The sequence below is a fragment of the Zea mays genome, chromosome 4 (assembly GCF_902167145.1).
Source record: "Zea mays cultivar B73 chromosome 4, Zm-B73-REFERENCE-NAM-5.0, whole genome shotgun sequence".
Lineage (NCBI taxonomy): Eukaryota > Viridiplantae > Streptophyta > Magnoliopsida > Poales > Poaceae > Zea > Zea mays.
Window position 1 is genome coordinate 176,917,188 of NC_050099.1, and position 69,932 is coordinate 176,987,119.

Below are 69,932 nucleotides of genomic sequence, written 5' to 3' on the forward strand. Positions count from 1 at the left end.
GCTAATCATATCATATATATGACTCCTGTTGTTGGGTGACATCTCTATGTCTCGGCTCCCAACCTTATGCCTCAAAGTCCTTAACCATTAAGCTGACTTTGTTTAAGTTAACCAACCCTTTCTGCAGTTCGTATCCGATACAAACCTATCTAGTCAAGGAAAACTGGTGGCACCCTAATTTCATCGACCCACCACCAATTGTACAAGACTTATGATAGTGCAAGGTTTGGAGAGGCATTAAAGCTTAAACATTTATGAGGGATCGTCCTACTTATAACATCGCACGCAAAGACATATATGCAATATAAACAAGTAGAACAATAAGAATGGCATTCACACAACAGTTGTGATTCGGTATGGCTTGCTGTCACATGGTGATCCCCATCTCTAATAATCTGTCCATCACGATGATCTCCATCTCCATGATATAGATATGCCATCCTCCAGGTGATGAGTCCTTCAAGACCTATCTAACGTATGCTGGTAAACAAATTACATATACGCTTTGGATCATCACATGTTGACACGCAGGTCATAACATTAAATTTGGACAATACATGTGGCTCCAGCCGTATTGCCCTGGTCACGACACGCAGGTCATGAATAATTTATTAACATGCATCATATACACAATAGCCATACCGATCACATGTCCTGCAAAAAACAGGTTAGACAAACACGTTTCTATACGTTCGCCACTACAACAGATAGCCACGGCGGTGTAGTCATCGAGGTCGATCGGCTCGGTGCTCGGATCATAGTCTGGGCCATGGACCTCCTGTGCCATAGCGGTGTAGTCATGGAGGCGGCTGTAGACGGCGGGGTTGGTGTAGGCCTCGGGCCTGTCATCCGGGTTGTAGGTGACGTCGGACGTCGCCTTACCCTTATGGGCCATAGCATAAGCCGAGAAGGTGGAGCAAGGCCTGCCACCATGTGACGCCGACTGCAACGAAAACCAACGAGATAGTTAGAAATAATATCTAACTTAGTGCTATATATCTAAATAAAAAAGGTGGTGTACCCATGCTTCGACATATTGGCCCAGGCTCCGGCTGCCTTGGTGGTGGGAGGGGCCTTGCTGTAGGATTACGGGGAGGCTACGCTAGCGCAAAACAAAAAATTTTCATCCCCATAATACCAAGAACTACTGCGGTTATAGGTCATGGAATTACCACTAGACGCGCAGAGCAGCGGAAGACGTCTCGATGTAGACGAACGCGTCGAGCAGTGCCGTGCAGTCGCCGGCGTCCTTCACGTCCTCGCACGGTTCGCCCAAGTGCTCCAGATGTAGCACCTCCGAGGTATCCACACGTACAGGGAGGAAGCGCCGCGTACCGAACTGCTAGGTTCGCGACGGCGGCTTGGCGAGGGCGAGAGGTGGGCGGCGGCTGTTAGTTCGCTGGTGGCAAATTAGGTTATCCTTAACCGCGCCCCCGCCCCTCATTATATAGGCGTTATGGTGGGCTTCTGACGCCGAGGCCCATCATTAACCCTAAAGCCCAGTCTAATTTCGGATCTAATCCGAATTAGGCTTCCTTCCCCTTAAGTGTGTGACCCTATAGGTTCACGTACAAATAGACATAGCCCGAGTACTCTTACTTGGCCCAATAATTGACAGCGGCCTCTAGCAAGACATGTCAACTCCTATGTGTACGTAAAGATCATATCAGACGAACCATTGCGACATTAAGTACATGTTGTTCCCTTTGTCTCACGATATTTGGTCTGGCTCTAAGCTGACCTCTCTTTCTCGATACTGTGAATTGGAATCCTTTTAATGGTTAACTCTTAACCCTAGCACGGCCATGCATTTCTTGATCCAATCACTCGAGGGGCCCAGAGATATCTCTCTCACAAAGAGAGGGACAAATTCCATCTTGACTGACCATGCCTCATAGCATGCTTCCTGACAAACCCAAAACTACCTTTATAACTACCCAGTTACGGGATAGCGTTTGATAGTCCCTAAGTAAGTCAATTCACATCTTGAGAACATGCGACAATCTCAGGTCTAAGGATACAGTATTCATGTTGCAAGAAGAGAACTATATTACAATATCTCACGTTGGGTCGGTCCAGCCTCATGTCATACATGCGCCCACATTATTAATTTAACATCTCCATGTTCATGACTTGTGAAATGTAGTCATCAACTAATACATGTGCTAGTCATCGACTCTGACTAGGGACATCATTTAGAATAACCATATAAGTAAAGAATCTCACAAACAATTCACATAATTGCTAATCAATACAAGGTGCCTTCCATGGATATTCAATTAAGCAATATATATATCATGGATACAAAGAAATATGCTCATCTCTATGATTATCTCTAGGGCATATTTCTAACACTTGCATCATCAAACGCCGTTCCTGGCTAGCTATGTGTGCCTCGTCCCACTCAGCCGAACACCACCTATCCACCATCTGCTCCCAGCACAGAGGATGTGCGGCGCACCAATGTGGAATCATCTACAAAGTAAACACGTAAAGTGCATATCAGAAGATAAAATAAAATTCATGCATGGAGTACTGGTACCAAACATGCATGACTTTACCTGCAGGTACTGCTCCCTGGTCAACGACATGGTTCGGGCTTGAGGTTTGGTCACCTTCTCCCCAAGGACGGAGCCGTGGTAGGTGATGATGGCCTGGATGCGGGCCTCATAGTGCATGTCCACGACGAGCTTCTTACAGCTCGTGGTGGCCACCACATCCGCCCTAGCCTCGTATCCAGCATCGCATCTGAAGAAATCCTGCATACAAAAACGATGTATCCATACATTATTTCAAGAATTTGCAACGAATGCGACATATTTTACATTATACTAAGACTTACCCACAGCTCTTGCTTCACCCGCTCCGCCTTGTTACTGAATTCCCTGTCGTCCCGGTCTACTGCATCGGGGGCGACGGCGTAGTGGTCGAAGGTGAAGGCTGGGCCCGTCACTCCGGCGTACTCCACAAGTCCAGGGAAGTGTTCCCTGCACAGCAGGCCGAGGATGTTATTGGGGGGCGACGATGACCCCCAGCATAATCCAAAACCGTCCAAGACCTGTCCAAGTGATAAATAAAAAGTATTAGTTTATATTATGATTTTGAACACATAATATGAACAAGAATGAAGAACATAAAGTTACATACCTCTCCCCTTCCGGCCGAATCAGCGGCTGTCTGTCCCGAAGTATGGGACGCGGCGGGAGACTCGCGGGGCCTCGCAGGTAGATGCTCCTCGAACTAGAGCCGCCTGAACTTGAGGCGTCCTGCTGCTGGTCGTCGTCGTCCTGCTGCTGGTCGTCGTCGTCCTGCTGCTGGTCGTCGTCGTCCTGAGGCGCCGCCTGCTGCTGCGCTGCCTGCTCTGCATCGTCCGCCGTTCTACTCCTCCTCCCCCTCCTCCTCCTCAGGAAACCGCCCACCATATTTGTCCAACAACTTGCAATTAAGAGTAAACAAATAAGCACATATAAAAAGATGTATTTAAAAACAGGTGCGAAATAAAAAGTCATATAACATTACATCGATTAAAAATAATCTTCATATGTGTCGGGGTTACCCGGATCATAACTCTCATCATCACTATCAAGCATTTCAATCTCAACACCATCGGAAGACGCAACCTCGTCATTAATGTCATTGCCTTCAAGGATTACTAAGTCATTATCATTTTGCACCTCATCATCCTCCTCATCAACAACCATTTCAATATCTACGTCCATTCCGATAGCTTCAGTTAAGTCTATCTCAAATCGCCCTTCTAGCCCATCTTCTTGGAAGAACTCTCCATCATATGTGTTCGGGTCTAAGTTGTAATCTTCATCGTTAGGAACAGGTAACCTCCCGTGCGGCGATACCTTATACACAACATCCCAACCCTTAAGATGTTCTTTCGTTTGACACGCATATGGGAGATAATACACTTGTGTGGCCTGTTGGGCCACGATATAGACATCGTCTCCTGCTAAGGTGGAATCTTGTCGAATTTCGACTATCCCAAGATTAGAATGTGTCCGTCTCGTCACTTGAGGGTCAAACCAATGACATTTGAATATCACTGGAGTAAGAGGTTTGGAACCATAAAAATTGAGCTCATATATTTCTTTGATTCGTCCAAAATAATCGACATTGTCAAGGCCCGGCGTAAAGACTCCAGAACACGTTGTTTTCCGATTGGGCCAACTTTTGTCGTAGTGTGTTGTGCGAAAACGGTATCCATTGACGTCATACCCAGAATATTTCTTGACCCTATAAGCAAAGCTGTTGGCTACTTGTCTCAACTCGGCACTCATAGACGGATCTCTTTGGCCCTGCAAGTATTCGCAAGTTAAAAGACGCTAAATTGAGTTCAAAGACGTATCTCTTTTACAAACTAAGCACGTACCTTACGTTTAAACCAGGAAATGAAATCGGGCAACCCATTTCTCGCACCCTTTCTAAGAAGAGCGTCATATTCCTGTGGAGTGGGGTCCCTTGATCGACGCCAGAATTCATGAAGAAATTGTTCCATGTATGGCGTCACCTCTTCAAGGTTGGTCAATACGTATAGCATGATATGCCGCCACTCTTCATGTGTCAGGGTCTTGGTGGTCGAGCCACTTGCGCTTCCGAGTTGGCCTCGAAATATGCTAAGGTTCGATTCATTGTCGCCATCATTGTAACGAGTGGGTGGATTATGCACACTCGACAATTTGTCACCATAATAAGTTGTTGTGAAGTTTGAGACCTCCTCTAGAATGTATGCATCTCCAATGGAAGCCTCGATTTTGCATTTATTTCTACATTTCTTTCGAATAGTCTTTAGACATCTCTCGATTGGATAGCACCAACGTCCCTGCACGGGGCCCCCCATTCGTGCCTCATAGGGGAGATGAAGAATCAAATGCTGCATTGGATTGAAGAAGCCGGGTGGAAATATCTTCTGAAGCTTACACAGTAACACAGGGGGCAATCTTTCCAAGTCTGCAACCACGGTCCGAGATAACTCTTTTGCACAAAGCTGACGAAAGAAATAGCTCAACTCTGAAAGCGCTAGCTAGACATGCTCAGGGACATAGCCTCGAACCATCGCAGGAAGAATCCGTTCAATCCATATGTGGAAGTCATGACTCTTCATCCCTAAGACTCGCATAGTAGATAAGTTCACCCCCCTACTCAGGTTAGCTGCATACCCATCAGGGAACATCAACATCTTGATCCACTGAAGTACTTCCTTCCTCTGGGCCCTGCTTAGGACGAAATCGGCCTTAGGCCTTCTCCACGCCTTTCCGCCACTTGGCGGCTTCATCTCTAGTTTTGGTCTATCACATAACGCTGCCAGATCCACTCTTGCCTTCACATTATCCTTTGACTTATCAGGAATGTCCATAATTGTTGCCCACAGTGCCTCGGCAACATTCTTTTCTGTGTGCATCACGTCAATGTTGTGTGGAAGGAGCAGGTCGTCATAATAGGGGAGCCGAGTCAAGCCAGACTTATGTGTCCACAAATGCTGCTCACCATATCCCACAAAACCACCTTCTGTATTGGCCACGAGCCCATCTATCTGTTGACGAATTTCGGCACCAGTCATCGTTGCAGGTGGGCGGTCTGTCACTACGACACCTTTCGTAAAGTTCTTGATGTCTAGGCGGAATGGATGGTCAGCAGGAAGAAATTTTCGATGTTTATCGAAGGACGAATATTTGCCACCCTTTTCAACCAAATGAACCTAAGAGCTTCCTTGCAAACTGGGCATGGGAACTTACCGTGAACACACCAGGCACAGAATAGCCCATACGTCGGTAAGTCATGCATGGAGTACTGGTACCAAACATGCATTCTGAAGTTTGTCTTCGTAGCTCGGTCATACGTCCATACCCCTTCCTCCCAGGCACGTACCAATTCATCGATCAAAGGCTCCATGTACATGCCCATTTTGTTCCCCGGGTGTCCGAGAATTATCAACGAGACGAATATATTCTGCCTTTGAAAGCACACACCAGGGGGATATTGATTGGGATAACAAACACGGGCCAACATGTGTACGGGGCAGCGCTCATTCCATAGGGATTGAACCCATCTGTGGCCAACGCAACACGTACATTCCGAGCCTCTTCGGCTTTCTCATGGTGAATGTCATCAAAGTGTTTCCATGCTTCACCATCTGATGCGTGCACCATCTTGTCAGGATTGTATCGTTTTCCATTTTTGTGCCATGTCATCTGTTTCGCGGATTCCTCTGTCATGTAAAGACGCTGGATCCTCGGTATGAACGGAAGGTGTCGTAGGATTGTCAAGGGGATGTCGAGCTGCCTCTTCTGTCCATCACCAGAGTCTACCTCCATAAACCTAGACGAATTACACTTGGGACAGTACTTTGCCTCCGCGTATTCTTTCCTAAATAGCACGCAGCCCTTCGGACAAGCATGAATCTGCTCATATGTCATCTTGAGTGCACGAAGTAGTTTCTGTGCCTCGTACATGCTCTTTGGCATAACGTGATCATCCGGAAGCAGACTCCCAATAACCGTCAACAAGCCATCGAATGCGTCTCTACTCATGCTGTACTGCGACTTGAACGCCATTACACACCCAATGGCATCCAGTTGAGAAACCTTTGTCTGGCCGTGAAGGGGCTTCTGCCGCGTCGAACATGTCGTAGAATGCCTTTGCAGTCGGCTCTGGCTCGTCATCCATACATCCTCCCGTGTACTGTGCCTTCTGATAGTCGTTCAACATATCCGCTACCCCCGCATCCGCGTCATAGTCCTCGACACGTTGTCTCAACACCTCCTCTCTTGTACGATGCGCTTCACCATGAAATATCCACCGAGTATAGCCCGACGTAAATCCATTCTTCCAAATATGTTCTACCATGGCCTTCTTTGGTTTTCTTTTCCGGTTGTCACATTTGCTGCACGGGCATGGGACTAGACTCGCTCCTTTAGCAGCTTTGCCATATGCCCGTTCCACGAAATCATCGGTCTTTCTAATCCATTCAGTGGTGACATCGTTCCTTCCTCTACGACCCGTGTACATCCACTCACGGTCCTCCATCCTCTAACAGAAGCCTAGCAACAGAAAATTTCGGCAGCACCTCCCCTGCACGGGGAGGTTTCAAAATCCTGCAAATAAAACTATCAGCACGATGGCTGACATCCACGCATAATTCAACGGCACGATGGCCGGCAATCAACAATACTACATATTAACCTAATCATACACGTATATAATTAACTCAATATTAAAACTAATCATTTCATATAAATCATACACGTATAACATAAATCAAGCAATCACCTTGGAGGTTTCGTCGCGGGCGAGGCGACGGGGCGCGGGCGAGGCGCCGGGCGGGCGAGGGCACGACAAGGAGCGCGGCGGGGGCGGTGGGCGGGGGCACGGCGGGGGAACGGCGGGGGCGGTGGGCGGGGGCACGGCGAGGAGCGCGGCGGGGGCACGGGCGAGGGCGAGGGGCTAGGCGAGGGGCACGACGGGCGAGGGCGAGAGCACGGCAAGCGAGGGGCACGGCACGGCGAGCGCGGGCACTACACGGCGAGCGCGGGCACAGCACGACGAGCGCGAGGGCACGGCGGCGCGGGCGCGGGCGCACGGCGGCGGCGCAGCGCGGGCGCGAGGGAGGGCACGGCGGCGGCGGCGAGGGCGCGGCGGCGGCGGTTGAGTGAGTGAGTGAGAGAGAGAGTGAGGAAGAAGCGCTCGGCCGTTGGTATGTAGGGCGCTTTGCCGAGTGCCCGTGATCTAGCACTCGGCAAAGGTTTTTTTTAATTTTAAAATACACTTTGCCGAGTGCCAGATCGCTGGCACTCGGCAAAGCTGTCTTTGCCGAGTGTCGCCAAGGGGACACTCGGCAAAGACTCTTTCCCTATTCTTTGCCGAGTGCCACGCAGTTGGCACTCGGCAAAGCTGTCTTTGCCGAGTGTCTTAATTAGACACTCGACAAAGTATATTTTTATTTTTTTTATTTTGTCTCCTAAACTTTTTGTGGTATGTTCCTACACTATGTAGACCTACATGTATCATTTGTGGACAATTATAACAAAGTTTTCAATCGTTAGTAGATTTAGTTCTTTTATTTGAAATTCTTCGGAAAATTCAGATTTGAACTGCAGGTCACTCGAAACTTGGAAACCCGTACATGAAAAAATGATATTCATGTTACTTAGCATAAGTTACGACCGATTCCAGAAGCGTACCGGAAACTTCGAGCAACATGCTCACTAAACATGGCCGTAAACTTGGCATCCACATGTTTAAAAATTGTATAAAACACAAACAAAGTCAGAAAACCATGAAACTTGTCCACGTGTCATGATAGCATATGTACAGGCTGTGATAAAAATTTTAGAATGTTTGGAAAAAGTTGTGAGACACTATGTGTAGAAACCTAGAGGACTACACATGAAATCATAGAGTTTCAATGTGGATCTTCTAGGTTTCTACACATAGTGTCTCACAACTTTCTCCAAACATTCTAAAATTTTTATCACAGCCTGTACATAAGATATCATGACACGTGGACAAGTTTCATGATTTTCTGACTTTGTTTGTGTTTTATACAATTTTTAAACATGTGGATGCCAAGTTCACGGCCATGTTTAGTGAGCATGTTTCTCGAAGTTTCTGGTACGCTTCTGGAATCGGTCGTAACTTATGCTAAGTAACATGAATATCATTTTTTCATGCACGGTTTTCCAAGTTTCGAGTGACCTGCAGTTCAAATTTGAATTTTCCGAAGAATTTGAAATAAACGAACTAAATCTACTAACGATTGAAAACTCTGTTATAATTGTCCACAAATGATACATGTAGGTCTACATAGTGTAGGAACATACCACAAAAAGTTTGGGAGACAAAATAAAAAAAATAAAAATATACTTTGCCGAGTGTTTAGGGATGACACTCGGCAAAGCCTCCTTTGCCGAGTGTCAACCGTTGGCTCTCGGCAAAGACTGACGGACGTCAACTTTTGGACGGCCGCTGACGGCCCTTTACCGAGAGCCTCCTTTGCCGAGTGTTTGACACTCGGCAAATGTGTCTTTGCCGAGTGGGGTCCGGTGCCGAGTGTCCAGCACTCGGTAAAGAGTCTCTTTACCGAGAGCCTAACTTTACCGAGGGCGGCGCTCGGCAAAGCCGTCTTTGCCGAGTGCCCGACAAAAGACACTCGGTAAAGAGGCCAACACTCGGCAAAGACTCGGATTCTGGTAGTGATTCTCTAATGGAGAAATTCTCCGCGAGGAATCAGGATCAGGCTCATTGCCATCTCTAGCTGCGATTGGCATCTGGCGGTTGGTTGCGAAGTCGCGTCTTGTTCCTGCACAGTCGCAGTGTGTTTGATCTGCTTGAAGATGTGATCCGACCGCTGCAATGCGTACCTCCCAATCGCAAATTTTGATTCGCGATGATTGTGGAAGGATGTGTCTATTTAGAAGAAAAAAAGAGGATAATTGTGCTGACATGTGATACAGTTGTTCAGACCCAATTGCGAGGTGGTGTGAACAGTGTCGTGGAGTCCAGCCATCCTAGTTACAGTGTTTTACTCTCACAAGTCACAACGGATGCAGACGCAGCCGAATACGGATGTTTGCATTGCACAATGAACATGATTTTCTTTTAAAAAATCTCGTAGTGCAGACATATGTTTTGTTTCAATATGGATAAATAACTGTTTGTTTTCTTGCACGATGAACAAGAGCGGCGTCGAGCGTTTTTCTTTCCTCCTCGTCGGCGCCGCCTTGCACTTCCACGCCTAATCAATGCAGCCGTAGCCGCCACTGCGCCCAAAGTCAGAGCCAGCCGCTCATCGTCTCTTAAGAGCTAGGGGTACTCTCCTAGCCAAACACATTTCTTGAGTAGCTCTAACTTTATGTGAAGCTTACTTGAGCTGAATTGTAGAAGTGAAACATAAATTTATGGAGTTGGAGTTGGACCTATGTCAACCAGGGCCTGATGATAGTACTATATATATGTAAACACCCACAAGCTAAACACCTCAGCAAAGAAGAAGAATGGCGTTGCTCGGCGAGTACAGCAGTCAGGAGCTCCTCCAGGGTCAGCTCCAGCTCTGGCACCAGTCCCTGGGCTTCTTCAAGTCCCTCGCGCTCGCGGTCGCCATGGACCTCCGCATCGCCGACGCCATCCACCGCCTCGGTGGCGCCGCCACCCTTCCCCAGATACTCGCGGAGGCCGGGATCAAGATCGACCCGTGCAACAACAAGCTCCGCGACCTGCGCCGCGTCATGCGCGCGCTCACCGTGTCGGGCATCTTCACCGTCGTCCAGCGACCAGCGTCGTCGTCAGATGGAGGCGGCAGGCGTGGCGCAGAAGCGGAAGGTCCGGTCTACAAGCTGACGGCGGCCTCCCGCCTCCTCGTCGTCGGAGAGAAGGAGAGCTCGACGACGGCGACGACGAGGCAGCTGCCTCCTCCTCCTTCTCTGACCGTTTATGTGCAGCTCTTACTCGAAACCTGCCGAGGATCCGCGTTCAGCAGGGCCGTGCGCGAGTGGTTCCAGTTCCAGCAGCCGCCGCAGGATGATGGGCAGCACCAGCAGCCGGCTGGCCGCCTGTCGTCCCCGTTCGCCCTGGCGTGCGGCGGGCAGACGATCTGGGAGCGAGCCGAGCGCGACGCCCACGCGTTCCCGTTCGACGACGCCATGGCCTCGGACACCGCCTTCCTCATGCCGATCGTGCTGAGGGAGTGCGGCGACGAGGTGTTCGGCCGTGGCCTGACCTCCCTCGTCGACGTCGCCGGCGGCCTCGGCGGGGCTGCCGCCACCATCGCGGCGGCCTTCCCGGACCTCAGCTGCACCGTCCTGGACCTCCCGCATGTCGTCGCAAAGGCAGCTGCCGGCACCACCGACAGCAACGTCCAGTACGTTGCCGGTGACATGTTTCAATGCATCCCACCGGCGGACGCGGTGTTGCTCAAGGTACGTGTACGTCCGGTCCGATTCGATCCATCGCCGGATCCAGCTCGCGACGACATTATTCTATCACTATATAATATTGCTGTCCTGTCACCGTCCAGTGGATTCTTCACGACTGGAGCGACGACGAGTGTGTGAGGATACTGAAGAACTGCAAGCAAGCCATACCCCCACGAGCGGCGGGAGGGAAGGTGATAATCATAGACATGGTGGTGGCCGGACCAGGATCAGGATCCGCGGACGATGAGCCGTCGGAGTCGGACTTGAGGCACGTAGAGACGCAGATCTTGTTTGACCTCTTGATGATGTGCGTCAACGGAGTGGAGCGAGACGAGCAGGAGTGGAAGAAGATCTTCTCCGAGGCTGGGTTTCAGGACTACAGGATTATGCCGCTTCTGGGCGTTCGATCCATCATCGAGCTCTATCCTAATTAAAATTAGTATACTGAATTGAAAGCTAAGCTCGCCACTCGCGACAAGCTTGTTGTGGTTGTGGCTGGGCGTGTGGTGGTGATCGAACGTGTGTTTGCCATGCTCAGGGATCCATGCATGCTATATGTACTCCCTCCGTTTCTTTTTATTTGTCGCTGGATAGTTCAATTTTGTACTATTTAGCGACAAATAAAACGAAACGGAGGGAGTAATAAAATAACATCCACTACATGATTGATTATATCGGTTTCGATCCATCATAGAGCTGTATCCTAATTAGTTTTTACTGAATTGAAAACTAAGCTCGCTAGTCGGGACTCGGGACTGGCTCGTTGTGGCACGGGCACTATATATGGCAGGGCGTGTCGAGCAGACAAGCATGCATGTGCGTGCAGTCGATCCCCACGCTCTCATGTTATCACTTTGGGAACCATGGATGCTCGCTGTAAATGCCAATAAAATAACGGGACCGCAGGCGATTGTTAATTCAGACCGTACATGATCTTGATTATAGCCATATATATGAAACAAATCTTTTTACGTCTCTATTCCGTTACCCATGAGCTAAGGCTATTTCTAAAGTTATGTTCGGTATATTTAGCGTAAGTTAGTCTCCTTTTTTTTTCTCTCTAGCAAGGCAAGCGGACGCTCCGGTAAAATAGTGGACGATGCCAGCACCCACCAAACGTGGCGTCTCTCTTTGTGCTCGCTATCGTGTCTCCGTCTTTACTCTGCGGCCACTCGAAAAGTTTTCATCACACTCGTCACCCCTGCTCCGAGCAATGAAGCAGGTTCGTGTTTGTTCGAAGGCTTTCGCTTATGTTTCTTTCTGGTAGAGATTTGAGGACTGTAGTTAAGAAGGCGCCTACGAAATCTAGTGAGAAGGCATCTCTGTGAAATCTAGTGAGAAGGTTGCTTGCTTCGCCATGGCCTGCTCTGGCGCTACATACGGCCAAACGGTGCCGCCATCGGCGATCTCAGCCTCACCATCAGACGTGAAATCTCTTGTTGAAGTACTCCCGCACTGCCACCGTTTCATCTTAACAGTCAGTTCTTGGTGGCTAGGAGACACTCGTGAATCTTGAGGGCATGCGATACTTGTAATGGTATGTATGCATAGAGAGAGCATGTCTTATATCGTGGGACAAGAATAAAAAGTGGTTACGCCTTATATCCTAGGACGAAGAGAATATTATATGAATTCTGTTATCACTTAGATATAGAGGACTGAATTTAGATGACGTTGTTGAGATGAAAAAGATGTAGAGAACGAAAACTTTAAGATAGTGTTGTAAAATACAGAGAATATTGTTTTAGATGATGAAATTTAGAGGACGTTACTGGAGACAGCCTAAAGCACACATTTTCATCGTCGAACAACTAATTTTATATCTTCGCGTTGTCATCTATGTTTTAGTCCCCGAAGGGCGGTAGAACATTTTTGGCAACATGTGAGCACACGTTTCTATGACCGAATAGTCATTTTCATATCTTCTAGAACATTTTTTGGCAAAATGTGAACACACGTTTTTATGAGTGAATAGTCATTTTCATATCTTCGATCTCTCACTAATATTTTCATCCCTAAGGCTAGTACGGTCGTTTTCCATGAACTATGTAAGACTGTTTTTTCATGATCAAACATTGTTCTTCATGTCTTCAATCTGTCTCGGTAGGACTCTTTTTGCATCACGTTATAACACATTTTCATCGTCGAACAACAATTTCATATCTCATGTTTACCATCCATATTTTGGTCCCTCGAACTGGTAAGACTATTTTTAGACTCTTGTGAGCTATAACACACATTTTAATGGACGAACAACCATTTTTATTTCTCAGTTCCCTAACCTAAATTTTGGTCCTAGGAGCACGATAAAGCAATTTTTGGCTTCCCCACGTTTTCATGGTAAAACAGCTAATTTCATATGGTCAGTCTACCACCTACATTTCAGTCCACAATGGCCAGTTAGGCATTTTTGTTCGACCGTGAGCTACAACATATATTTATGGTTGAATAGTCATTTTCATGTCTCTGGTCTTTCACCCATATTTTTATCCCATAAGGCCGGAGAGGCTATTTTTGGCCTCCTATGACATATAGCACACGTCTTCACGACCAAACAACAGTCTTCATATCTCTGGTCCGTCTCCTACGTTCCAGTAAGAATATTTTTGGTCTCTCGTGACATAACACATGTTTTTTCGTTGAACAACGATTTAATGTCTCTCGTCCGTTACCCATGTTTTGGTCCATGAGACTAATAAGCCAGTTTTTGGCCTCTCGAGAGCTACAACACAAGTTTTCATAGCCGAACACCATTTCTATGCCTCCGTTCCGCCACCCATATTTTGGTCCCTGGAGCACGATAAAGTGGTTTTGGCCTCACGTGAGCTATAGCTACAGGTAGTAATGGGCTCTAAACTTTACACTATAAAGTTTAGGATCGGATTGAATTAGTATTGAGCTCTATTTCTATTCAATTTTGAACTAAAAGGTTAATTAAGGACTCAAACAAATTGTGAAGAAACATTTGGATCACGATCCATTACCACTCTTAGCTATAACACACATTTCGTAGGCTGAACGAGCAATTTCGTGTCTCGTGCGTGCCACCTACGTTTTAGTCCCTAGAGGCTGGTAAGGCATTTTTGTCCACCCGTAAGTTATAACACACGTTTTTTATGACTGTCAGTACGACAGTACCCCGTAACTAGGGTACCCTCTCCTACTATGTCAAGGCCAAATATTCGTGTGGTTACGTGTAACCATGTACTAAGGAACTGAGCAGCCGGGCTCATGGGTCCGGATCTATCTGACAGACCATTGGCCTCTGGACCCTCTCTCTGCTCGGGGACAAGACCAGTGTCGCCATGTGTCAAGGGATGAAAATGCTAAGGGACCACTACCATAGACCCAAACACCTGCAGGTGAGTGCCGAACCTCCACGTATGCCATCCGTACATTTGCAAGTGGGTCCTAGACCTCCACGTGTGCTAGTCGGTCCCCATAATTGGGTGCTGTACCTCCACGTATGCCATCTGGGCTCCCAGCAGGGGCCCAAGTCTTCAGGCAAGCATGCACTCTTGGCCCCCGCTCTGCCGCCATGTGGCCCATGGGCACGTGGCACAAATATTTGACTAGAAGCCTGCTCGTGTTAGGCATACTCTGCTAGTGCAGGGCATGGGCCAGCTTTAGATAGGTCGTGCAGGCTCGAACGACCGCACACTAAGCCACGTGTTACCGAGGTCGATAGTTGTGTCTCAACACCACGTGCATGGGCCACACAGTGAGTCACGTGGTACCGAGGCACACAGTTGTGTTTCAGCACCACGCGCCTGGGCGGCGGCTCCCATCACGAACAACCGCTGGCTTTGGCAAAGCACCCTCTGTAGCACTGATTAGAGGCGACATCTCGGGTCTGTCATCATAACTTCTGCGCACGTCAGCATAACCGACTCTACTCCGTAGGCAACTTGTGCCGACAGGACGGGACAAAGGTATGCCTTGTCAAAAGATCCGCGCGAAGACCAACGGTGGAGATCTCCCATGTTTTATGACTGAATAGTCATTTTCATGTCTCTAGACCACCACCCATGTTTTCATCCCTAAGACCGATGAGCCTATTTTTGGCCTCTCATGACCTATAACACACGTCTTCATGACCCAACAACGTTCTTCAAGTCTCTGGACTGCCTCCTACAGTTTGGTCCCTTAGGCCAGTAAGGTTGTTTTTTTGCCTCCCGTGACTAATAACACATGATTTCGTCAACGAAAAATGATTTCATGTCTCCCGTCCACCATTCATCTTTTGGTCCCTAAGACTGGTAAGGACGTTTCTGGCCTCCCATGAGCTATAACACACATTTTCATGGCTGAAGAAGTATTTAATGTCAGTGTTCCACCCGCCACCCACATGTTGGTCTATGGAGCACGATAAATCAGTTTTTGGCCTCCCATGAGCTATAGCACAAATTTCCTTGGCCAAACAGCCAATTTTATGTCCCCGGTCTGCCACCTACATTTATTTGCTGAAGGCCGATAATGGCATTTTTTGTCAGTGAGATATAGCATGCATTTTAAATTGTGCCCAAATAATCATTTTCATGTCTCCGACCAGCCTAACACCCATGTTTTCATTCCCTAAGGATGGTAAGGGTATTTTTGGCCTCTTGTTACATATTGCACATGTCTTCATCACCGACTACGTTTTGGTCCCTCGGGCCAGTAAGTTTGTTTTTGGCCTCACGTGACTTATAGTACATGTTTTCGTCGTCAAATAATGATTTATGACTCCCGTACGCAACCCATGTTTTGTTCCCTAAGACTGGTAAGGATGTTTTTGGCCTCCCGTCATCTATAGCACATGTTTTCATTGTCGAACAACCGTTTTTATGCCTCCGTTCTACCACCCACATTTTGGTCGCTAGAGCACGATAAAGCAATTTTTAGCCTCCCGTGAGTTGTAGCACATGTTTCTATGGCCAAATAACCAAATTCATGTCTCCAGTCTTCCACATATGTTCCAGTCCCTGGAGGCCAGTAAGGCATGTTTTCCACCAGTGAGTTCTAACACACGTTTTTATGGCCGAATTTTCATTTTCATGTCTCTGTACCGCCACCCATGTTTTCATCTCATTAGGTCGGTGAGGCTATTTTGGCTTCCGTGAACTATAACACGTGTATTCATGACCGAATAACATTCTTCTTGTCTTCGGTGTGCCTCCTACATTTTGGTCCCTTAGGCTAGTAAGGGTGTTTTTGCGCCCCGTGACTTATAACACATGTTTTTGTCGTCGAACTATGATTTCGTGTCTCTCATTTGCTACCCATGATTTCATCCCTAAGACTGGTGTTTTGGCCTCCCGAGAGCTATAGCACATGGTTTCATGGCCGAATAATCATTTTATGTCTCCATTCCGTCACCCACATTTTGGTCCCTGGAGGCCCATGAAAGTAGTTTTGGCCTCCCGTGAGCTATATATAGCACACATTTCCATGGCTAAACAACCATTTTTATGTCTTGGGACTGCTACTTATGCCCCTACAACCCACAACGGTACCTCCTTTCGAGCCCCCTAAACGGGAGAGCTCTCTCTCCCCATAGAACTGTTGTATCCCTAAACACTGTTCTGTCATGTTTTCTGTGTAGGTCAGTAATTGTTAGTTGAGAAAATTTTGATAATGGATGATAGATAGGTATGAAAAATGGTACTTTTTATGGTTGTAGTGAGGTATAGAGGGAGAATTTAGAGGGAACCACTGTGGGAGATGAAAATGGTGGGTTTGATATCTTGGCGACGTGGCGCAAAAGTCTGTATTTTAAACCATAGTTTCATCAATATCATAGCATTTTCGGGTCTAAAAAACTTTGATCCTAACCAAATTTTTTCTCTAGTGCACAAGAAGTGACACCTACAATCTTGTCCATTTTCCTCCACTCCTGTACTATAATCGAAGTATTGTGTCTCGAAATATATGTTGGATTAGACTCATGCAAAAAATTTCATAGTTGTGTCATCACACTCAATAAACTAAAACGTAGTACTATTGCTGGTACTTTTTTCCTTATTAAATTGATTAGTTTTTAAATTGTCTGGTTTAGGGCAACAAAAAATTAATCTGGTTCGGAAGAGGGGGTAACACGGCCAGAAAATAAACACGACGCTGCAAAAGTTACAAGAAACTTCGATACCCAGCCACAAGCAGCGCCTCATTTTGCTGTAGACAAACCAAAATCCGCGACGTTTTTGTTTTGCAATGTTGTGCGTTCTTAACAAACGAAATGAAAGAGTAGCAACATTGGGGTGGTGGCGCAGTTGGCTAGCGCGTAGGTCTCATAGCTGATTTGAGTGATCCTGAGGTCGAGAGTTCGAGCCTCTCTCACCCCAATCTCTTTTTTTTTCTTTTCTTGTTTGATTAAATGGTGGTGGTATGATTTTTTTAGATTCTATATCAGTTATTATATTTCTACGTCATCTTTCCAACTTATTACATAAATGGCGATGAAAAGGAAATGTCGCCACTTTTACATGCTGGCCAAGTACAAATTCTGATGATACGGAGATCAAAACATTCAATACCCAACCACAAGCAGCGCGCAAACTCGCAAAGAATCAGCTACACCTAGTTTACACTTCGAAAAAATAAGTGTTAGTTTGACAATTCCATTTTCTCATCCATTAAAAAATAAAAAACCCGTAAAAATAGGGAACTAGCACTAAGTGTCAAAATTGTTGTTCCTTTTTAAGATAATTTGCTAGAAATTGATTTATTTTTTAGGTCGATCAAATGTGCATGCTGATATAAGTATATGCAATATTTGATCAGTTAGGATGTGATTATGAAAAGGCTGCCGGAAGCTATGAAAAAAAGCCATAGTGACTTAGTGAGCTGTAAAAATCCTAAAACTGTTCAACACTAAAAGCCGTTAAAAATTCTTCCATATATATTTTCATAGTTCTTCCATATATATTTTCATAGTTCTATTCGAAAGCCGTTAAAAGCATGTATGGAGATGCTTCCAATTTTGAAGTGCCAGTAGCTTTTAGAAAAAAAAATGTTTCCTAGATCCAGCTATTTAATTTTCCTTTTGACTTTTAGAGGACAAAATTTAAAAAAACACACCTATAATTTCATCACGGTTTTATGGGCTACGTACGTAGCCTGCATGCAAGCAACTGACACAATAATAAATAATACACCATGCGCATATTCAGAGAAGCTAAAGCGCTAAGAAATGGACGGCCGTTTTAAAAGTGCACTAGTCTGTCCATAAAAGATACAGGTTTTAAAGCTTGGCCTTATTGAGCAGTGGGCACATCGCCTACCTGTTCCTGACTGGATCTAATTTGATCAGCACTTAGCTTGTTAATTTCTCCCTAGATTTTTGTATAAAAAATAAAATCCACCGGGCAGCGGGCACCGGCCATTGCGCTAGCTAGCTAGCATGGCGTTGGCGTGTGCTGCTTGGGCCGGATGTCGACGCCCAGCACCACGAGGCCCCTCTTCCAGCGCAGGCTATCCTCCTGCACCGTCACCTCCACGTCCGCGGCGTCGCCCTCGTCGCCCGCCACGGCGAACTCGCCCACCTCGACCTCGGCCCACCCGTCGCCCCTCCGCCGGGGGCACCTGATGTCGGGGTCGGCCTCCCTCGTCGTCGTCAGCACCGTCGCCTTCCCTCCGCCGCCGTAGCCCCTGCGGAGGCGCACGTACTGCTGCGTCCGCCGGTGCGCCGCGGCCTCCGCCTCGCCCTGCATGTGGTGCAGGCAGATGTCGTGCTCCGCCATCGTTGTCTTGCCGGAGACGGTGACGGTGACCGTGGCCTTAAGCGCCGGCATCCCGACGTGGCACTCGAGGCCGTACGAGTCGTCGGCTATGGCGAAGACGAGGTGCGCCGCGTAGGTCGTCCCCGGAGACAGCAGCGACAGACTGAGCTTCCCGCTGATCTCCAGCCAGCACACGTCCTGCAGCTTCACCACCTCCGGGAACCTGATGGGTCGATCGGTCACATGGTTTCTTTGATGGCAGAAGGATGTGCAACCATGCATGCAGTGCAGTTATGGTCATGGACTCATGGTCATGGAAAGGGTGTGTCGTTTCCGCGCGCGCTGAGGTAGGCTTTCGTGAGGTTGCAAGTTGCATGCGTAAGAGACGTGCTTTGTCACGAAGGACCTTTGGAATACGTGCGCGCATGCATGCATGAACAGATGTAGAGGCATGCATGGTGACACACGTGTGTGTAGTAATACAAAAAAAAAACAATGGGCCACCTGGATCCTGGCGGGCTAGCGGCCCACGTCCAGCGCGAAGGGTCGTTTTTCCTGCTGAGCGCCCTCGCCGACAACATGAAGCACTTGGCGCCGCTCCGCCTCTCCAGCCCAAAGCTCTGCTTCCGCATGCATACGACACGCACGCAGTTAGCAGCAGTAGCAGCTGCCAGCTGGTAACAATGCAGATCACATGCAGTGGTGGGCTAGCGTACCATGGTGGCGCCGTCGAGGAGGACGGGGCTGTCGCAGAGGCGCGAGAAGAGCTCCTTCTTGGACGCGCAGCCGGCGGTGACGGCGCCCGGGTCGTCGGCGCGCGCCAGGATGTCGGCGTGGTCCGGCGGCAGGAACCGCGCCCAGACGGCGTCGGAGTCCGCGGCGGCCCTGAAGGCCGGCGACACCGCGGACGAGTGGCACGCGTCGCCGGGCGTCGTCAGCGAGATGGCGTATGCCACGCACTCCTCCGGCAGCCGGTAGATCGCCGATTCCGCCATGCACACCACGAACGCAGCTCCTCTCCTCGAGCGTACGATGTGCCTTGTTAGTTTGCTGCCGAGGCCGAGAGTGACGGCGGCGGGCGGGCGGCGGGCTTCTTATAAGGGGCGGAAGACGGCAAGCTTAAGCGCTAAGGCTCACGAGACGAGCAGAAGCCAGAAGGTGGGCGGGGCGGGTCCGCGGGTGTATCAGTTGGGAGAGCGTTGCTTCGCTTCGCTGGGTCCAATCCGATCGCAGTGCTGACTCGGATTTAAACCGAGATCTCGTCTGCCCCACACCCTGTTCCATCCGTAGGCCAGAGACGGACCTTCCATGGGTTGCTTTAGAGAACTAATAGAGATGCTCTTATAACCAGACTAGAAAAAGAGACTGCTTTCTCATGGTCAAAGTAAAACAACATGCAGAATCAAATAAACAACAAATTAGAAACTGAAACGGCACATGCTGCAGAAGATGGGCGAAGGCAACACAACAGCGAGATTGCTTAGTCCAGCAGTGCAAGTGCAACCTTCCGCTGCCAGCCTTTTCCTCTTTTACTCTCCCCATGGCCTTTCTGGTTTCGCTGCCCATTGTTGGGCCGTTTCACAAAGCAGACAAGGCTAATCTGGGATCTATGGCAAAATAAAATTAAAAAAAACAACAAACCAAAGGTTTTTGGGGGCCAAAAGAACGTACTTTAAGCGAACTGTGCCCCCTTTTGAGGTAAGATTAGTGCCGGATCTACGCAACCCACATGATCCACTGGGGCCTTTCGGGGAAGAAGCCTTCCATTGCTTTCTTCCCCACTACATTTCTCACCAGAAAGAAGATAAAAGACAGGGGCCATATCTAAACGAGCTTTTATTAAAGATCTGTGCGAGTGCATGGCTGGGTGCTAAGAAACAGATGATGGACAGTTAAACAAATGTGGCGAAAACTTCGCCCAAGCGTCAACCAAGCAAAGACAGTACAGTAGTTGTATAGCATGTCATATACGCTGGGATCATTTTGGTTACTGAATTGCTCCTTGCTACTCTCCACCACTTGAGGTTAGGAACAAAACTGTATTGTGTTGAAATACATACAGTTACTGAAGGCTACAAAACTTGCTCGTCGCAAACTCACCGGGAGACCACTCAAACAGGATTCTGCGCTCACAATGCATGAAAGAATTCAAGTGCCATCTCCAGGGCTATTCCTCTCCATCGTCATCATCCTCTTCAGCTTCCTTAAGCCACTGCGTAGGGAGACAAGTTGCAGAAATTCAATTGCATTGAGGCAATCATGACAAGGTATCATCATGTTTGGATTTCAGTAAAGCGTACCCACATGGAAGACACAAGCACAGCAGAAAAAATAATATGTATGTAATGCCCACTAAAACCTGAGTCAGATGGGTGCCATGAACACAAGTGAGCTAAAACTGAACCGGTCACACGCAAATGGCTGCCCCATGGACGAGACTGGTTCAGCAGAGAAAATACTAATGTCACCAAGTCAGAAGATTCCATAACCACGAGTTCGCAACATTTAAATCGGTAGCATACACATGGTCAGGTGCAACAATTCTATGGCTATAAGCAAACTCTTCCCAGGACTGAAATTGTGCAGGAAGAGAAGAAAAAAATCGAAGGAACTATAAAGTGGATGTGTTGTTAGCTTCAACTGGTTTTCTGAAATCATTGGCAAGAAACAGGGCAAAAAAAAAAACTAGCTTTAGTGCACGACATATACCTGAATAAAAGCCTCCGGCTGTTTAACGAAGACCTTATCGGACTCATCAGCATGTTTTTTCTCTTCCGCCCATCTCAAATTTGCATCTTCACTTACTACCTCCGTATCATAGACATATGGCAAGATCTGCGTTCAATACCAGAACAAGAAAAAGGAGGCACAAAGGATCAAGTACAGTATATGTTCAGCAGTCTAGACAAAGCGATTTCTTGTTCGTGGTGTACAAAAATGGAACCCATCTCCTGTGAAATAAGGGTCTCTTTGGGAGAGCTCTCCGGCGCTCCGGCTCCCAGCCGACAGGCATCCGACAATACACGTGCTCAATCGACCGGCTCCGGCTCCGTCTGGTTCCGTGAATAACGCTCTCACAGATGATGGCTCTCTCACAGGAGCCGAGCAAAAGTGACTCTGTGGTCAGAGCCGGAGCAGCAAACAGAGCCAGAGCCCGAGCGTCCGAGAGCGCTCCCAAAGAGACCCTAAGTGTTACCTTTGGAAACACCGGAGAAAACTCTTTTGCGGTCTCTTACACATTTCCTCGAACTTTAAGGGGCTATTTGGTTTGAAGAATAACTCTATCTAAGATAAAGTGATGCATCATGAGTTTATCTCTTAAATTTGTTGAGATAACCTCATTTCTCGTGTAAGTACTAACTAACAATAAAGAATGAGGACAGATGGATCAACTCGTTACATTCCACAAACCAAACAAAACAGTAACGAGTGAGAATGATGGATTAGCTTTTTCTCAAACCAAACACCCTACAAAATTATCTCCGTCTATAGCAATACCCAAGAAATGGTTTATTTAGCCATGGCAAGAATCAAAGGAGAAATATACTCCAATAAGTCATAGATCAAATTAGACAGCAATAGTTTCTTTTTAACAGGCCCATGAAAGTTGACAATTGCAGGGGGAGGCCTTTCCAAGGGTCATCATGCAACATATCATAATTCGGTAGCACAAAAGACAAAACCATGTCCACCAAAAAAAAATGATGCAGAACTGGAGATCAACATATCGTAAGATCCAACAGGGGATGTTTTGCTTTCTTTTCTTTTTTATCTGAAGACAATTCTAATTACAAAGCTGTTCCCTAAAACCCTCATTGATCACCTGCACTTTGTTGTAGCCTACTACAGGCTAAAAAAAAAGGAAACGACTTATCTAAATGACTTACAAAATTTTGAAGCTTCAGCTTTACAATTTTCTGAAGCTTCTAATGACGTGTTTCATCAACTTCACTAAACTTCGTGAAGCTCCTAAACAAGGCCTAAGTCAGTAATTTATGCTAGTACGTTGAGTACCTTGGGGCGCTCGAGGGTGATGGGGCGGAATATATGAGCGTGAAGATGTCGGCCAGGAGGACCGCTTGGAGGAGGGACGGGCGCGGGAGATCTTCGGCGGCGGGGCAGCGGAGTTCGTAATCGGAGGTATAGGTTGGTCTGCTCGCTCGTTCGCGCGGTCGGGGTCGCCGTGGCTCGGCTAGTCTCCACTCTGGATGGGTGGGCCGGATTGTAGATGGGCTGGCCTTTCTTCAGGCCCCAAGTTTTCTTTAGGTATTTTTTGGGCTACTGCAACTTAGCTTTTTTTGTACCATTTGAGAGGTCGGCTGTTTTTGTCAGAGTATCTTCGACGGTCTTTCTTAATGTGAACCCTCTAGGTTTTTGTTTTAATAGTTGTCTAAATAAAACTTACTATTCATAAGTAACTTGTCTATATAATAATTGTACAACAGCAAAAGCTTTTGTTTTAAGAACGTAAAACGTAATACACCCGTAGATACTGAAAAGTAACATGAATATACACTTAATAAAAAGTTCTCAGATTCCTTATGTCATCTTCTCGTTCTTCCACTGACGTGTGTGTCGTTTGCCTCATTGCATGCATGTTTATATATGTCGGTTGTTTCACATCACAGGTACGCGCGCTGCTGCGGTTGGATGACAGGCAGGTGGCCCTTCTGCTGCAGGCACAGCACGGTCTCGTACAGGCTCTTCCTCAGCGGAGTGAACTCCAGCCCCAGGTCCCTGAGCCTCTGGTTGGAGAACTTGAACGGCTTCGCCATTGGCTTGCCGTCCTCCTCGCACCTGCACCATCACATGCATGCATGGAATTAATTAAAGACGAGGACCGAGGAGGAGGGGCTCGCTCTTTCTGGTGCTTACTTGGCCGTGACGGGGTACTGCGGAAAGAGGTCTCTGAGCATGTCGACGAGGTCGGCGCGGTGCAGCACGGTGCCGATGCAGAGGTACCGGCCCCTGGCTCCGGGGCGCTCGTAGGCGAGCACGTGCGCGCGCGCGACGTCGCGGACGTCGACGTAGGCGGCGACGGCGTTGGGGATGGAGCGCTTGGTGCCCATGAGGTAGCGCGCGACGTGGTTGGTGCTGAAGTTGAGCGTCTGCTGCAGCATGGGGCCCGTGGTCATGCAGGGCAGCACCACGGCCAGCTGCAGGCCCCGCGCGTCCGCCTCCGCCGCCGCCGTCACCTCCGCCATCATCTTGGCGCAGCAGTACAGGTTCTGCGCGCACACGGTGCATATATATATGTATCGAGTCATCAGGCGGGACTTGATAAGCAAACAACGTACGCGCGAATGGGGAGAAGAATATAATGGCACGGCACGTACGTCGGTTCGCTTGCAGAAGTCGTAGTCGCTCCAGCAGGTCTCGTCGAGGACGGCGTCGGGGCTCCGGCTGGGGTCCATGTGCACGGCGCCATAGGAGGAGGTGAAGACGACACGGCGCGCGCCCTCGTCCGCCGCGGCGTTGATGACGTTCCTGGTGCCCTCCACCGCCACCGGGACAAGCTCCTGCGGGCCGGGCGCGGACGCAAGCGGCGTGGTGAGGCGTGAGCACTGAGTCTGAAAGAAAAATTGAAGGAGAGAGAGAGGGAGAGGGCAAGTAAAACGACGACTGAGACTGACCGGGTCGTTGGACACCGGGGAGGCGACGTGGAAGACGCCGTGGCAGCCGGCGAAGGCGGCGCGCAGGGAGGCGCGGTCGAGGACGTCGGCGCGGCACAGGGTGAGGCGCTCCTTGGCTCCCTCCAGAGCCAGCAGGTGCGCGTTCTTGCTGTCCGCTGCAGGCGCGCGAAGCAGGGGTGTGAGTGAGTCAGTACGTTACAGGCGAATTAGAGGTCTGTGAAGTCGGAGATGGAATTGACGTCACTCACCAGGGTCCCTCGCGGTTCCCCTGACGCGGTAACCCCGCTGGAGCAGCTCATTCACCACCCACGAGCCGATGAAGCCGCCGGCGCCGGTCACGCACACCAGCTCCTTCTCATCCTCGCCGCAGTTGGACGACATCGTGATGTTGCTGCCCAAGCTAGCTAGCGCCGATGCTTCAGTCTCAGTGTCAGGTTCTCTCTCTCCCTCCCTCTCTCGGTCTATCTCTTCTCTCTGCTACCAGTCGACAGATGGTGTGTTGTGTTGTGTGGTGACCGTGACCCTGGCTGCCAGTATATGGTATTTATACTGTGAGCTGAGCCAGAGAGAGGTCGTGGTTGGGGGAGGCGCAGCTGCGACCGCTTTCCTGTCTGTTTCTCTCTTGTTTATTCAGCGGCGGGGCGCAGTGGGTGGGGCGGGCAGAGTAGAGGCCAACCAGCAGCAGCAGGAGGAGGACACGAGGTGGGGTTTCGGTTTCGGAGAATTCAGGGGCGTGGGAGGCGCGTGGTGAGCGAGGCAGATGCGGAGGGGGATTCCCTGCCTGCTCGAGACTGCTGGGAATCAACAACCAGCAAAGCCAATTTGGCACCGTCGTACGGTGGCTCCAAAACCTGACCCAGCCGCCGTGCCAGGTGCACAAGCACAACAGAGCAGACCAGAGTTTTATCCGCCTCATTGGTATCCGGCGCACGTTTGTCCAGAGTGAGTGCGTGCGTTAACCAAGCTACATCCCTTATTTGGTGAACTGCGTAAAGTGAGATTGACTTTGCACCCACAAATGCAACCTAGGACAAAAACATATCTCCTAGTTGCATGCGTGGATACATCAGTAAATACTATAGAAGTCCAATAAGCACGAGGCCCGCGAGCCCGGCACGAAGCCCGCTGTTTGGGCCCGGTCCGAGCCCGGCACGGCCCGGCACGAATAAGCGGGCCGGGCTCGGACAAGAAATTAGGCACGGTGGGCTAGCCCGGCACGGCCCGTTTAGCTCTAAGCCCGTTAAGCCCGCTTTTTTACACTAAAACGTGTTTTTTGGCCCGCATAGCCCGTTTTTCGGCCCGCTTTTTCGTGCTAAACGGGTCGGCCCGGCCCGTTTAGGCCCGTTGCGGGCCGGGCTCGGACAAGAAATTGAGCCCGCGTGCTTCCTCGGCCCGGTCCGGTTTTCTAATCGTGCCTGGCGGGCCGGGCGGCCCGTTTGGACATCTCTAGTAAATACCCTTTCCCGTCGGGCCACTCTCGCCGGCGTCGTTCACTCGCCTAACCAATCAGCCGGCATGTGTCCGAAAGTGACATGTCCACGAACGTGAGCAAAGTGTGTATCTACTTCCCTGTGATGGAATCGCAGTATCAACAAGTGCAGTGTAGTTGACAGAATTCGAGGCTCCACATTTTAGAACGAGGGGTAGGGAATCGGGCCAGGTGCACAAGCACAACAGAGCAGAGAAGAGTAGAGAAGAATTTATCGGCCTCATTGGTACCCTCCACACTGAGCACGTGCGTTGACCGCCCTTGTTTGATTAACTGCATAAAGCGAGACCAAGTCTGCACCCATAGATGCAACCTAGGATACCCATAGATGCAACCTAGGATAAAAACATCTCCTAGATGCATGCGTGGATACGCCAGGAAAGACATTTTCCTGTCGGGCCACGCTCGCTCGAGCTAGACGCTGCTCGCTCACCTAACCAATCAGCCGGTATGTGTGCGAAAGTGATATGGTCACGAACGTGAGCAAGTGCGCATTTACTTCTCGTAGTATCAATAGGTGCAATGCATTAGACAGAATTCGAGGCTCCACATTTTAGAACGAGGGGTAGGGAATCGGGGGCCCGGACATTGGAGCACCGGGCATTAGATGCGAGACGAGCGGCTCCTCTGCCGTAACGTCTAGACAGGACTAGACGCAGGCCAAGTCATGGTCGGACCCACGCGCTAGCTGGTCAGTGCGGCTACGTCTATCGATATTACAACAGAGGATCTTGATGTTGATGCTATATGTCCATAACGAGGTGTTGAGAGACCTACGAGTTGAGGCTCGATGGGTCCTTTAGAATTCAGATGGTCAGAGCTTAAGGAAGACCAAGCCCCTGTTTTATCTAGAGGACTAAAGGGTGTTTAGTTTCCCTAGCCAAAATTTGGTTCGTGTTATAAAAAAATGTTTAAATATGAATTATAAGTATGGAATATAGGATTCATTATATTTAATAATTTGGCTTATCTTTTATTTTTAGCTTTATAATTAATTTAATAATTAAATCATATTTAATATACGTAATTTTTATTGAAACATTCGATTGATAGAAGTGTGGAACCAACCTCTTTCATTTTAGTCCCGTCGAATGCTAGGTAGTCACATTATATATATATATATATATATATATATATATATATATATATATATATCATTATATTAATGTTTACTTAGATATATTGTTTAATATGTGTTTTTTTGAAATAATTTGCAGCTGAAATTACGTCCCCGACCCTGCAGCCATGCAAAAGTGCAAGTGGAGCTAGATTCCCCAGGGTCGGCATGAGTCGCCAGGGCTGACCAAGAACGTGCAGTACAGATCAGGTGCTGGTTTTCTTCCCTGGGTGGAAGAAGCGCAGTATTATCAACGGGTTCAAGTTGACAGAATTCGAGGCTCCAAGTTTTAGAATAAGAGAGAGACTCGTGGACGTCTTCTTCGGCCTTCTCGTGGCTTCGGCGACAGCGACCGCGACCGCGACCGGTGGGCGCCACCGCCAGAGAGAGGGAGAGGAGAGAGCCGCACATCGGGGCGGTCTGGCAGCGAGAAGCACGGCAAGGCAACTCGTGCTTTCCTTCTCTCTCCCTTCCTGTTGTACTCTGCCGTGGGTGCAGATGAGCCCCCGACCACCAGTGGGCTGCGCAACGGGCCCGCGCCCGATTCCATTCTTGTGGGCGCTGCCGCTGCTGGCGGCGTCGGCATCGGCTTGCAGGCGGGGTAAAGTTGGGTGCGTGCGACCTGCCGACGGTCACTTTCCGGCCCAGTTTCTTCACGGGCCCGCCTAGGCGGATCTAACTGGCCTGGCACTAACTGGGCCTGCAAACTACGCCAGCACGTGCAGGCTGAACAAGTGATCAGCGTGACGGACGGGCGGGGAATGGGGAGCCATGCGGCCCATGCCCACTTCCATGTGGCTGCTGCTGCCTTCCTTGCCGGGCGCGCATGCAGGTGCAGGTAGATACAGCGGGCACCGGCAGCCACTACTCTACCAGGTCGGCAGCTGCACTGCTGCAGTGGCAACAGACGGTGAAGCGAACCTGTGCTCGTGCAGTCGTGCTAGAGGTCACGGCCCGGGCCAGGGATCCCATGGCGTCACCAACAGGTCTTTTGGTCAATCATCCGCGGGAAAAAGGGCGACTGGGGTCTGGGATAGGGGCGACCAAACACATCGTCAGGGCTTTGGCTTTGGTCAAAAGCGCCATGCGGCTGAGACCAAAAGGGGTTGCGGGGCTTGGGTACGGACGAGTCGATGGGCATCCAATGGATGAAAGATCCTCTTTGCGATGCACAGGCATTGCACGCAGACTCCATGTCGTCTTTTAGGGAGGGTAGCACGCACAGTTCTTTCTGTGCCAGCCAAAGGCCAAAGCACAAAGCAAGCAAGCGCGGCGGGAACGCGGTGGAGGTGACAATTGGGCGCGGGCGGGAACAAGACGCACCTGTCGGTGGTCAGCTCAGCTGTCGTTACATGGGGCAGAAGAGGGACTGGAGATGGCCTTCGTTTTCAACGACCATGGCTCCCAGCCTCCCAGTGCTCACACAAGAGTAAAGTGACAGTAGCAGGGGTGTGTCGCCGTGTCGGTGTCACACATCACATCACGCATGGAAATGTAATCGATTTCCAGATTAAAAAAACCGCATCGAAATGCACTTCAAGAACGATTGCCGGCAGCAGAATACACATCGCTGATATCAAAATGCAGTTCAAGAACGATTGACGGCAGCAGTACACATCGCTGACAACCTGACACAGCGGCTTCATCACACACACCATCGCCAAACAACATTTAAACAGACATCACGGACAAGAACCGCATCGCCACAACCTGACTCATCTGTTCAACACCCCACCCACATACGTACCAGTAGATGCATAAATGCACCACGCTGATGTCCCGTGATCAGCGCAGAACCACACTACTAGCAGTAGTTTTGCCTACAAGGGGGCAGAGAAATAACGTAACACGCTCATCAAAGAGTGGAGTGCAAGAGCATTGAGCACCGAGATATCACATGCCAAATTGAATTTCTATAGTTAATCGAGATACAGCAACCCAAAGAATTAACAAATTTTACTAGCACAAGATTGTAGCACAAGATTGTTAAACAACTCCCAACTCCACTCAACTCTACAACAGGCAGGCCAATACAATATAATACTTATACATTATGTCCACAGCCACAGGCTCTGTATGTACAGCTAAGCACAACAAACAACTACTCATACTTGCATCGTCATCATATCATGAACCCAGAACACCAACAGGCACAAAAAAACAACTCTAGACAGTCCATTGACCACTGGTGAGGATGAAAGAAAATTTTGATCCATTGGTGTTTGTGATGAGGCGAGGTGTAAGCTGGGGTGGTCACGACACGGTCGGCTTCACGGCCACCGGATTCACGGGCTCTGTCCCGAGAACGGCGCCCGCCGAGGACATGCCATTGACAGCCGACGGGTACTGGGGGAGCATGCTGGTGTAGTAGATGGCGCGGCCGTTGCTGTCGTACGCGACCTGCGTGGGGGCGGGGGAGTAGGCCGTGGCATTCGACGCCGCGGGCGACGCGGCGGAGCCGTTGGCGGCGGTACTGGGTGGCGCGACGGCGTACACGGCGGGGTAGGAGGTCGCACCTGGCGAGGCCGTGGCGGCGAAGTAGCCGTGGGGCGCCGGGATGAAGAACACGGGGCCACGGTCTGCGCCGGAGCCAGGGGCCACGGATGTGTACCTGCCCTGCACCTGCAGATAGGTCGGTGGGGGCGGAGCGGATGACTGCGGCGGCGGCGGCACGGGGGGCTTCTCCGGGAACTTTGGAAGGTAGTACTCCGCGCTGGAGTTCGGGGTGGGGGTCGCGAGAGGGTAGCCACGGGTCAGGGAGTCGTCGCTGCCGTTTCTCGGGAGCGCGGCGGGGACGGGAGTCGGGGCGAGGGAAGGTGCCGGCGCAGGCGCTGGCGCAGGAGGAGGTGGTTGGTGGGCGGCGTTGTCGGCGACCTGCAGCTTCTCGAGCCCCGGGATCTGGCGCTGGTACTCCGCAGGGGAGACAGCCACGTTGTCGCCCGCGGGGTTGGGAATGGGATGGCGGTCCTCGTTTTTGGCTGGTAACTCCACGGGCACGCTCTCCCTGACCGCAGGAGGATCGCCCGCCGGGTCCTTGACCTTCACCGCGGGGGGATGGACGAAGCCATTGTCGAGGCCGAACAGGTAGTCGGGGCTCGCCGCCGCGAGCACCACGTGCTGCGGCGGCGGCATCTGCATCTGCACCACCGTCTGCGGCTGAGGCGGGGACTGCTGGACGAACACCGCCTCGTGCTTGGCCTGCGGCGGTGGCGACTGCTGCGCGAAGACCGACTCCTGCTCCTGCTTCTGCTGCTGCGGGGGCACGGGCGGCGGGTCCTGCTTGGACGAGGGCAGCAGGACGGTGTTGAGCGCATCGACGAACCATTGGCGCTGCTCAACCTTAGGCTCGAGGATCCCGGCCGGCTGCGGCGGAGGCGGGGGCGACTGGACGGGGAAGAGGAAGACCCTGAGCCTGGGCGCGGATCCGCCGCGGCTGGAGCCGGCGGAGGAGGCCGTGGCGTGGCGATGGACGTGGAGGCGGTCGTACTCGTGGACGAGGTGCTCCAGATCCTCGTCGTTGGTGACGGAGACGAGCGCGTCCAGGTCCTCCCCGGGCAGCTGGTACTTGACGCGGACGTCCGCGGCGTTCCCCACAAGCGCGGCGAGGCGCGCGGCGAAGTCCGGGAAGCAGAGCGGCCTCTCGAGCGACAGGATCTTGGTCTCGCCGTTGACGTACGCGAGCTGGTTGTCGTTCGGCCGCGGCTGGATGCGGCCCCCGTAGCTGACCATCAGCCGCACCTTGGATGGCGGCGGCGGCGGGCGCGGCTGCGCATGCACCGCCGCCGCAGCCGCTCCGGCCTCCGGCATCTCGTGGTGCGTGTCGTCCGTGGCCGCGGCTGAGTTCGGGGACGACTCGCCGGATTCGGCCATGGCAGCGGTGCGTCCGCTAGGGTTTGGGTTGGGAGGATCGAGATGGGTGTGAAAGGAGGGAGGCGCGGGAGTGGGAGGAGAAGGGGGCGGCTTAATAACGGTAGGTGGGTTTGGTTCGGGGATGGGAAAAGATTAGCCAGCGGCCGTCGCTGGGATTCTGGAACGGTGGTGGTTCCGGCGGGCGGAGAGACAATTGCCATTATAAAACATCATAGAAACGGTTTCGAAGAATTGGAGGCGTTGCCGAGGGCTTCGCTGTTTTGGAGACGCAGGCAGCAGGCAATCACTAAAATGGATACGAGACAGTGAATTGGAGCTGAGCAAACAGCGATTACTTACCTTGCGCCATTACCGTCGCCCAGCTCAGACGGCGTCTTCTTCTCTCCGTCGCGGACAGTCTTTCCGCCGCGGTCAGCTCTTGCGCCGCGCCGCGGACAGCTCTTGCGTCTCCTCTGCGTGTAGAGAGCCGTCGTCTTCTACTGTCCTCCTCTTGCGGCGAGGTGAGTTCTCGTCTTCTTCCATTCGAAACCGCTCCTCTCAACTCCCTTTTAGCTGAGTTCTCCTCGATTCCTTTTGCTTAGGGTTTGTGTGAGTTCGGAACCATGGAGTTCGACCCCTTCGGCATTTCGCCAGACAGCAACTCCCCGGATCTACGCCCTGTGCAATCAACTGCGCCATTGTTGCCATTGGCGGCACCGAGTTCAACTGCTGGACCGAGATCTCCTGCTGGACCAGTGACAGGGGGGGGAAATAGGTGCCAGTGAGGTGAGATAAATTTACAGAACTGTGTCATTAATTGTGAAAATATTGTCGTTGATTATTGGATGCTTCTCCATTGTCTGTAATATAGGAAGTGCAGAGGATTGATGGAACAATACAACTGGACTGGGATTCGATTATAGTTTCTGATGAGTTGGATGAAGAAGGAAGAGTACAAGTTCCATGCGAAAATGAGGTATATTGTAATCTTGGACTGAATTCAGATGATGAGGCTGAAAAAAATAGAAATCGTGATACATTTTATAGCAGTGGTACAACTTCTCATTCGCAAGAAAGAGTGGATATTGACAACGAAGAACACCATGGTGATGAGGAATGTGAAGACTACATTCCAGATGAGAAGAGGGTGGTGTACAATAGGATTAATCCTTCTATGCAGCCAGGTTGTTTGTTTCCTAACATGAAAGAATTTAGGATTGCTATGCGTCAGTATGCAATAAAACATGAATTCGAGCTTGGAATTGATGTCACTTCGACAACCAGATATGTTGGATATTGTAAGGGTGGTGATTGCCCGTGGAGGATCTATGCACGCGAAGAGAAGAAAGGATTGCCTACTATTGTGGTAGCTGTACTAAACGATGTGCACACTTGCACATCTAGTGGAAGGAGGAAGACTACTACTCCAACTAGTGGTTGGGTTGCATTCCACGCTAAACCACTGCTCATGAAGAAACCACATATGGGTGCAAAAGAGTTACAACAAACACTACAGGGAACTCATAACGTGACTATTGGGTATGACACAGTTTGGAAGGGGAAAGAGAAGGCCTTGAAAGAGTTGTATGGATCTTGGGAGGAAAGCTTCCAGCTCTTGTTCTCTTGGAGGGAGGCTGTACTTGAGAAGATGCCCGACAGTGTGGTTGAGATTGATGTTATTTTGGAAGATGGGAAGTACTATTTTAGTCGATTTTTTTGTGCCTTGGGTCCATGCATATCAGGGTTCCGAGATGGGTGCAGACCTTACCTTAGTGTAGACTCGACAGCATTGAACGGTAGATGGAACGGGCACCTAGCTTCAGCTACTGGTGTAGATGGCCACAATTGGATGTACCCTGTATCTTTTTGCTTTTTCCAATCTGAGACGGTTGACAACTGGATTTGGTTCATGGAACAGTTGAAAAAGGTCGTGGGTGATATCACAGTACTTGCTATATGCTCAGATGCACAAAAAGGCCTAATGCATGCTGTAAATGATGTTTTCCCGCATGCTGAGAGAAGAGAATGCTTCAGACACTTAATGGGAAACTATGTCAAACACCATGCTGGTTCAGAGCACATGTATCCAGCAGCTAGGGCATATAGGAGGGATGTATTTGAACACCATGTATCCCAGGTCAGAAATGTTCATAAGATTGCTGAATACTTAGACCAGCATCACAAATTCCTTTGGTATAGGAGTGGTTTCAACAAAGATATCAAATGTGATTACATCACAAATAACATGGCTGAGGTTTTTAATAACTGGGTTAAAGACCACAAGGACCTTCCTGTTTGTGATTTGGCTGAGAAAATTAGAGAGATGACGATGGAGCTGTTTCATCGTAGGCGAAAGATTGGTCAGAAGCTTCAAGGAAGAATTTTGCCATCTGTCTTAGCGTTGCTAAAGGCTAGGACTAGAGGTTTGGGTCACTTGTCCATTGTAAAATGTGACACCTTCATGGCAGAAGTACGAGACAGCACAAATTGTATGACGAAACATGTGGTCAATGCAGACTTGAAACAGTGCTCTTGTGAGGAATGGCAGCACACTGGGAAACCGTGTCAGCATGGTCTAGCCCTAATAATAGCCCAAGATTGCAGAGATGTAGGCATGGAAAATTTTGTTGACGATTATTACTCGATTGATAGATTCAGGAAAGCATATGCAAGAAGGATCGAACCAATAGGTGACCGTTCGTTTTGGCCAACTGTTGATTACGCCAGCGGAGTGGTTGCACCGATTGCTAGAAGAGGTATTGGTAGGCAAAGGAAAAATAGAATTAAAAGCTGCCTCGAGGGTGGTAGTGGTAGAAAGACTACTAGCAACGACAATGAAAAAACGAAAAAGCGTCTAAAAAGGCAATACACTTGTCCAAATTGTGGTGGATTGGGACATCGCCAATCTAGCTACAAGTGCCCTTTGAATGGCACAAAAAAAAGGCTAGTTTTTTTACTTATTTGTATATGTTTAATTGATCTGAGTAATCATGAACTAAATGTTTGATGCTTTTTTGTGTAGGATAAGGAAACCACGGAAGAACACCACGAAAAATTGGATTCCTAAAGAGCTACGTACTCCTTCACAGACTGTTCCTCAACAGGCAGAACAAGCTGAGGTTCAAGAAACACAACAGTTGGATATTGTAATGTACGAGCCAGAGCCAGTCGGTGCAAATATGAATTCACAGGTGGCCGATGCAACAGCCCAGCTGACTCCACCAGCTTCTCCAGCACCGACAAGGAAATGGCTAGTGAAGAAAATCACCCCAAAGAAAAGACTGAAGATTGGTGCTCAGAAGAACCAGTAATAACTGTATTAGTTTCTGTGTTCACTATGTAACCTGGAATTTTACCAGTTGTTGTGTGTACTGTCCAGAAACTGTTTTGTATCCGTTTTTCTGTGTTGTGTACTGTCCAGAACCTAGCCAGAAACTGCCAATCAAAAACTGCCCAAAAAACTGTTCTGTATCCGTTTTTCTGTATTGGAATTTTACCAGTTTCTGTGTTGTTTCTGTCTTGTGTACTGTCCAAAAATATGCCCAGAAAAAACTACCCAGAAGGGAGCTGCCCAGAAGCGATACTGCCCCAGGATTATTAGTTGCCATATGCAGAAGTTATTAGTTGCCAGAAGTGTTAAGTTTCTGCCCAGAATTTTCTGCCCGGAAGCGATACTGTTCTGTGTTATTAGTTGCCAGAAGTGTTAAGTTTCTGCCCAGAATTTTCAGTGCTGAAGCTAGGTGCAGTAGAAGTGTTAAGTTTCTGTCCTTGTATTCCAATCTGAGACGCAAGAGGAGGACAGTAGAAGTGTTAAGTTTCTGCCCTTGTATTGTGCTGGCGTTTACCCAGAAGTTTCTGCCCAGAAACAAACTGCCCAGAAGTGTTAAGTTTCTGTCACAATACGCCACAATACGCCACAATACGCCAGCACAATACAGGGGGCGTAAACACAATAGACAGCCACAATACACAGGAACAATAGACAACCATCTCCAATACAAGGGGCGAGATGTCCGACAATACACAGGCACAATACACAGCCAGACCTTAGTTTCAGAAAGATAACCAGCCACAATACAGACACATAACAAGATACATTTAGTTTCATCCATACCAGACATAAAGACAGATACATTGCTCCAGACTACATGTGGAGCATTACATACAAAATAACTTCATCCATTCCAAACACTGCCTCACAACTACATGTTACGATCAATTATTTCTTCGAACCTGTAGTTTATGACACGGTAGTGCTCTTCAAATGAGACATTAGCTTTAATCTCTTCCCACTTTAGGTCGTCAAAAACCATTTCCCATAGCTCTGGATCTTCTGTACTGTAGCCCTCGCTAAGTTCATCATCATCTAAAGGATGTTCATCATCTAAGGAAGGGCTGTCATCAATCTCCCAACTAGGATTCTTTGTTTCCAAATCTTGTTCACAGACAATTGAAGTTTCCTCTAGCTTCTTGCACACATGATCCAAATGCCCACAAACCTTTCTTATCTTGCCACCTTCTACTTCGGGGATAGTGGAACACAGTTTTTTAACCGAATTCAACAGTGAAGAGTGCCTCCTCATTTCTTGAATAGCATATCTCAAAGAATTCTTTACGTTCACAAGATACTTAAAGTCGACAATTTCCTGTGTAACAACAAGATGATAATCACGGCGTACAAAAGATTACAGTTTTGCTTAGCTACAAATCGAGATTCAAAATACATCCAGATCACTAAATGAGTTTGATAATACATACCACATTTGATGCCACATTCACTGCTTCGACCTTGTCGACGGCAATGGCGGCGCACTCAACAGCAGCCTTGGCCTCCTTCTCTGCGATAATGGCAGCGCATCTTGCCTCAGCAGCCGCGACGGCAGCCGCACGAGCCGCTTGTACCGCATCGGCAACCACTAGGCTAGGAGAACGATCCATCAGCACGAGGAGCAGAAAGAGGCGGCTAGGTTTTCTCACCGGCGGCGGCGCCTAGGGTTCCAGTTTGGAAGCAGCTCGCGTCGAATGCAATAGACGGCGTGAGGACGGAGTGAGTTTAATGTTGATCTGGTTACCAAATCGCTCTCTGTTTTCCATTTTAGTGATTGCCTGCTGCCTGCGTCTCCAAAACAGCGAAGCCCTCGGCAACGCCTCCGATTCTTCGAAACCGTTTCTCTGATGTTTTATAATGGCAATTGTCTCGCGGGCGGAGGGGTCTTCACTGGGTTGGGTCGGGACGCGGGTAAGGGACAGTTTGGGATTGAGGTGTCCGTGCCAACCTGTGTGTTGGTGCGGTGGGAGTGGGACCATACTTCCATACTTTTCCGCCGTGTTTGATGATGTACGGAGTATAGTGGGAGCGAGATGGTAAAACAATGAATGAAAAGGTGACTGTTTGGTTCTCTAGTCAAGTTCAGTTCTATGTCACACCGAATATTTTAATATTAAATATGAGTATTAAATATATTTTAGTTATAAAATTAATTATATAGATAAAGACTCAGTGATGAGACAAGTTTATTAAGTCTAATTAATTTATGGTTAGCATATATTTACGGATCATGGACTCATTAATAGGTTCATCTTGCCATTTAGTTTTCAAATAGTTTCGTAATTAGACTATATTTAATATTTTTTATTAGCATTAAAATATCTAACATGACGTGACTAAAAATTAGTATGCTGGAACCAAACTGAGCATATGTGCCGAAGAGTGAATGCGATAAGACAAAAAAGAACATCTTGCGAGTTTTTTTATAATAAGTGTTTAATGAGGCTCGAAAAAATCTAGATTACAAGAAAGTAAAGACTAACACGATCGTGAAGGCAGTGAAGATCATAGCAGACCAATGAACCCGACCAGACTGATTAACCCGATATTGATCTTATTTTTGTTGGGTAGACTTACAAACTCCTCTCGAGAAGACACGTCGAGAAGGATCACTTGGAAGTTATTCTAGAATTGACAAAGCCACTTAGAACACCATCAAAACGACACGTAACTTTAATACCATATATCCAAATCCAGTAGCTTATCTTTAGATTTTGGTTTCTCAGCGACGATCGTCAACTTCATAGCTTGAGGGTTGTAATATTGTGTGCATGCAAAATATAGAAATCCACCATTAGAATGAGGACATATGTTATCTCTACTACTAATTATGTAGCTAACGTAGGCGTCCACACCCCATTGTTCTGTCGCGGCCGCACCCCGTCCCGCATCCCGCCGCAATCAACGCCTCCGCCGCCGCAGCCCTTCCAGAAATCTCCATCTCGAATCCTCCGCGCCCCCGCCCGACCCCGCGCACCCCGCAGCCCCCGCCCCTGTGTCGCCCTCAGCTCCCCGAAAACCTACTGTGTTGTAGCCGCCATCAGCGCCTCCGCACAATCCCCTGCCCACTCGGCCGCGCAGCCTTGGCGCCGTGACCGCCGCCTCTGCTCCCTCCTCCATCCCGCGCAACACCGACGACCGTCGGGGCCTCGCCTGGCAGATCAAGTGGGGAATCCACCCGCCAGGCGTCTCCCTGACAGCGGTAGACGGTGGCGCGATGGGGGCCGAGAGCGAGGAGCCCAGATCTAGGAGCGGGAGGTGAGGGGGTCGTGGCGGGTTTGGTTGCGCAGGAGGGCATGACGTGGGTTTGAGTGGGAGGGACGACACTTGGGTCCAAGCGGGAGGGATGACGGCGGAGGAGCTCCTTTCTCGACGTCGAAGCGCGGCCCATGGCGTCCCCGACCCGCGCCTCTGTGGCCTCTCCCCCGTTCGGTGGCCGCGATGATGATCTTCGCCACGTCATCATGCCCCTGCACAACCCCGCTCCACGACCCCGCGATGGGATCACCCATTCCCCCCTTCCGGGCGCGATGGGATCTAGGAGCGGCAAGAGGTCCTCCTCCATCTTCGGCAACGAGCTCCTGTAGGTCCTGCCTGGATGAACCGCCCTCGGCCACGGCACCGCGAACGGCCTCACCGAGCGCTGTGACCCTTCGCCGGATCTCGGTCCCTTCTTCCGATGCCATGAACCTGTCTACCGTGGGGGTCAAGTCGTGGCGCCGCTCCCACGAGCGCACCAGGACGCCGGCTTGGAGGTACTTGCACACAAGGGTCGAGCTTGGACGTCGTAGCGGTGCGGAGGGCCTCGGTCGTAGCATGCCCCGCCCCGCCGCGCATGCCTCCGCGGTCGGTGTCCCGCAGCACACAAACCGAGTGGCCCGTCTTCAAAGTCGTCCTCATCCTCTCCTCCTGGCTCAACGAGACCATCAACGTCTAGATGTTAATGTACGAATCCACTGCCGGCTCGCCTCTGCTCATCTCCTGAGCCGACATTTCTTTGTTCCTGTGGTTTCATGCGTCTCGCTACCGAAGCCTAAAATAGATGCTCTTGTGGGTACAGGCACCTGCTCGGGTTCATGCTGTTCTTCGACCTCACCCTGGTGCACCTCGGCCAGTACTTCACCAAGGTGTTTGGTATGATTGGGCACCTCTCCTGGTGAGCCATTACTTGAAAGGGACCCGGTCTTTGTGACCACCTCAACGGCGAGTAGGTTTGCAAGAACCGAACCTCGGTAAAACAAATCACCGTGTCATTCGTTCTTATTCGCTTGTGATTTGTTTTCGCCCTCTCTTTCGGACTCGATTATATTTCTAACGCTAACTCCGGCTTGTAGTTGTGCTTAAACTTTGTAAATTTCAGATTTACCTATTCAGCCCCCTCTAGGCGACTTTCAATTGGTATCAGAGGACGGTACTTCATTAGAGCCTAACCGCTCGAAGTGATGTCAGGAACATCCGCCATGAGGGAGATCGGGACCGACGGCGACAAGTCCGCAAGCTCGGGGAGAACACACTCGAGGGAGTCCGCCCACAAGCACAAGGAGGAATCCTCTTCCTCCATCAAGTCCCAACGGAAGGGTGACAAGAAGAAGAAGATGAAGAAGGTGGTCTACTACGAGACCGACTCTTCATCACCCTCCACCTCCGGCTCTGAATTAGCATCCGCCGCTTCTAAGCGCCATGAGCGCAAGAAGTATAGTAAGATGCCCCTTCACTACCCTCGTATTTCAAATATATTTTAGTTATAAAATTAATTATATAGATAAAGACTCAGTGATGAGACGAGTTATTAAGTCTAATTAATTCGTGGTTAGTATATATTTACGGTTCATGGACTCATTAATAGCTTCATCTTGCCATTTAGTTTTCAATTAGTTTTGTAATTAGACTATATTTAAATATCTAACATGACGTGACTACAAATTAGTATGCTGGAACCAAACTGAGCATATGTGCCGAAGAGTGAATGCGATAAGACAAAAAAGAACATCTTGCGAGTTTTTTTTATAATCAGTGTTTAATGAGGCTCGAAAAAATCTAGATTATAAGAAAGTAAAGACTAACACGATCATGAAGGCAGTGAAGATCATAGCAGACCAATGAACCCGACCAGACTGATTAACCCGATATTGATCTTATTTTTGTTGGGTAGACTTACAGACTCCTCTCGAGAAGACACGTCGAGAAGGATCACTTGGAAGTTATTCTAGAATTGACAAAGCCACTTAGAACACCATCAAAACGACACGTAACTTTAATACCATATATCCAAATCCAGTAGCTTATCTTAGGCTGTCTCCAGCAACGTCCTCTATATTCCTCCTCTATATCTGTCCTTTACAGTCTCCTCTAAAATATTTCATCCTCTATATCTCATTTCTCTCCAACAACGTTCTCTAAATCACATCCTCTATACTTAAATATCTATATTAGAGACATTTTTTATTTTTATTTTTTGTACATACGTATTTGTCACTCTCAAATGTATTGTACATATTTTAGTTTTGTTAAACCGGTTATTTAAAGTATTCAAATGGATAGAGGACCGTTTAGAGAAACTTTATATATAGAGAATCCAACAGCGTCCTCTAAATTTAGAGGACCGTTTAGAGGACGCTGTTGAAGAGCGTAGAGGACCATTTAATCCTCTATATTTAGGGTACAGAACCCTTTAGCGTTCCTTGCTGGAGCTAGCCTTAGATTTTGGTTTCTCAGCGACGATCGTCAACTTCATAGCTTGAGGGTTGCAATATTGTGTGCATGCAAAATATAGAAATCCACCATTAGAATGAGGACATATGTTATCTCTACTACTAATTATGTAGCTAATGTAGGCGTCCACACCCCATTGTTCTGCCGCTGCCGCGGCCGCACCTCGTCCCGCATCCCGCCGCAATCAGCGCCTCCGCCGCCGCAGCCCTTCCAGAAATCTCCATCTCGAATCCTCCGCGCCCCCGCCCGACCCCGCGCATCCCGCAGCCCCCGCCCCTGTGTCGCCCTCAGCTCCCCGAAAACCTACCGTGTCGTAGCCGCCATCAGCGCCTCCGCACAATCCCCTGCCCACTCGGCCGCGCAGCCTTGGCGCTGTGACCGCCGCCTCTGCTCCCTCCTCCATCCCGCGCAACACCGACGACCGTCGGGGCCTCGCCTAGCAGATCAAGTGGGGAAACCACCCGCCAGGCGTCTCCCTGACAGCGGTAGACGGTGGCGCAATGGGGGCCGAGAGCGAGGAGCCCAGATCTAGGAGCGGGCGGTGAGGGGGTCGTGGCGGGTTTGGTTGCGCAGGAGGGCATGCCGTGGGTTTGAGCGGGAGGGACGACACTTGGGTCCAAGCGGGAGGGATGACGGCGGAGGAGCTCCTTTCTCGACGTCGAAGCGCGGCCCATGGCGTCCCCAACCCGCGCCTCTGTGGCCTCTCCCCCGTTCGGTGGCCGCGATGATGATCTTCGCCACGTCATCATGCCCCTGCACAACCCCGCTCCACGACCCCGCGATGGGATCACCCATTCCCCCTTCTGGGCGCGATGGGATCTAGGAGCGGCAAGAGGTCCTCCTCCATCTTCGGCAACGAGCTCCTGTAGGTCCTGCCTGGACAAACCGCCCTCGGCCACGGCACCGCAAACGGCCTCACCGAGCGCTGTGACCCTTCGCCGGATCTCGGTCCCTTCTTCCGATGCCATGAACCTGTCTACCGTGGGGGTCAAGTCGTGGCGCCGCTCCCACGAGCGCACCAGGACGTCGGCTTGGAGGTACTTGCACACAAGGGTCGAGCTTGGACGTCGTAGCGGTGCGGAGGGCCTCGGTCGTAGCATGCCCCGCCCCGCCGCGCATGCCTACGCGGTCGGTGTCCCGCAGCACACAAACCGAGTGGCCCGTCTTCAAAGTCGTCCTCATCCTCTCCTCCTGGCTCAACGAGACCATCAACGTCTAGATGTTAATGTACGAATCCACTGCCGGCTCGCCTCTGCTCATCTCCTGAGCCGACATTTCTTTGTTCCTGTGGTTTCATGCTTCTCTCTACCGAAGCCTAAAACAGATGCTCTTGTGGGTGCAGGCACCTGCTCGGGTTCATGCTGTTCTTCGACCTCACCCTGGTGCACCTCGGCCAGTACTTCACCAAGGTGTCTGGTATGATTGGGCACCTCTCCTGGTGAGCCATTACTTGAAAGGGACCCGGTCTTTGTGACCACCTCAACGGCGAGTAGGTTTGCAAGAACCGAACCTCGGTAAAACAAATCACCGTGTCATTCGTTCTTATTCGCTTGTGATTTGTTTTCGCCCTCTCTTTCGGACTCGATTATATTTCTAACGCTAACCCCGGCTTGTAGTTGTGCTTAAACTTTGTAAATTTCAGATTTGCCTATTCACCCCCCTCTAGGCGACTTTCAATTGGTATCAGAGGACGGTACTTCATTAGAGCCTAACCGCTCGAAGTGATGTCAGGAGCATCCGCCATGAGGGAGATCGGGACCGAGGCGACAAGTCCGCAAGCTCGGGGAGAACACACTCGAGGGAGTCCGCCCACAAGCACAAAGAGGAATCCTCTTCCTCCATCAAGTCCCAACGGAAGGGTGACAAGAAGAAGAAGATGAAGAAGGTGGTCTACTACGAGACCGACTCTTCATCACCCTCCACCTCCGGCTCTGAATTAGCATCCGCCGCTTCTAAGCGCCATGAGCGCAAGAAGTATAGTAAGATGCCCCTTCACTACCCTCGTATTTCAAATATATTTTAGTTATAAAATTAATTATATAGATAAAGACTCCGTGATGAGATGAGTTATTAAGTCTAATTAATTCGTGGTTAGTATATATTTACGGTTCATGGACTCATTAATAGCTTCATCTTACCATTTAGTTTTCAATTAGTTTTGTAATTAGACTATATTTAATATTTTTAATTAACATTAAAATATCTAACATGACGTGACTACAAATTAGTATGCTGGAACCAAACTGAGCATATGTGCCGAAGAGTGAATGTGATAAGACAAAAAAGAACATCTTGCGAGTTTTTTTATAATCAGTGTTTAATGAGGCTCGAAAAAATCTAGATTATAAGAAAGTAAAGACTAACACGATCGTGAAGGCAGTGAAGATCATAGCTGACCAATGAACCCGACCAGTCTGATTAACCCGATATTGATCTTATTTTTGTTGGGTAGACTTACAGACTCCTCTCGAGAAGACACGTCGAGAAGGATCACTTGGAAGTTATTCTAGAATTGACAAAGCCACTTAGAACACCATCAAAACGACACGTAACTTTAATACCATATATCCAAATCCAGTAGCTTATCTTAGGCTGTCTCCAGCAACGACCTCTATATTTCTCCTCTATATCTGTCCTTTACAGTCTCTTCTAAAATATTTCATCCTCTATATCTCATTCCTCTCCAACAACGTTCTCTAAATCACATCCTCTATACTTAAATATTTATATTAGAGACATTTTTTTATTTTTATTTTTTGTACATACGTATTTGTCACTCTCAAATGTATTGTACATATTTTAGTTTTGTTAAACCGGTTATTTAAAGTATTCAAATGGATAGAGGACCGTTTAGAGAAACTTTATATATAGAGAATCCAACAGCGTCCTCTAAATTTAGAGGACCGTTTAGAGGACACTGCTGAAGAGCATAGATGACCATTTAATCCTCTATATTTATGGTACAGAACCCTTTAGGGTTCCTTGCTAGAGCTAGCCTTAGATTTTGGTTTCTCAGCGACGATCGTCAACTTCATAGCTTGAGGGTAGTAATATTGTGTGCATGCAAAATATAGAAATCCATCATTAGAATGAGGACATATGTTATCTCTACTACTAATTATGTAGCTAATGTAGGCGTCCACACCCCATTGTTCTGCCACTACCGCGGCCACACCCCATCCCGCATCCCGCCGCAATCAGCGCCTCCGCCGCCGCAACCCTTCCAGAAATCTCCATCTCGAATCCTCCGCGCCCCCGCCCGACCCCGCGCATCCCGCAGCCCCCGCCCCTGTGTCGCCCTCAGCTCCCCGAAAACCTACCGTGTCGTAGCCGCCATCAGCGCCTCCGCACAATCCCCTGCCCACTTGGCCGCGCAGCCTTGGCGCCGTGACCGCCGCCTCTACTCCCTCCTCCATCCCGCGCAACACCGACGACTGTCGGGGCCTTGCCTGGCAGATCAAGTGGGGAATCCACCCGCCAGGCGTCTCCCTGACAGCGGTAGACGGTGGCGTGATGGGGGCCGAGAGCGAGGAGCCCAGATCTAGGAGCGGGCGGTGAGGGGGTCGTGGCGGGTTTGGTTGCGCAGGAGGGCATGACGTGGGTTTGAGCGGGAGGGACGACACTTGGGTCCAAGCGGGAGGGATGACGGCGGAGGAGCTCCTTTCTCGACGTCGAAGCGCGGCCCATGGCGTCCCCGACCCACGCCTCTATGGTCTCTCCGCCGTCCGGTGGCCGCGATGATGACCTTCGCCACGTCATCATGCCCCTGCACAACCCCGCTCCACGACCCCGCGATGGGATCACCCATTCCCCCCTTCTGGGCGCGATGGGATCTAGGAGCGGCAAGAGGTCCTCCTCCATCTTCGACAACGAGCTCCTGTAGGTCCTGCCTGGACGAACCGCCCTCGGCCACGGCACCGCGAATGGCCTCACCGAGCGCTGTGACCCTTCGCCGGATCTCGGTCCCTTCTTCAGATGCCATGAACCTGTCTACCGTGGGGGTCAAGTCGTGGCGCCGCTCCCACGAGCGCACCAGGACGCCGGCTTGGAGGTACTTGCACACAAGGGTCGAGCTTGGACGTCGTAGCGGTGCGGAGGGCCTCGGTCGTTGATAGTCGCCTAGAGGGGGGTGAATAGGGCGAAACTGAAATTCTCAAAAATAATCACAACTACAAGCCGGGTCAGCGTTAGAAATATAAACGAGTCCGCAAGAGGGCGTTAAACAAATCTCAAGCAAGTACAGCGGTGAGACACAAGGATTTGTTTTACCGAGGTTCGGTTCTCGCAAACCTACTCCCCGTTGAGGTGGTCACAAAGACCGGGTCTCTTTCAACCCTTTCCCTCTCTCAAACGGTCCCTCGGACCGAGTGAGCTTCTTCTTCTCAATCAAATGGGAACAAAACTTCCCCGCAAGGGCCACCACACAATTGGTGCCTCTTGCCTTGGTTACAATTGAGTTTTGATCACAAGAACAAGTGAGAAAGAAAAGAAGCAATCCAAGTGCAAGAGCTCAAAAGAACACGACAAATCTCTCTCGCTAATCACTAAAGCCTTGTGTGGAATTGGAGAGGATTTGATCACTTGGGTGTGTCTAGAATTGAATGTCTAGCTCTTGTAAGTGGTTGAGAAGTGGAAAACTTGGATGCAATGAATGGTGGGTGGTTGGGGGTATTTATAGCCCCAACCACCAAACTAGCCGTTTGGTGAGGCTGTCTGTCGAATGGCGCACCGGACAGTCCGGTGCACACCGGACATGTTCGATGCGACAACCACGTCACCAGACCGTTAGGGTTCCGACCGTTGGAGCTCTGACTTCTGGGCCCGCCTGGATGTCCGGTGGCGCACCGGACATGTACTGTAGAGTGTCCGGTGCGCCTGTTCGCGCGTGCCTGACTTCTGCGCGCTCTGGCGCGCATTAATTGCTGTTGCAGGTGACCGTTGGCGCGAAGTAGCCGTTGCCCCGCAGATACACCGGACAGTCCGGTGTACACCGGACAGTCCGGTGAATTATAGCGGAGCAGCTGAAATGAATTCCCGAAGCTGGCGAGTTCCTGAGGCCGCTCTTCCTTGGAGCACCGGACACTGTCCGGTGTACACCGAACAGTCCGGTGAATTATAGCGGAGTCGCCTCTGGAATTTCCCGAAGGTGACGAGTTTGAGTTGGAGTCCTCTGGTGCACCGGACACTGTCCGGTGGCACACCGGACAGTCCGGTGCGCCAGACCAGAGGTGCCTTCGGTTGCCCCTTTGCTCTTTTGTTGAACCCAATACTTGGTCTTTTTATTGGCTAAGTGTGAACCTTTGGCACCTGTATAACTTGTACACTAGAGCAAACTAGTTAGTCCAATTATTTGTGTTGGGCAATTCAACCACCAAAATTATTTAGGAACTAGGTGTAAGCCTAATTCCCTTTCAATCTCCCCCTTTTTGGTGATTGATGCCAACACAAACCAAAGCAAATATAGAAGTGCATAATTGAACTAGTTTGCATAATGTAAGTGCAAAGGTTGCTTGGAGTTGAGCCAATATAAATACTTACAAGATAGGCGTGGATGGTTTCTTCATTTTTAACATTTTGGACCACGCTTGCACCACATGTTTTGTTTTTGCAAATTCTTTTGTAAATCTTTTCAAAGTCCTTTTGCAAATAGTCAAAGGTAAATGAATAAGATTTCGAGAAGCATTTTCAAGATTTGAAATTCTCCCCCTGTTTCAAATGCTTTTCCTTTGACTAAACAAAACTCCCCCTTAATGAAATTCCTCCTCTTAGTGTTCAAGAGGGTTTTAAGATATTGATTTTTTAAAATACTCCTTTATCCCCCTTTTGAACACAATAAGATACCAATTTGAAATTTACCAATTGAAAATCATTAGTTTTAAAATTCTCTTTTTGAAAAATAGGGTGGTGGTGCGGTCCTTTTGCTTTGGGCTAATACTTTCTCCCCCTTTGGCATGAATCGCCAAAAACAGATACTTTGAGTGAAATATAAGCCCTTTGTATTACTCTCTCCCCCTTTGGTCATGAATAAATGAGTGAAGATTATACCAAAGACGGAGTGTTGCGCGGAGTGATGGCGAAGGATGAGTTGCGGAGTGGAAGCCTTTGTCTTCGCCGAAGACTACAAATTCCTTTCAATACACCTATGACTTGGCTTGAAATATACTTGAAAATACATTAGTCATAGCACATGAAAGAGATATGATCAAAGGTATATAAATTAGCTATGTGTGCAAATTAGCAAAAGAAGTTCCTAGAATCAAGAATATTTAGCTCATGCCTAAGTTTGTTAAAAGTTTGTTCATCAAGTGGCTTGGTAAAGATATCGGCTAATTGATCTTTAGTATTAATGTAAGAAATCTCGATATCTCCCTTTTGTTGGTGATCCCTTAAAAAGTGATATCGAATGGCTATGTGTTTAGTGCGGCTATGCTCGACGGGATTATCCGCCATTTTGATTGCACTCTCATTATCACATAGAAGAGGAACTTTGGTTAATTTGTAACCATAGTCCCTAAGGGTTTGCCTCATCCAAAGTAGTTGCGCGCAACAATGTCCTGCGGCAATGTACTCGGCTTCGGCGGTAGAAAGAGCTACCGAATTTTGCTTCTTTGAAGCCCAAGACACCAAGGATCTTCCCAAGAACTGGCAAGTCCCCGATGTGCTCTTTCTATTGATTTTACACCCCGCCCAATCGGCATCCGAATAACCAATCAAATCAAATATGGATCCCCTAGGATACCAAAGCCCAAACTTAGGAATATAAACTAAATATCTCAAGATTCGTTTTACGGCCTTAAGGTGAGCTTCCTTAGGGTCGGCTTGGAATCTTGCACACATGCATACGGAAAGCATAATATCCGGTCGAGATGCACATAAATATAGCAAAGAACCTATCATCGACCGGTATACCTTTTGGTCGATGGATTTACCTCCCGTGTCGAGGTCGAGATGCCCATTAGTTCCCATGGGTGTCTTGATGGGCTTGGCATCCTTCATTCCAAACTTGGTTAGAATGTCTTGAGTGTACTTCGTTTGGCTAATGAAGGTGCCCTCTTGGAGTTGCTTGACTTGGAATCCTAGAAAATACTTCAACTCCCCCATCATAGACATCTCGAATTTTTGTGTCATGATCCTACTAAATTCTTCACATGTAGATTCGTTAGTAGACCCAAATATAATATCATCAACATAAATTTGGCATACAAACAAATCATTGTCAAGAGTTTTAGTGAATAAAGTAGGATCGGCCTTGCCGACTTTGAAGCCATTTGCAATAAGGAAATCTCTAAGGCATTCATACCATGCTCTTGGGGCTTGCTTGAGCCCATAAAGCGCCTTAGAGAGCCTATATACATGGTTAGGATACTCACTATCTTTAAAGCCGGGAGGTTGCTCAACATAGACCTCTTCCTTGATTGGTCCATCGAGGAAGGCACTCTTCACGTCCATTTGGTAAAGCTTGAAGCCATGGTAAGTAGCATAGGCTAATAATATGCGAATTGACTCAAGCCTAGCTACGGGTGCATAGGTTTCACCAAAATCCAAACCTTCGACTTGTGAATACCCCTTGGCCACGAGTCGAGCTTTGTTCCTTGTCACCACACCATGCTCGTCTTGTTTGTTGCGGAAGACCCACTTGGTTCCTACAACATTTTGGTTAGGACGTGGAACTAAATGCCATACCTCGTTCCTAGTGAAGTTGCTGAGCTCCTCTTGCATCGTCACCACTCAATCCGAATCTTGTAGTGCTTCCTCTACCCTGTGTGGCTCAATAGAGGAAACAAAAGAGTAATGCTCACAAAAATGTGCAACACGAGATCTAGTGGTTACCCCCTTATGAATGTCGCCGAGGATGGTGTCGACAGGGTGATCTCGTTGGATTGCTTGGTGGACTCTTGGGTGTGGCGGCCTTTATTCTTCATCCTCCTTGTCTTGATCATTTGCATCTCCCCCTTGATCATTGCTGTCATCTTGAGGTGGCTCATTTGCTTGATCTTCTACTTCATCAACTTGAGCTTCATCCTCATTTTGAGTCGGTGGGGATGCTTGCGTGGAGGAGGATGGTTGATCTTGTGTATTTGGAGACTCCTCGGATTCCTTAGGACACACATCCCCAATGGACATGTTCCTTAGCGCGATGCACGGAGCCTCTTCAATACCTATCTCATCAAGATCAACTTGCTCTACTTGAGAGCCGTTAGTCTCATCAAACACAACGTCACAAGAAACTTCAACTTGTCCGGAGGACTTGTTAAAGACTCTATATGCCCTTGTGTTTGAATCATATCCTAGTAAAAAGCCTTCTACAGTCTTAGGAGCAAATTTAGATTTTCTACCTCTTTTAACAAGAATAAAGCATTTGCTACCAAAGACTCTAAAATATGAAATGTTGGGCTTTTACCGGTTAGGAGTTCATAGGATGTCTTCTTGAGGATTCGATGTAGATATAACCGATTGATGGCGTAGCAAGCGGTGTTGACCGCCTCGGCCCAAAATCGATCTGAAGTCTTGTACTCATCAAGCATGGTTCTTGCCATGTCCAATAGAGTTCTATTCTTCCTCTCCACTACACCATTTTGTTGAGGGGTGTAGGGAGAAGAGAACTCATGCTTGATGCCCTCCTCCTCAAGGAAGCCTTCAATTTGAGAGTTCTTGAACTCCGTTCCGTTGTCGCTTCTAATCTTTTTGATCATCAAGCCGAACTCATTTTGAGCCCGTCTCAAGAATCCTTTTAAAGTCTCTTGGGGTATGAGATTTTTCCTGCAAAAAGAACACCCAAGTGAAGCGAGAATAATCATCCACAATAACTAGACAGTACTTACTCCCGCCGATGCTTATGTAAGCGATCGGGCCGAATAGGTCCATGTGTAGGAGCTCCAGTGGCCTATCGGTCGTCATGATGTTCTTGTGTGGATGATGGGCACCAACTTGCTTTCCTGCTTGGCATGCGCTACAAACCCTGTCTTTCTCAAAATGAACATTTGTTAATCCTAAAATGTGCTCTCCCTTTAGAAGCTTGTGAAGATTCTTCATTCCAACATGGGCTAGTCGGCGGTGCCAGAGCCAACGCATGTTAGTCTTAGCAATTAGGCATGTGTCGAGTTCAGCTCTATCAAAATCTACTAAGTATAGCTGACCCTCTAACACACCCTTAAATGCTATTGAATCATCACTTCTTCTAAAGACAGTGACACCTACATCAGTAAATAGACAGTTGTAGCCCATTTTGCATAATTGAGATACAGAAAGCAAATTGTAATCTAATGAATCTACAAGAAAAACATTTGAAATAGAATGGTCAGGTGATATAGCAATTTTACCCAATCCTTTGACCAAACCTTGGTTTCCATCCCCGAATGTGATAGCTCTTTGGGGATCTTGGTTTTTCTCGTAGGAGGAGAACATCTTCTTCTCCCCTGTCATGTGGTTTGTGCACCCGCTGTCGATGATCCAACTTGAGCCCCAGATGCATAAACCTACAAAACATGTTTAGTTCTTGACTTTAGGTACCCAAATGGTTTTGGGTCCTTTGGCATTAGATACAAGAACTTTGGGTACCCAAACACAAGTCTTAGATCCCTTGTGCTTGCCCCCAACATATTTGGCAACTACTTTGCCGGATTTGTTAGTCAACACATATGATGCATCAAAAGTTTTGAATGAAATGTCATGATCATTTGATGCATTAGGAATTCTCTTCTTAGGCAACTTAGCACGGGTTGGTTGCCTAGAACTAGATGTCTCACCCTTATACATGAAAAGCATGGTTAGGGCCAGAGTGAGACTTCCTAGAGTGAATCCTCCTAATTTTGCTCTCGGGATAACCGGTAGGGTACAAAATGTAACCCTCGTTATCCTGAGGCATGGGAGACTTGCCCTTTACAAAATTAGACAATCTTTTAGGAGGGGCATTAAGTTTGACATTGTCTCCCCTTTGGAAGCCAATGCCATCCTTGATGCCAGGGCGTCTCCCATTATAAAGCATGCTATGAGCAAATTTAAATTTTTCATTCTCTAAGTTATGCTCGGCAATTTTAGCATCTAATTTTGCTATATGATCATTTTGTTGTTTAATTAAATACATGTGATCATGAATAGCATTAATATCAACATCTCTACATCTAGTACAAATAGATACATGCTCAACGATAGATGTAGAGGGTTTGCAAGATTTTAATTCTACAACCTTAGCATGTAATATATCGTTTTCACTTCTAATGTTAGAAATAGTAACATTGCAAACATCAAAATCTTTAGCCTTAGCAAGCAATTTCTCATTTTCAACTTTAAGGCTAGCAATGGTAATGTTCAATTCTTCAATTTTAGCAAGTAAATCATCATTATCATTTATAAGATTGGGAATTGAAACATTACAAACATGAGAATCAACCTTAGCTAACAAATTAGCATTTTCATTTCTAAGGTTGTCAATAGTTTCATGGCAAGAACTCAGCTCACTAGAAAGTTTTTCACATTTTTCTACTTCTAGAGCGTAAGCATTTTTGACCTTAACATGCTTCTTATTTTCTTTAATAAGGAAGTCCTCTTGGGAGTCCAAGAGATCATCCTTTTCATGGATGGCACTAATTAGCTCATTTAGTTTTTCCTTTTGTTCCATGTTAAGGTTGGCAAAAAGGGTACACTAATTATCTTCCTCATCACTAGCATTATCATCACTAGAAGATTCATATTTAGTGGAGAATTTTGATTTAACCTTCTTCCTTTTGCCGTCCTTTGCCATGAGGCACTTGTGGCCGACGTTGGGGAAGAGAAGGCCCTTGGTGACGGCGATGTTGGCAGCGTCCTCGTCGTCGGAGGAGTTGCTAGAGCTTTCGTCGGAGTCCCACTCCCGACAAACATGGGCATCGTCGCCCCTCTTCTTGTAGTATTTCTTCTTCTCCTTTCTTCTCCCCTTCTTGTCGTCGCCCCTGTCACTGTCACTAGATATAGGACATTTTGCAATAAAATGACCGGGCTTACCACATTTGTAACACACTTTCTTGGAGCGAGGTTTGTAATCCTTCCCCCTCCTTTGTTTGAGGATTTGGCGGAAGCTCTTGATGACGAGCGCCATTTCCTCATTGTCGAGCTTGGAGGCGTCGATTGGTTGTCTACTTGATGTAGACTCCTCCTTCTCCTCCGTCGCCTTGAATGCGGCCGGTTGTGCTTCGGGTGTGGAGGAGGTGCCTTGCTCGATGATTTTCTTTGGGCCTTTAATCATTAGCTCAAAGCTCACAAATTTTCCTATGACTTCCTCGGGAGACATTAGCTTACATCTAGGATCACCTCGAATTAATTGAACTTGTGTAGGGTTAAGAAACACGAGGGATCTAAGAATAACCTTGACCATCTCATGGTCATCCCATTTTTCGCTCCTGAGGTTGCGCACTTGGTTCACCAAGGTCTTCAAGCGGTTGTACATGGCTTGTGGATCCTCTCCTTGGTGAAGCATGAAGCGACCGAGCTCCCCCTCGATCGTTTCCCGTTTGGTGATCTTTGTCACCTCGTCTCCTTCGTGCGCGGTCTTGAGTACGTCCCAAATTTCCTTCGCACTTTTTAACCCTTGCACCTTATTACACTCCTCTCGACTTAGAGAGGCGAGGAGTATAGTAGTGGCTTGGGAGTTAAAGTGGTGGATTTGGGCCACCTCGTCCGAGTCATAGTCTTCATCCCCTACGGATGGTACCTGTACACCAAACTCAACAACATTCCATATACTTTTGTGGAGTGAGGTTAGATGAAATTTCATTAAATCACTCCACCTAGCATAATCTTCACCGTTAAAGGTTGGCGGTTTGCCTAATGGAACGGAAAGTAATGGAGTATGTCTAGAGGTACGAGGATAATGTAAGGGGATCTTACTAAACTTCTTACGCTCATGGCGCTTCGAAGTTATGGAGGGCGCGTCGGAGCCGGAGGTAGAAGGTGATGAAGTGTCGGTCTCGTAGTAGACCACCTTCCTCATCTTCTTAATTTTGTCGCCACTCTGATGCGACTTGTGGGAAGAAGTCTTCTTTTCCTTCTTCTTCTCCTTCCGCTTCTCCTTGTTGCGGGACTCTCCCGATAGAGCTTTCTCGTTGCTTGTAGTGGGCTTTTCACCGGTCTCCATCTCCTTCTTGGTGTGATCTCCCGACATTACTTCGAGCGGTTAGGCTTTAATGAAGCACCGGGTTCTGATACCAATTGATAGTCGCCTAGAGGGGGGTAAATAGGGCGAAACTGAAATTCTCAAAAATAATCACAACTACAAGCCGGGTCAGCGTTAGAAATATAAACGAGTCCGCAAGAGGGCGTAAAACAAATCTCAAGCAAGTAAAGCGGTGAGACACAAGGATTTGTTTTACCGAGGTTTGGTTCTCGCAAACCTACTCTCCGTTGAGGTGGTCACAAAGGCCGGGTCTCTTTCAACCCTTTCCCTCTCTCAAACGGTCCCTCGGACCGAGTGAGCTTCTTCTTCTCAATCAAATGGGAACAAAACTTCCCCGCAAGGGCCACCACACAATTGGTGCCTCTTGCCTTGGTTACAATTGAGTTTTGATCACAAGAACAAGTGAGAAAGAAAAGAAGCAATCCAAGTGCAAGAGCTCAAAAGAACACGACAAATCTCTCTCGCTAATCACTAAAGCCTTGTGTGGAATTGGAGAGGATTTGATCACTCGGGTGTGTCTAGAATTGAATGCCTAGCTCTTGTAAGTGGTTGAGAAGTGGAAAACTTGGATGCAATGAATGGTGGGTGGTTGGGGGTATTTATAGCCCCAACCACCAAACTAGCCGTTTGGTGAGGCTGTCTGTCGAATGGCGCACCGGACAGTCTGGTGCACACCGGACATGTCCGATGCGACAGCCACGTCACCAGACCGTTAGGGTTCCGACCGTTGGAGCTCTGACTTCTGGGCCCGCCTGGATGTCCGGTGGCGCACCGGACATGTACTGTAGAGTGTCCGGTGCGCCTGTTCGCGCGTGCCTGACTTCTGCGCGCTCTGGCGCGCATTAATTGCTGTTGCAGGTGACCGTTGGCGCGAAGTAGCCGTTGCCCCGCAGATACACCGGACAGTCCGGTGTACACCGGACAGTCCGGTGAATTATAGCGGAGCAGCTAAAATGAATTCCCGAAGCTGGCGAGTTCCTGAGGCTGCTCTTCCTTGGAGCACCGGACACTGTCCGGTGTACACCGGACAGTCCGGTGAATTATAGCGGAGTCGCCTCTGGAATTTCCCGAAGGTGACGAGTTTGAGTTGGAGTCCTCTGGTGCACCAGACATGTCCGGTGGTGCACCGGACACTGTCCGGTGGCACACCGGACAGTCCGGTGCGCCAGACCAGAGGTGCCTTCGGTTGCCCCTTTGCTCTTTTGTTGAACCCAATACTTGGTCTTTTTATTGGCTAAGTGTGAACCTTTGGCACCTGTATAACTTGTACACTAGAGCAAACTAGTTAGTCCAATTATTTGTGTTGGGCAATTCAACCACCAAAATTATTTAGGAACTAGGTGTAAGCCTAATTCCCTTTCAGTCGTAGCATGCCCCGCCCCGCCGCGCATGCCTGCACGGTCGGTGTCCCGCAGCACCCACTCCGAGTGGCCCGTCTTCAAAGTCGTCCTCATCCTCTCCTCCTGGCTCAACGAGACCATCAACGTCTAGATGTTAATGTATGAATCCACTGCCGGCTCGCCTCTGCTCATCTTCTGAGCCGACATTTCTTTGTTCCTGTGGTTTCATGCGTCTCGCTACCGAAGCCTAAAACAGATGCTCTTGTGGGTGCAGGCACCTGCTCGGGTTCATGCTGTTCTTCGACCTCACCCTGGTGCACCTCGACTAGTACTTCACCAAGGTGTCTGGTATGATTGGGCACCTCTCCTGGTGAGCCATTACTTGAAAGGGACCCGGTCTTTGTGACCACCTCAACGGCGAGTAGGTTTGCAAGAACCGAACCTCGGTAAAACAAATCACCGTGTCATTCGTTCTTATTCGCTTGTGATTTGTTTTCGCCCTCTCTTTCGGACTCGATTATATTTCTAACGCTAACCCCGGCTTGTAGTTGTGCTTAAACTTTGTAAATTTCAGATTTGCCTATTCACCCCCCTCTAGGCGACTTTCAATTGGTATCAGAGGACGGTACTTCATTAGAGCCTAACCGCTCGAAGTGATCTCAGGAGCATCCGCCATGAGGGAGATCGGGACCGACGACGACAAGTCCGCAAGCTCGGGGAGAACACACTCGAGGGAGTCCGCCCACAAGCACAAGGAGGAATCCTCTTCCTCCATCAAGTCCCAACGGAAGGGTGACAAGAAGAAGAAGATGAAGAAGGTGGTCTACTACGAGACCGACTCTTCATCACCCTCCACCTCCGGCTCTGAATCAGCATTCGCCGCTTCTAAGCGCCATGAGCGCAAGAAGTATAGTAAGATGCCCCTTTGCTACCCTCGTATTTCAAATATATTTTAGTTATAAAATTAATTATATAGATAAAGACTCAGTGATGAGACGAGTTATTAAGTCTAATTAATTCGTGGTTAGTATATATTTACGGTTCATGGACTCATTAATAGCTTCATCTTGCCATTTAGTTTTCAATTAGTTTTGTAATTAGACTATATTTAATATTTTTAATTAACATTAAAATATCTAACATGACGTGACTACAAATTAGTATGCTGGAACCAAACTGAGCATATGTGCCGAAGAGTGAATGCGATAAGACAAAAAAGAACATCTTGCGAGTTTTTTTTATAATCAGTGTTTAATGAGGCTCGAAAAAATCTAGATTATAAGAAAGTAAAGACTAACACGATCGTGAAGGCAGTGAATATCATAGCTGACCAATGAACTCGACCAGACTGATTAACCCGATATTGATTTTATTTTTTGTTGGGTAGACTTACAGACTCCTCTCGAGAAGACACGTCGAGAAGGATCACTTGGAAGTTATTCTAGAATTGACAAAGCCACTTAGAACACCATCAAAACGACACGTAACTTTAATACCATATATCCAAATCCAGTAACTTATCTTTAGATTTTGGTTTCTCAGCGACGATCGTCAACTTCATAGCTTAAGGGTTGTAATATTGTGTGCATGCAAAATGTAGAAATCCACCATTAGAATGAGGAGATATGTTATCTCTACTACTAATTATGTAGCTAATGTAGGCGTCCACACCCCATTGTTCTGCCGCTGTCGCGGCCGCACCCCGCCCCGCATCCCGCCGCAATCAGCACCTCCGCCGCCGCAGCCCTTCCATAAATCTCCATCCCGAAACCTCCGCGCCCCCGCCCAACCCCGCGCATCCCGCAGCCCCCGCCCCTGTGTCGCCCTCAGCTCCCCGAAAACCTACCGCGTCGTAGCCGCCATCAGCGCCTCCGCACAATCCCCTGCCCACTCGGCCGCGCAGCCTTAGCGCCGTGACCGCCGCCTCTGCTCCCTCCTCCATCCCGCGCAACACCGACGACCGTCGGGGCCTTGCCTGGCAAATCAAGTGGGGAATCCACCCGCCAGGCGTCTCCCTGACAGCGGTAGACGGTGGCGCGATGGGGGCCGAGAGCGAGGAGCCCAGATCTAGGAGCGGGCGGTGAGGAGGTCGTGGCGGGTTTGGTTGCGCAGGAGGGCATGACGTGGGTTTGAGCGGGAGGGACGACACTTGGGTCCAAGCGGGAGGGATGACGGCGGAGGAGCTCCTTTCTCGACGTCGAAGCGCGGCCCATGGCATCCCCGACCCGCGCCTCTGTGGCCTCTCCCCCGTCCGGTGGCCGCGATGATGACCTTTGCCACGTCATCATGCCCCTGCACAACCCCGCTCCACGACCCCGCGATGGGATCACCCATTCCCCCCTTCCGGGCGCGATGGGATCTAGGAGCGGCAAGAGGTCCTCCTCCATCTTCGGCAACGAGCTCCTGTAGGTCCTGCCTGGACAAACCGCCCTCGGCCACGGCACCGCGAACGGCCTCACCGAGCGCTGTGACCCTTCGCCGGATCTCGGTCCCTTCTTTCGATGCCATGAACCTGTCTACCGTGGGGGTCAAGTCGTGGCGCCGCTCCCACGAGCGCACCAGGACGCCGACTTGGAGGTACTTGCACAAAAGGGTCGAGCTTGGGCGTCGTAGCGGTGCGGAGGGCCTCGGTCGTAGCATGCCCTGCCCCGCCGCGCATGCCTGCGCAGTCGGTGTCCCGCAGCACCCACATCGAGTGGCCCGTCTTCAAAGTCGTCCTCATCCTCTCCTCCTGGCTCAACGAGACCATCAACGTCTAGATGTTAATGTACGAATCCACTGTCGACTCGCCTCTGCTCATCTCCTGAGCCGACATTTCTTTGTTCCTGTGGTTTCATGTGTCTCGCTACCGAAGCCTAAAACAGATGCTCTTGTGGGTGCAGGCACCTGCTCGGGTTCATGCTGTTCTTCGACCTCATCCTGGTGCACCTCGGCCAGTACTTCACCAAGGTGTCTGGTATGATTGGGCACCTCTCCTGGTGAGCCATTACTTGAAAGGGACCCGGTCTTTGTGACCACCTCAACGGCGAGTAGGTTTGCAAGAACCGAACCTCGGTAAAACAAATCACCGTGTCATTCGTTCTTATTCGCTTGTGATTTGTTTTCGCCCTCTCTTTCGGACTCGATTATATTTCTAACGCTAACCCCGGCTTGTAGTTGTGCTTAAACTTTGTAAATTTCAGATTTGCCTATTCACTCCCCCTCTAGGCGACTTTCAATTGGTATCAGAGGACGGTACTTCATTAGAGCCTAACCGCTCGAAGTGATGTCAGGAGCATCCACCATGAGGGAGATCGGGACCGACGGCGACAAGTCCACAAGCTCGGGGAGAACACACTCGAGGGAGTCCGCCCACAAGCACAAGGAGCAATCCTCTTCCTCCATCTAGTCCCAATGGAAGGGTGACAAGAAGAAGAAGATGAAGAAGGTGGTCTACTACGAGACCGACTCTTCATCACCCTCCACCTCCGGCTCTGAATCAGCATCCGCCGCTTCTAAGCGCCATGAGCGCAAGAAGTATAGTAAGATGCCCCTTCGCTACCCTCGTATTTCAAAACGCACTCCATTACTTTCCGTTCCATTAGGCAAACCACCTATGTTCGAAGGTGAAGATTATTCTATGTGGAGTGATAAAATGAGGCATCACCTAACCTCACTCCACAAAAGCATATGGGATATTGTTGAGTATGGAGCGCATGTACCAAAGAAAGGGGACAAGGATTATGATTCGGAGGAGGTCGAACAAATCGAACACTTCAACTCCCAAGCCACTACTATACTCCTCGCCTCTCTAAGTCGAGAGGAGTATAATAAGGTGCAAGGGTTGAAGAGTGCAAAGGAGATTTGGGATGTGCTCAAAACCGCGCACGAAGGAGACGAGGTGACCAAGATCACCAAGAGGGAAACGATCGAGGGGGAGCTCGGTCGATTCATGCTTCACCAAGGAGAGGAGCCACAAGCGATGTACAACCGGCTCAAGACCTTGGTGAACCAAGTGCACAACCTCGGGAGCACCAAATGGGATGACCATGAGATGGTCAAGGTTATTCTAAGATCACTTGTATTTCTTAATCCCACTCAAGTTCAAATAATTTGTGGTGATCCTAGATACAAGCTAATGTCTCCCGAGGAAGTTATAGGAAAATTTGTGAGCTTTGAATTGATGATCAAAGGCTCCAAGAAAATCATCGAGCAAGGCGCCACCTCTACATCTGAGGTGCAACCCGTCGCCTTCAAAGCAATGGAGCAGAAGAAGGAAGAGTCTACATCAAGTACTGTCGGTGTTTTGACCCCGGGGGGTCCCTGAACCGACGAGTAAAATTGTCGCTGCGTGCCCCAGCCCAGATGGGTTGGCGCGAGATGGAACACAAGAGGGGGGGAAACCACGGCTCGTGTTATCCTGCGCCAGAGTGGGTGTGTTTGCAGTAGGGGTTACAAGCGTTCGCGAGGGAGAGAGGGAGTCCCGCGCGACCACCCTCTGTACGAGGGCCCTGGCCCTTCCTTTTATAGATGCAAGGAGTGGGTCCAGGTGTACAATGGGGGTGTAGCAACATGCTAACGTGTTTGGCAGAGAGGAGCCGGAGCCCTATGTACATGCCAACGTGGCTGTCGGAGAGGTGCTAGAGCCCTGTGTACGCGGTGTCGTGGCCATTGGAGGAGCGTTTGAGCCCTGTAGAAGCACAGCTGTCGGGGCTGTTGGGACCTTGCTGACGTCTCCTTGCTTCCGTAAGGGGCTTGAGAGCCACCGTCGTCATGGACGCACGCGGGGAGCCATCATTACTTGTTACCGGGGCGAGCCTGGATGGGACGCCGGTCTTGTTCCCCCATGGCCTGAGCTAGCTAGGGGCAGGGTAATGATGTACCCCCTGCGGCGTGGTCGGTCCGAGCCCAAGGTCGGGCGAGGCGGAGACTCCTCCTGAGGCCGAGGCTGGGGCCGGGCGAGGACGCGATTCCTCCCGAGGTTGAGGTTGAGGCCGAGCCCTGGGGTCAGGTGAGGCGGAGACCACCTTCCGAGGCCGAGGTTGAGGCGGAGCCCTGGGGTCGGGCGAGGCAGAGACCACCTTCTGAGGCCGAGGCAGGGGCCAAGCCCTGCGGTCGGGCGAGGCGGAGACTTCCTACTGAGGCCGAGGCCCAAGGTCGGGCGAGGCGAAGCTTCCTGTGGCGCCTGAGGCTGGACTCAGCTGCTGTCAGCCTCACCCTGGCGGGTGGCACAGCAGTCAGAGAGGGGCGAGTGGCGCTGTTTTCCTGTCAGGTCAGCCAGTGGAAGGGCGAAGTGACTACGGTCACTTCGACCTTGTCGACTGAGGCACGCATGTCAGGATAAGGTGCTAGGCGATCCTTGCATTGAATGCACCTGCGATACGGTCGGTTGGTGAGGTGATTTGGCCAAGGTTGCTTCACAACGAAACCCGCTTGAGCTGGGCTTCGGGCGAGTCAAGGGTGCGCCCGTTGCTGAGGAGGCCCTCGGGCGAGGCGTGAATTCGCCTGGGACTACTGTTCTCAGCCGAGGCTGGGCTCGGGCGAGGCGAGATTGCGTCCCTTGAGTAGACGAAGCCTTGACCTGAATTGTGCCCATCAGTCTCTGCAATTTGCGCTGATGGTGGTTACCAGCCGAGTTTAGGAGTGTTGGGGGTACCCCTAATTATGGTACCCGACAGTAGCCCCGAGCCTCGAAGGGAGTGTTGATACTCGCTTGGAGGCTTTGTCGCACTTTTTTGCAAGGGGACCGACCTTTCTCGGTTATGTTTTGTTCCGGTGGGTGTGCGCGAGCGCACCTGCCGGGTGTAGCCCCCGAGGCCTTGGAGGAGTGGTTTGACTCCTCCGAGGTCTTAATGCCTTTCGTGATGCCTTGGCCAATCTGGTTGTTCCCTCATGCGATCTGATCGTAGCCCGGGTGCATGGTCAGGTTCCGAGTTTTCAGACTGGTTTGTTGACGCTGTCAACGGTTTGGCCGTAGCCGGGTTTGCGAGAGCAGCCCCCGAGCCTCTGCACAGGGCGAGAGGATGATCAAGGACTGACCCGACTTTTATCATACGCCCCTCCGTCGCCTTTCCGCAATGAGGAGGGGGGGGGGGGGGGGAAAGCGCCATGTTGCCCTCGGAGGGCGCCGAACATGGTGTCTCCAGTGAGTTGCTAACGGGTGATCCGAGTGGACGCCCATGCCCCGTTCGATAAGGGTCAGCTAGTGGCCCAGAGGCGCGCTCCAAAAGTACCTGCAGGTGTTTTGCCGGACCCGGTCCCGCTCAAGAGGGTCAGAGGGCTCGATGCCTCCCTCTGATGGGATTCCGTTACAAAATCGCTCCTGCTGGTCTCGAAAATGTCCTAGGGTACCTTGGGAGCGTAGCCCGAGCCTCGGCCATGTATCGGACGTACCCAGAGTCATCCCTCGCTCTACGTGCTCTAGGGCGACTGTCGAACCCTTCTGAGAGGCCAGCCTTCGAACCCCTAATCAGTAGTGGGTGCGGAGCCCGAGTGCTCTGAGGCAGCTGTCAAACCCTTCCGAGGGGCCAGCCTTCGAACCTCTGATCAGTAATGAGCCTGAAGCCCGAGTGCTCTGGGGCGGCTGTCGAACCCTTCCGAGGGGCCAGCCTTCGAACCCCTGATCAGTAGGAGGGCTCAGGGGCCGCTTCCTTCGCGGAGAAGGATCCCTTTCGAAATATCCCCTTTCTCGGTCCCTGTAGCAAGAGAGAGAAAGGGAAAGAAGAAAAGGATATGAATTTAAACGATGTGGCACACCTTTTTTGACGCGGTCATCATGGCGGAGGTGAAACGTCGCCCGCTTCGCCTGCCAAAGGTGTCGCTTGCCCTGCCGCGAAGTTAATGCGACGGGACGGGTGGTTCGCGGGACGGTCGTCGCGCGAGCCGTTCGAGGGACGGAACACGGGTGCGTCGTCTTCACGCCGTGGGAGAGGGCTCCTCTGCTGCTCCAGGAGGGGACGTGAGCCTGTAGACGACTTGACTGTTGCTTCCGCTCGCCTGTTGCTGCCATTACTGCCGGCCCACTTTTGGCCATATCGACCGTCGCGCCTTCTCCCGCGGCTGACTGACCCGTGACCGATGTGCTTGGTTGGCACTGTTGGGCCATGCGCAGGGTTGCCTTGAGTCGTGGCACAGGTTTCGCAGTCGAGAAGGCGCGACATTGGCGCAAGTGGCGGTGCAGTTTTTTGCACGTAGTAATCGGTGCGCCGGTTACATGACGTGTGGGCCTGGGCCTCCATGCTGGATGCGTCGAAGTTGAAGGGGTGCATCTCCATGGTGCGGTTGCACGCCACCTGCATGGTGGTTCGCCCTTTCAACCGTTGGTTTCGGCGAGGAGTGCTTGTAACCGCGGGGCGGTTACACGCTCCGCGCGTGACGGTTTGGCTTCTTCTGTTCCGGGCCAGCTTGCATGACGTATGGGACCCAGCCCCGTGTCGTAGGGGGAGGACCCTGGAGCATGTCGGTGAAGACTTAGTCCGCGACGCCTGAGGACGCGAGTGGGGAGAGCCGCCTTTAAAAAGGGATCGACCCCCGGGTGGTAGCCATGCCTTCGCACTCCCCTCATGCATCGCATCCTTCTACCTTCCGAGCCCCCAGATGGGGAGCGCCCGCGTTGTCTTCGTCTTGTTGTTGGAGGAGCGCAACCTTACGGAGGTGGGCACCCTTCAGCCATCGTTTGGCTTCAAGGATTTTCATCAGGGAGCCCGGCTGCATTCCCTCACCGATGGTCACCCAGGATGGTGACCACAAGTTCGATGGTGGGGAGAAGCAAGCCGGGCTGCGGCCTCTGCCCCGCCCTCAGCTTCAAGGATCTTCATCATCCTTGCTGGGGAGAAGGGCGAGGTGAGCCGAAGCTCGCCTTCGCGTGGGCTGGCGACCCGCTTCTTCCTCCAGCATCTGGGGGTGGAAACCATCCTCCAGCTCTGCGGAGGAGGCGTCCTCCAGCCATGCGGGGGAAGGCGAACTGCTGCTGCCTGGCCAGGGTGCAGCATTCTATCCTCTGTCCGGGCGACTGTGGCCGGCCGCACCGGAGGGTCTCATAACACGTCGTACGCCGCGAGGGCGGTACTCGTGTTCTAAGACGGTCCCGTTCTCGTTCTTGCGGCGAGGACGGGAGTGAGGACCTGCCGGTGCGCTTTGGGGCGGCCGGTGCTCGCTGGTGGGCAGGTGGCTGCCGTCGTCGGTGCTGAAGTGGTGGTAGCCGGAGAAGGTTTCTCCGCCGACGAGACCGTCGGCGCCACCCTCGGTCGGACCTCCGGCTCTTCGACCTTGGCGGCTTGTCCTCGCCCCTCGAGTGGGGACGTGGGCGAGGGCCTTGTCGTAGCAGCGTCTGCCCTGAGGTCATCGCTACTGCTGTTTAGCCACCCGGAGCGGAGGTCGTTATCGTTCCCACAGGCCCTCTGATGTGGAGGTTGTTCATACCCGCGGGAGTGGAACCAGAGTTTCGTTTGTAATGGCACCTTGAGTGCCGGTGTATGTTCATTGTGGTTGTCGGGGCCTGAACATATGGGTATTTTGGCGTGAAGCCATGTTTCTCCCTCATTTCGAGCGCTAGGACTCGCCTGTCAGCTAGCTGAACCGCTTAACCGAGTGTGAGTTGCCCTGTGTGGAAGGTGACGAATGAGGTATCTGTATCCCGAAGGCGTAGGAGTCCCTCGGCTCGGTCGGCCTTGCCACTCAAGGCTTCCCTTGCTCAGTTCCAGAACCTTCGGCCGCTCTGCGATGAGCTGGAGCCGGAGGCAGCGGTGTCGGCGTAAACAGAGGCGGAGTCGGCTCGAGAAGAGGCGGAGTCGGCCCGGGAGCATGTGGCTTCCCTGGCCGAGGAGGTGCAGCGGCGGTGACTGGAGCTTGGCTAGGTCGTCCGCTAGCAGGACCAACCTCGGAGTCATGCTGCCGAGGCCGTGAGCCGGGCTGATGTCCTCGGGGGACAGCTGGCTGAGGCTACGGAGCGGCCGGTCGAGGTATCTGCCCGGGCTAGGACCCTTGCGGAGACCTTGGCTATGATGGCCCGAGCTTGGTGCTGGTGTCCTCCTTCGAGGTGGAGATCCTTCCGTCCGAGGTCGGGCCGGATTCCGCCGAAGGTGGAGACGACGCCGAGGGTGCTGCTGCTCCCTCTGTTGATGTTTGAACCTGCAGGGAGAGTTTGTCTGTAGTGTGCATATGTTTTTTCGCGGCCGCCGAGGCCCAAACATATTATTGTCGTGTTGTAAAGCTGTGTTTCCTTTCCTCTTGTTTCGGGTATCAGAACTTGTTCGTCGGTAGCAGAATCGTTCATCCGAGCAAGAGTTACTTTTCACGGAAGGTGACGAGTGAGGTATCTGTATCCCGGAGTCGTAGGAGTCCCTCGGCTCAGTCGGCCTCACCGCTTACGTGCACTCTTACTCGTTCGTAGGATTCTGTTATCGATATAGTCGAGAAGGCACGAAAATCGTTCTGGCAGAAAAGTTTTCGAGCGTTAAGACTTGTTCGGTTAGCAGAATCGCTTATCTGAGCGTGAGTTACTTATCGCAGAAGGTGATGAGTGAGGTATCCGTATCCCAGAGGCGTAGGAGTCCCTCGGCTCGGTCGGCCTTGCCGCTTACATGTACTCCATCGTTTTCAGGAATCCGCTATCGAAGCAGTCAAAAAGCGCGAAAGATGATCTAGCAGAAAGACTTTTTCCGAGGAAAATTTTGACGCAGAGGGGGTTCCCCCCTTCTAGTCCTCGAGGGAGGGTCGGGCTTCACCGAGGCAAGGCTGACCCTTCCTTGACGGTTAGACTCTATTTGTGTATGTAAAGAAAACGAGGCATATGAACGACTTGAAAACATCTTAAGGGTAAAAGCGACGTAGCTGTCGGATGTTCCAAGCGTTGCTGTAGACCTCGCCTTGATTGTTGGCCAGCTTGTATGTTCCGGGCTTCAAAATCTTGGCGATGATGAATGGCCCCTCCCAGGGAGGAGTAAGCTTGTGGCGCCCTCGGGCATCTTGCCGCAGACGAAGCACCAAGTCTCCTACTTGGAGGTCTCGGGGCCGAACCCCTCGGGCGTGGTAGCGTCGCAGAGACTGCTGATATCGCGCCGAGTGTAGCAAGGCCACGTCCCGAGCTTCTTCCAGCTGGTCCAGCGAGCCTTCTCGGCTGGTCTGGTTGCTTTGGTCGTCGTACGCCCTTGTCCTTGGGGAACCGTATTCTAAGTCTATGGGCAAGACAGCCTCGGCCCCATAAACTAGAAAGAACGGCGAGAAACCCATGGCCCGGCTTGGCGTCGTCCTTAGACTCTAGACCACCGAGGGTAGTTCCTTCATCCACCGCTTGCTGAACTTGTTGAGGTCGTTGTAGATCCTCGGTTTAAGTCCCTGCAGAATCATGCCGTTGGCACGCACCACCTGCCCATTTGTCATGGGGTGAGTCACGGTGGCCCAGTCCACCCGGATGTGGTGGTCCTCGCAGAAGTCCAGGAACTTCTTGCCAGTGAACTGGGAGCCATTGTCGGTGATGATGGAGTTCGGGACCCCGAAGCGATGGATGATGTTGGTGAAGAAAGCCACCGCCTGCTCGGACCTGATGCTCGTTAGGGGTCGGACCTCGATCCACTTGGAGAATTTGTCGATGGCGACCAGCAGGTGCGAGAAGCCCCCGGGTGCCTTCTGCAAGGGACCGACGAGGTCCAGACCCATACAGCAAACGGCCAGGTGATGGGTATTGTCTGCAGGGCCTGAGCGGGCAGGTGCGTCTGTCTTGCGTAGAATTGACACCCCTGGCAGGAGCGTACAATCCTAGTGGCGTCGGCCACCGCGGTTGGCCAGTAGAAGTCTTGCAGGAAGGCGTTCCCGATGAGGGCTCGAGGTGCTGCGTGGTGACCGCAAGCCCCCGAGTGTATCTCTTGCAATAGCTCCTGTCCTTCAGCAATGGATATGCATCGTTAGAGAATGCCTGAGGGGCTGCGGTGGTAGAGCTCCTTTTCATCACCCAGTAAGACGAACGACTTGGCACGCCGCGCCAGTCGCTAAGCTTCGGCTTTGTCGAGGGGTAGCTCTCCTCGGTGGAGATATTGCAGGTACGGGGTCTGCCAGTTTCGATTAGGCGTGACCCCCTTCCGCTCTCCCTCGACACGCAGTGCCTCACCCTCGGCGGCCGAGGGTGCCTCGGGCTGGGCCGATGTCACACCCGGTTTTGGAAGGCAAACCGAATGCGAACTATGTACGTGCCAGGATCAGAACTCACGTACACAGTGATTACATAAATGAACATCATTGCACAGTGCTCGAATAATAACATAAAAGAGTATTAACTTATTACATCATAGAGTCATAGACATCCACATAGTCATTAACTTAACAGGTAAATCAAAGTGCTAAGCGAAACGCAGTAAAGATAAGGCCTCCACAGGCAGCTGACTGGGGGTTGCCGCCAACCCACACCTAGAATTCGTCGTAGTCTTGGAACTCCTGGAAGTCTCCTTCCACGGCTTCACCTTCTCCTGAGCAGTGGTTACAATGCGGACAACCTGGTGTTTTGTGGTAAAGCAAGGATGAGTACACATCAACGTACTCAGCAAATGTCCCGTTTGGCTGAAGTGGACTAGCTTTATGTGGGGTTAGCCTCAAGCAGTTGCTTTTAGTTGGTCAAGTATTTATCATTAGTAGAAGCCAGATTTTAGCATTAACCAACCCGTAAACCATTTCCTCATCGAGGAACAACATCATCATAGTCGAACCAAAACCATAACATAATCCTTGTATCTCGAACCATCTGTATCTCTAATCAAAGAGGATCCCAAGGCTGCTCTTAACCGTGAGCACGGCTGATATATCAGTTTCACTACCCTCTGCAAAGGTCGCACACTTTACCCATGAGCCGTGATTCCCGTTCTGCCCGGGGAGAGCTAATCCCCATTGATCACTTCCTAGGTGGTCCGGCAGGGTATCACTACGTAGCTTTTACAAAGATTCCCTAGAGATCATAGCTGCCCGTTAGGTTTCTCCAGTTTGATAAACACAGTACCCCTCCTCGCAGGAGAGTGACTAACAAAAAGCAAAACGAAAGAACCTCGGCACTCAGCCTCGGCAGAGCAAGCACTGTGCCTGGACCCCATTGACGGCACGACGGCTAAGCAGCTACACCTCTAGTTCCTCTAATTAATTAGCTAAGGGCATCCCATTTCACCCTCATGGTTGCACTGTTATCCCGGGTGGTCTCTCAACGAACAGGTCCTTACGGAGAGGTACTCAGGAAACAGCCTGAGCCCCCTAGAGTATCACAGGATCATCAACATCATCCGGATAACAGTATCATAAATAGTCACATCATGTTCATTGATTAAGTTAAGGCAATAGCAGAATGCTAACCATAACAGCCCATAAGGTCATCAAGGATAAAGTAAAGTGTAAAGCTAGTCAATCCTTAGGTTTCAAGTAAGTAATGCGGGATAGTAAGTTATAAGTGAATAGGACATAATGGGTCAGAGGACACTTGCCTTCACCAAACTGCTGATCAGGGACTTCCTCTGCAACTTCCTCAGGAAACACGGACTGCTCGTTGTCTACGTAAAGTAATCATTCACACTATGCACTTGGGAAATAGCAAACAAAAGCAATATACCAAACATGTGCAGCAGAGAGATCACAAGTTCATAATAGAAAAGGATTGGTACTCTGGTATTCCCTAGGTCTAGGGTAGAGGACTATTCAAGTGATTCATTATCTACTAATCAGGTTTAAGTCAGTGGTGGGATTAAATCATTACATGGTTTTAAGTCCCTGAACTTGGGTGTTTAAGTCCATAAACTTAGGTGCTCTAACTTTTATTAAAGTCTACCATCTTCTATTTATCTCAAATAGGGCTCCAATAACCTTAATCCTATCCTAATGATCAACTATTAATTGGGACATGGAAACAGCAGGGAAACATTGTTTAAATAGATAGACAAAAATACTATGAGCATTTTGCAATTTGAAGCACCTAATTTGGAGTTCATATGACAAAGTTATGAATTTTACAAGTTTAGGGGTTAAAAATATACCCTAAATACTTATTTTGAATTAAATAAAAGGTCCGAGGACCTAACTGTGAGAATCCAGGGACGACGGGTTAAATTTCAGAAAACCGGGGGTCTCTTTAAGAAAACGCGCGGGCGAAGGGGTATCGGGCTCCTACGACCGTCGGATCTCAGATCAACGCGCAGGATTAGATCCGCGGGCGGGCGTGCGAGCGCGCGGCGGCCTGAGCGACTGACAGGCGGGGCCGGGCGGGCAGCGCGGGGCGGCGGGCTGACAGGCGGGGCCAGGCGGGCAGCGCGGGGCGGCGGGCTGACAGGCGGGGCCAGGCGGGCAGCGCGGGGTGGCGGGCTGACAGGCGGGGCCAGGCGGGCAGCGCGGGGTGTGGGGAAACGGCCCTGGGCCGTTGGATCTCAGGCGAACGACTAGGGTTGGGCTCGGCCTAATTGAAACGGGACCGCCCGATCTGGGATGGGCGGGGGGGATCGGGTGGCCAGCCTTGGCCTCTCCTACGGCTAGCAGAGGCGGCAGCGCTCGTCCCCGCGGCGGAGAACTCGCCGGAGACGAGGGGCGCGGGGGCCCTGCGGGTCTTTGGGGCGACCTGGACGGCCGGAGAGGTTGGGGAAGGCGCGGGGAGTCTTCTGGTGGGGGCTAGGTCGGGGCAGGGGCACCGGAGGGGGCGGTCCACGGTGAAGCGGCTCGGCGGCGGCGCAAAAGGGCTCCGGCGAGCAATTGAACGCGACAGGAGGCAATACAAAGGTCGGGAGGGGGCGGGAGAGGTTCCTTACCTCAAGGCGGACTCCGGGGACTCCTCGGTGACGGCAATGGCGCGACGGCGGCCCGGGTCGACGGTGGCGGACCTCCGCGGCTGCACGGAGGACGGCGGGTGAGCGCGGGCAGAGGGAAATAGGGAGGGGAAGAGGAATTGGGGCGTGTCCCGGGTTGCGGACGCCGAGGCGAAGCTCACCGTGGCAGGGGGCACGACGGAGCTCCAACGGCGACGGGGAAACGGGCTCGGGACGGCGGCGGTTAATGGCAGCGGTGCTCTGGCGTGTGCGCAGCGCGGGGGAGGTGAGAGAGGGGTCTGCTGGTGCGCAAATGAGGGAGGGGGAGAGGGCGAGCGGGGTTCTGGGCTCAAGTGGCCGGGGGCGGGGCGGTTGCGAGCTCCACGCGCGACGTGGGCGCGGAGACCGCGGCAATGCGCAGCTCGGGCGGCGGTTACGCGGGGAGGACGGTGCTGACAGCCGGGGCCCGCGGGCAGAGGGAGAGGGGAAAGCGGGCGCGGGCGCGGGGAAAACGGGCGCGCTGACGGGCGGGCCCGCCGGGGCAGAGAGAGGAGGGGGGGAGAGGCGCGCGCGCGGGATTGGGCCGGCTGGGCCGAAAGGCCGAGGGGGGCAGGGTTGGGCTTCTTTCCCTTTTTCTTTTATTCTAGTATTTGTTTTCCCTTTTCTTTTTATTTTCTCTATTTGATTCAAATCCAAATAAGCCACAAATTCAAATTAGACTCTCTAAGAATTATGCACCAAACAAAAGTGAAATCTAGGGTTCAACATGATGCAACAATTCATACTCCCTTGGAGTTTGAGCTAATAGACTATAATTACAAATAAAATAACCACTCTTCTCCTATAGAAATGAGAAAGAGAAGATTGGGGAGGGAGGTGAAAAGAGAAGTAACACCTGAATTTGTGAATATGAGCAAAGAAATTTTATACCCCCAAATTCAGGGTGTTACAAACCTATCCCCCTTAAAAGAATCTCGCCCCGAGATTCAAGGTCGGTCAGCAAAGAGTTCAGGGTATTTGGCCTTCAGATCATCTTCTCGTTCCCAGGTTGCTTCTTCCTCCGAGTGGTGACCCCACCTGACTTTGCACATCCTGATGGTGTTCCTCCGGGTGACTCTGTCTGCAAACTCCATAATCTGCGTTGGCTTCTCTATGTAGGTCAAATCCTCTTGGACTTCCAAACCCTCCACTGGCAACTGTTCTTCTGGTACTCGCAGACACTTCTTCAGTTGGGACACATGGAACACATTGTGCACTGCCGACAAACTTTCTGGTAGGTTGAGCTGGTAGGCCACTTCTCCACGCTTGGCTTGGATCTGGTATGGTCCGACGTACCGGGGTGCTAACTTGCCTTTAACTCCGAACCTTCTGACTCCCCTGATAGGTGACACCTTCAGATAGACGTAGTCCCCCACTTCAAAACTCAGTTTTCTTCTCCTTCTGTCCGCATAGCTTCGCTGCCTTGATTGTGCTATCTTCAGGTTCTCCCGAACCATTTTGATATTCTCTTCGGCTTCAAGTATGATGTCGGGGCCAAATACATGTCTCTCTCCAGGCTGGTCCCAGTGCAGCGGAGTCCTGCAACTCCGCCCATAGAGTGCCTGAAATGGTGACATCTTCAAGCTGGCCTGGTAACTATTATTGTAGGAGAATTCTGCATAAGGTAACCTTTTGTCCCATCCTGACTTGTCTTGCAACGCACAGGCTCTCAGCATATCTTCTAGGATCTGATTAGTTCTTTCAGTCTGACCGTCTGTCTGCGGGTGATAAGCCGAGCTGAAGTTCAAATGTGTGCCCAAAGCTTCTTGTAGCTGCTGCCAAAAATGAGAGGTGAACTGCGTTCCTCGATCTGACACTATCTTCTTCGGCACACCATGAAGGCAGACTATCCGTGACATGTATAACTCAGCTAACGTTGCTCCGGTGTATGTTGTCTTCACGGGTATGAAATGGGCCACCTTTGTTAAGCGGTCCACAACCACCCAGATGGAATCATAGCCGGCCCGGGTACGAGGTAGGCCAACTATAAAATCCATCCCGATCTCATCCCACTTCCACTGAGGAATCCGCAATGACTGCAACAATCCGGCAGGCCTCTGATGCTCTGCTTTGGTTCTCTGACAGCTATCATAGATGGCGACATATTCTGCGATTTCTCTTTTCATGCCATACCACCAAAATCTCCTTTTTAAATCCTGATACATCTTTTCACTTCCAGGGTGTATGGAGTAGGCTGTCTCATGAGCTTCCTTGAGGATTAGCTCCCGAATAGGTTTGAGGTCGGGGACACACAACCGGTCCTTGAACCATATTACTCCCTCTTCATCCTCTCGAAAGTCTTTGCCTCTTCCTTCTAAGATCAGCTGCCGGATCTTGTTGATGTTTTCGTCATCCTTCTGCCCTTCTTTGATCTCCCGCTCTAGGGTGGGCTCTAATTCCACTGTTACTCCTTGCGTACTGTTCAGGAAACCGAGGCTCAGTCTGTCGAACTCCTTGGCTAACTCATACGGCATCGGGCACGTGGCCAACATATTGACTTGACTCTTCCTGCTCGGAGCATCTGCAACAACATTGGCTTTGCCTGGATGGTAATGTATCTCCAACTCATAGTCTTTGATCAATTCCAACCATCTTCGCTGCCTCATGTTTAACTCTGACTGGGTGAATATGTATTTCAGACTTTTATGATCTGTGTAGATGTCGCACTTCTGCCCGTACAGGTAATGTCTCCAGGTCTTTAAAGCATGAACCACTGCTGCCAACTCCAGGTCATGTGTGGGATAATTCTTCTCATGGATCTTCAGCTGTCGAGATGAGTATGCTACAACTCTTCCTTCTTGCATTAGCACACATCCCAATCCGGTGTAAGAAGCATCGCAATACACTGAGAATGGCTTGTGAACATCAGGCAGGACTAACACAGGAGCTGTAGTCAATCTATTTTTCAGTTCTTCAAAT

At 50.2% G+C, this 69,932-nt stretch overlaps 5 protein-coding genes, 1 non-coding gene and 1 pseudogene across 6 annotated transcripts; 3 read left to right on the forward strand and 4 right to left on the reverse strand.

Moving 5' to 3' along the window:
• The first annotated feature begins 9,855 nt into the window (after positions 1–9,855).
• LOC100191720 (5-pentadecatrienyl resorcinol O-methyltransferase) lies at positions 9,856–11,449 on the forward strand. The gene is made up of 2 exons (NM_001137149.1): positions 9,856–10,922; positions 11,021–11,449. The coding sequence occupies exons 1-2, from the start codon at positions 10,002–10,004 to the stop codon at positions 11,351–11,353; spliced, it is 1,254 nt and encodes a 417-aa protein (NP_001130621.1). The 5' UTR covers positions 9,856–10,001; the 3' UTR covers positions 11,354–11,449.
• Positions 11,450–17,155: 5,706 nt separating this feature from the next.
• On the forward strand, positions 17,156–17,242 carry TRNAM-CAU (transfer RNA methionine (anticodon CAU)). Its single transcript is given in 2 exon segments — positions 17,156–17,193; positions 17,207–17,242. It is a non-coding gene; the product is annotated as a tRNA-Met (tRNA).
• An 863-nt stretch (positions 17,243–18,105) lies between these two features.
• Positions 18,106–19,675, reverse strand: LOC100272742 (uncharacterized). Its single transcript, NM_001147195.1, has 3 exons — positions 19,336–19,675; positions 19,124–19,239; positions 18,106–18,842 (listed from the first exon to the last, which is right to left on the reverse strand). The coding sequence occupies exons 1-3, from the start codon at positions 19,612–19,614 to the stop codon at positions 18,296–18,298; spliced, it is 942 nt and encodes a 313-aa protein (NP_001140667.1). The 5' UTR covers positions 19,615–19,675; the 3' UTR covers positions 18,106–18,295.
• A 3,330-nt stretch (positions 19,676–23,005) lies between these two features.
• LOC103654125 (cinnamoyl-CoA reductase 1) lies at positions 23,006–24,769 on the reverse strand. The gene is made up of 5 exons (XM_008680955.4): positions 24,501–24,769; positions 24,253–24,407; positions 23,956–24,138; positions 23,495–23,847; positions 23,006–23,416 (listed from the first exon to the last, which is right to left on the reverse strand). Exons 1-5 carry the CDS (start codon positions 24,631–24,633, stop codon positions 23,242–23,244), a joined length of 999 nt encoding a protein of 332 aa, XP_008679177.1. The 5' UTR covers positions 24,634–24,769; the 3' UTR covers positions 23,006–23,241.
• Positions 24,770–28,799: 4,030 nt separating this feature from the next.
• Positions 28,800–30,769, reverse strand: LOC100381453 (Octicosapeptide/Phox/Bem1p family protein). The gene has a single exon (NM_001174291.1). It carries the CDS (start codon positions 30,726–30,728, stop codon positions 29,112–29,114), a length of 1,617 nt encoding a protein of 538 aa, NP_001167762.1. The 5' UTR covers positions 30,729–30,769; the 3' UTR covers positions 28,800–29,111.
• Positions 30,770–34,673: 3,904 nt separating this feature from the next.
• Positions 34,674–36,022, reverse strand: LOC103654126 (uncharacterized). The gene is made up of 2 exons (XM_008680956.4): positions 35,466–36,022; positions 34,674–35,353 (listed from the first exon to the last, which is right to left on the reverse strand). Exons 1-2 carry the CDS (start codon positions 35,643–35,645, stop codon positions 34,910–34,912), a joined length of 624 nt encoding a protein of 207 aa, XP_008679178.1. The 5' UTR covers positions 35,646–36,022; the 3' UTR covers positions 34,674–34,909.
• A 19,565-nt stretch (positions 36,023–55,587) lies between these two features.
• The window catches only part of LOC103654127 (uncharacterized), a 25,164-nt pseudogene continuing 10,819 nt past the window's right edge, over positions 55,588–69,932 (forward strand).

Bases quoted from the DNA above. Each gene is read 5' to 3' on its own strand.
- LOC100191720 (NM_001137149.1), top strand. From the start codon at position 10,002: ATGGCGTTGCTCGGCGAGTACAGCAGTCAGGAGCTCCTCCAGGGTCAG. The intron at 10,923-11,020 runs GTACGTGTACGT...GTCACCGTCCAG, and splicing joins CGGACGCGGTGTTGCTCAAG to TGGATTCTTCACGACTGGAG.
- LOC100272742 (NM_001147195.1), bottom strand. From the start codon at position 19,614: ATGGCGGAATCGGCGATCTACCGGCTGCCGGAGGAGTGCGTGGCATAC. The intron at 19,240-19,335 runs GTACGCTAGCCC...ATGCGGAAGCAG, and splicing joins TCCTCGACGGCGCCACCATG to AGCTTTGGGCTGGAGAGGCG. The intron at 18,843-19,123 runs GTGGCCCATTGT...TCGACCCATCAG, and splicing joins GCTAGCCCGCCAGGATCCAG to GTTCCCGGAGGTGGTGAAGC.
- LOC103654125 (XM_008680955.4), bottom strand. From the start codon at position 24,633: ATGTCGTCCAACTGCGGCGAGGATGAGAAGGAGCTGGTGTGCGTGACC. The intron at 24,408-24,500 runs GTGAGTGACGTC...GCGCGCCTGCAG, and splicing joins GGGAACCGCGAGGGACCCTG to CGGACAGCAAGAACGCGCAC. The intron at 24,139-24,252 runs GTCAGTCTCAGT...CCCGGCCCGCAG, and splicing joins CCCCGGTGTCCAACGACCCG to GAGCTTGTCCCGGTGGCGGT.
- LOC100381453 (NM_001174291.1), bottom strand. From the start codon at position 30,728: ATGGCCGAATCCGGCGAGTCGTCCCCGAACTCAGCCGCGGCCACGGAC.
- LOC103654126 (XM_008680956.4), bottom strand. From the start codon at position 35,645: ATGGATCGTTCTCCTAGCCTAGTGGTTGCCGATGCGGTACAAGCGGCT. The intron at 35,354-35,465 runs GTATGTATTATC...GTTGTTACACAG, and splicing joins TGAATGTGGCATCAAATGTG to GAAATTGTCGACTTTAAGTA.